Here is a 72,089-nt window from a genome sequence, read left to right as displayed (position 1 = left end):
CCTCTCCACTGGAACTGCGGTAGGGGGCCCCTGGGGGATGGGGGCCCTGGGCATTTGCCCTGCTTGCCCCCCCCTAACGCCGGCCCTGCATATAACACTACATGGGGCACAGACAGTGGCGGATTAAATGTACCCTGGGCCCCGGGCTGTCAACCCAACCTGCCCCCCCCCCTTCCCGGGTCAATCTGCCCAAATTATAATCCGCTACTGACCCCCCCTCCCCCCCCCCCCCCCAATAAACATTGCCTGCCTCCCCTCCCTGCTGGCCCCAATAAACATAATGTTTGGTCCCTTGCTGCTACCCCCAGTAAGCATTGTCCACCCCACCTCCACTGTCCCCCATAAACATTGCCACCTGGTTTCCTGCTGTTGCCCCCCCCCCCTCCCCCCCCAGGTCACAGCAGCACAGAGGTTGTCAGGAGAGGAGAGGGCTGATCTTATAGGGAAGGTCACAGGGTCACAGCAGCACAAAGGATGTCAGAAGAAGAGGATGCTAATCCTATAGGAGAGGTCCCAGCAGCACAGAGGATGTCAGGAGAGGAGGGTGCTGATCTTATAGGAGAGGTCCCAGCAGCACAGAGGATGTCAGGAGAGGAGGGTGCTAATCTTATAGGAGAGGTCCCAGCAGCACAGAGGATGTCAGGAGAGGAGGGTGCTAATCCTATAGGAGAGGTCCCAGCAGCACAGAGGATGTCAGGAGAGGAGGGTGCTAATCTTATAGGAGAGGTCCCAGCAGCACAGAGGATGTCAGGAGAGGAGGGTGATGATCTATAGGGGAGGTCACAGCAGCACAGAGCATGTCAGGAGAGGAGGGGGCTGATCTATAGGAGAGGTCCGAGCAGCACAGAGGATGTCAGGAGAGGAGGGTGCTGATCTATAGGGGAGGTCACAGCAGCACATAGGATGTCAGGAGAGGAGGGGGCTGATCTATAGGAGAGGTCCGAGCAGCACAGAGGATGTCAGGAGAGGAGGGCGCTGATCTTATAGGGGAGGTCACAGGGTCACAGCAGCACAGAGGATGTCAGGAGAGGAGGGTGCTGATCTATAGGGAAGGTTACAGCAGCACAGAGGATGTCAGCTGGCCCCCTCTTCCCCCCTTATAGATGGTCCCCCTCTTCCCTCTCCCCCCCTTATAGATAGTCCCCCTCATTGCTGGCCCCCTCTTCCCTCTCCCCCCCTTATAGATGGTCCCCCTCTTCCCTCTCCCCCCCTTATAGATGGTCCCCCTCTTCCCTCTTCCCCCCCTTATAGATGGTCCCCCTTTTCCCTCTCCCCCCCTTATAGATAGTCCCCCTCATTGCTGGCCCCCTCTTCCCTCTCCCCCCCTTAAAGATGGTCCCCCTCATTGCTGGCCCCCTCTTCCCTCTCCCCCCCTTAAAGATGGTCCCCCTCATTGCTGCTCCCCCTTTATAGATGGTCCCCCTCATTGCTGCCCCCCCTTTATAGATGGTCCCCCTCATTGCTGCCCCCCCCTTTATAGATGGTCCCCCTCATTGCTGCCCCCCCCTTTATACATGGTCCCCCTCATTGCTGCCCCCCCGTTATAGATAGTCCCCCTCATTGCTGCCCCCCCTTTATAGATGGTCCCCCTCATTGCTGCCCCCCTTTATAGATGGTCCCCCTCATTGCTGCCCCCCCTTATAGATGGTCCCCCTCATTGCTGCCCCCCCTTTATAGATGGTCCCCCTCATTGCTGCCACCCCCCTTATAGATGGTCCCCCTCATTGCTGCCCCCCTTTATAGATGGTCCCCCTCATTGCTGCCCCCCTTTATAGATGGTCCCCCTCATTGCTGCCCCCCCCTTATAGATGGTCCCCCTTATTGCTGCCCCCCTTATAGATGGTCCCCCTCATTGCTGCCCCCCCCTTATAGATGGTCCCCCTCATTGCTTCCCCCCCTTATAGAGGGTCCCTCTCATTGCTGCCCCCCCCCTTATAGATGGTCCCCCTCATTGCTGCCCCCCCTTATAGATGGTCCCCTTCATTGCTGCCCCCCCTTATAGATGGTCCCCCACATTGCTGCCCCCCTTTATAGTTGGTCCCCCTCATTGCTGCCCCCCCCTTATAGATGGTCCCCCTCATTGCTGCCCCCCCCTTATAGATGGTCCCCCTCATTGCTGCCCCCCGTTATAGATGGTCCCCCTCATTGCTGCCCCCTTTATAGATGGTCCCCCTCATTGCTGCCCCCCCCCCCCCGCAGATAACACACAACAAAAAAACAACAACTCAACAGTACTCACCTGCCATCCGTTCCCCCGTCGAGCCTCTTGGTCTGTCCCCGTCTGATGTGTGGCTGCCAGGGGTGTCCCGTCCTATCCCCGGCAGCGCGCGCATCAGAGAGCTCCCCGTGCGCCGGAAGTCACAGCCACAGGCGCACGGGGAGCTCACTGATGCGCGCGCTGCCGGGGATAGGACGGGACACCCCCGGCAGCCATGCATCAGACGGGGACAGATGGACTCTTGTGACCGCAAGCAAAATAATGCTTGCGGTCACAAGAGAGTCACCCGCAGTAGCGGATTATAATGTGGGCAGCGTGGCATGGGCCCCCCGGAGCCTCGGGCCCCGGGCGGCCGCCCAAACCGCCCACATTATAATCCGCCACTGGGCACAGAGTGGGCATATAACACTATATGGGGCTCAGAGGGGGCATATAACACTATATAGGGAAAAGAGATGACATAGAACACTATATGGGGCACAGTGGGGGTATATAACACTATATGGGGCACAGAGCGGGTATATATATAACACTGTATGAGACACAGAGGGTGCATATAACGCTATATGGGGCATATAACACTATATGGGGCACAGTGGGGGTATATATAACACTATTTAGGACACAGAGGGGGGCATATAACACTATATGGGGCACAGAGGGGGCATATAACACTATATGGGTGCACAGTGGGGGTATATATACACTATATGGGGCACAGAGGGGACATATAACACTATATGGGTGCACAGTGGGGATATATATATACACTATATGGGGCACAGAGGGGACATATAACACTATATGGGTGCACAGTGGGGGTATATATACACTATATGGGGCACAGAGGGGACATATAACACTATTTGGGTGCACAGTGGGGATATATATACACTATATGGGGCACAGTGGGGATATATATACACTATATGGGGCACAGAGGGGGCATATAACACTATATGGGGCACAGAGGGGGCATATAACACTATATGGGTGCACAGTGGGGGTATATATACACTATATGGGGCACAGAGGGGACATATAACACTATTTGGGTGCACAGTGGGGGTATATATACACTATATGGGGCACAGAGGGGGCATATAACACTATATGGGGCACAGAGGGGGCATATAACACTATATGGGTGCACAGTGGGGGTATATATACACTATATGGGGCACAGAGGGGACATATAACACTATTTGGGTGCACAGTGGGGGTATATATACACTATATGGGGCACAGAGGGGGCATATAACACTATTTGGGTGCACAGTGGGGGTATATATACACTATATGGGGCACAGAGGGGGCATATAACACTATTTGGGTGCACAGTGGGGGTATATATACACTATATGGGGCACAGAGGGGACATATAACACTATTTGGGTGCACAGTGGGGGTATATATACACTATATGGGGCACAGAGGGGGCATATAACACTATATGGGTGCACAGTGGGGGTATATATACACTATATGGGGCACAGAGGGGGCATATAACACTATATGGGTGCACAGAGGGGGTATATATACACTATATGGGGCACAGAGGGGGCATATAACACTATATGGGTGCACAGAGGGGGTATATATACACTATATGGGGCACAGAGGGGGCATATAACACTATATGGGTGCACAGAGGGGGTATATATACACTATATGGGGCACAGAGGGGACATATAACACTATATGGGTGCACAGTGGGGGTATATATACACTATATGGGGCACAGAGGGGGCATATAACACTATATGGGTGCACAGTGGGGTATATATACTAACATTTTCATGCCCCCTCTTTGCCCCAAACACTTTTTGTATGTCCCCTCTGTAACCCAGTTAGTTTGTCTATGCCCTCTGTGAACCCCCTCTGACCCTGTTCACCCCATATCTTTAATTTTAAGTGCAATCTGTGCCCCATACATTTGTCCCCTCTATGCTCCAGTTACTCCCCCCGTGCAGTGCCCCCACCAGTAAAAAACAAAAACAAAAAAACAACTCACCTAACACTGGCTCCATGTAGCTCCTCCAGGGTACAGCAGACTCTGTCACCGGCTCCATGCAGCTCCTCTCTTGGCAGCGCGTGTACAGGAGACGTCCCCGCAGCCGCTATCAGTGACAAGCGTCTTAAAGGCACACACACGGGGCTGTGGGGACGTCTGGCACATGCAGAGTCTCCTGTACCCTGCTGTCTGCGCCGGAAGATGAGAGAGAAGACACACGCTGCCAGGAGAGGAGCTACATAGAGCCGGTGACAGGTGAGTTGTTTGTTTGTTTTTTTTACCTCCGGCGGCCTGCCCACCAAACCGTCCTCAGCCCGGCAGCCGTCCTCGTCTGCCGATTAAGCAGCACAGCGGCGGAGGGCCGCGGCTGTGCTTTTTAGTTATAATAGTGATTTTTTTTTTATTATGTAGTCCGGGCGGCCCAAGGACTGGTAATCCGGCCAGCCCAGCAGGCATTTGCCCGGCTTGCCAGATTACCAGTCCGGACCTGGACAGTGGGTTGTCTAGGTTAATAACAACCAGTATCTGGTTGTCCAGTTCGTCTCTAATAATGGCAACTGAAGTTGCAATGACCCATAAAGCGTCCAGTCACCCTAGTCACAACGACTAGTGTCAGTTCAGAGTTGATCAAACGACCTGTATCAGTCCCAGGTAGGTAAGTAATGACTAGAGATGAGCGAACTTTTCAAAAGTTCGTTCTGACCGGACTTCCGGATTTTTTAAAAAAGTTTGGTTCGACCAAATTTCGGATTTCTTCGGATTTCATAGTTTAAAGCATCTATATGATACGGGGGTAGTGTATTTGGTTGAATTTAGGGCTCTATGTGTCAGTAACATCATTATTTTTCGATATCTTAAAATCAATTTTTTTTTTAGACTTCAATATTCACCATTACAGGGTCTATGCAGGAAACTCAGCATTACAGGGTCTATGCAGGAAATTCAGCATTTTAGGGTCTGTGCAGGAAACTCACCATTACAGGGTCTATGCAGGAAATTCAGCATTTTAGGGTCTATGCAGGAAATTCACCATTACAGGGTCTATGCAGGAAACTCAGCATTTTAGGGTCTATGCAGGAAATTTACCATTACAGGGTCTGTGCAGGAAATTCACCATTACAGGGTCTATGCAGGAAATTCATTGTTACAGGGTCTATGCAGGAAATTCACCATTACAGGGTCTATGCAGGAAATTCACCATTACAGGGTCTATGCAGGAAATTCACCATTACAGGGTCTATGCAGGAAATTCACCATTACAGGGTCTATGCAGGAAACTCAGCATTTTAGGGTCTATGCAGGAAATTTACCATTACAGGGTCTATGCAGGAAACTCACCATTACAGGGTCTATGCAGGAAATTCACCATTACAGGGTCTATGCAGGAAACTCACCATTACAGGGTCTATGCAGGAAATTCACCATTACAGGGTCTATGCAGGAAATTCACCATTACAGGGTCTATGCAGGAAACTCACCATTACAGGGTCTATGCAGGAAATTCACCATTACAGGGTCTATGCAGGAAACTCACCATTACAGGGTCTATGCAGGAAACTCACCATTACAGGGTCTATGCAGGAAACTCACCATTACAGGGTCTATGCAGGAAACTCACCATTACAGGGTCTATGCAGGAAACTCACCATTACAGGGTCTATGCAGGAAATTCACCATTACAGGGTCTATGCAGGAAACTCACCATTACAGGGTCTATGCAGGAAACTCACCATTACGGGGTCTATGCAGGAAAAAGGTCACAAATGCAATGAAGGAGCAGCAGTAGTCATTGGAGGCCAGTGGAGGTCCAGCAATAGTCATTTGAGGCCAGTACAGGAGCAGCAGTGGTCAACATGGAGGCCAGCCAGGAGCAGCAGTAGCCAACATGGAGGACAGGCAGGAGCAGCAGTAGCCAACATGGAGGCCAGGCAGGAGCAGCAGTAGCCAACATGGAGGCCAGGCAGGAACAACAGTAGTCAACATGGAGGGCAGGCCAGATCAGCAGTAGCCAACATGGAGGCCAGGCAGGAGCAGCAGTAGCCAGCATGGAGGCCAGGCAGGAGCAATAGTAGTCAACATGGAGGGCAGGCAGGCACAGCAGTAGTCAACCTAGATGCCAGTTAAGGCCCAGCAGTAGCCAACAAGGAGGCAAGGGCAGGCACAGCAGTAGTCAACCTAGGTGCCAGTTAAGGCCCAGCAGTAGCCAACAAGGAGGCAAGGGCAGGCACAGCAGTAATCAACCTAGATGCCAGTCAAGGCCCAGCAGTAGCCAACATTGAGGCAAGGGCAGGCACAGCAATAGTCAACCTAGATGCCAGTCAAGGCCCAGCAGTAGCCAACATTGAGGCAAGGGCAGGCACAGCAGTAGTCAACCTAGATGCCAGTCAAGGCCCAGCAGTAGGCAACATTGAGGCAAGGGCAGGCACAGCAGTAGTCAACCTAGATGCCAGTTAAGACCCAGCAGTAGCCAACATGGAGCCAAGGGCAGGAGCAACAGTAGCCAACATTGAAGCCAGGCAGGAACAGCAGTAGCCAACAAGTAGGCCAGTACAGGAGCAGCAGTAGTCAACATTGAGGCCAGTGAAGGCCCAGCAGTAGCCAACATGAAGGCAAGGGCAGGCACAGCAGTAGTCAACCTAGATGCCAGTTAAGGCCCAGCAGTAGCCAACATGGAGCCAAGGGCAGGAGCAACAGTAGCCAACAGGGAGTCCAGGGCAGGAGCAGCAGTAGCCAACATGGAGGCCAGGCAGGAGCAACAGTAGCCAACAGGGAGGCCAGGGCAGGAGCAGAAGTAGTCAACATGGAGGCCAGTGAAGGCCCAGCAGTAGCCTATATGGAGGCCAGGGCAGGAGCCAACATGGAGGCCAGGGCAGGAGTAGCAGTTGTAATGACATGAGCAGGGGTGACATGAGCAGCGGAAGCAGAATAATGAGGTCCATGGACAGGCGAGAGGTAGCAGGGCAGCAGCAGCAGGAATGGTGGAATGACCAGTAAGGTCTAGTTCACATATAGGCCATAATAGAAGCAGAAAAGGTCCTACATCTTGGTGACAACAGGACCAAATCCTACTCTGTGGTATCAGGAGCAGGTGTCACAAAGTCCTTATCTATCCATGTGGCGTTCATTTTGATGAAAGTCAGACGTTCCAAACTATCAGGACAGGACAATCTGGTTCTCCTGGGACTGACCTGCTGCGCTGAAAACTCGCTCGGATGACACACTGCTGGCCGGACAGGAGAGTATGTCCAAAGCAAATTCAGCCAGTTGTGGCCAGACATCTAATTTTCCCACCCAGTAGTCCAGGGGTTCGGGGACGTTAGGTGGCAAAAGAGAGTCCAAAAACACCTGGACTTGCTGTTTGAGGTGTGCCGCCATGTCCTGCTGCTGTGCGGGTGCTCCTGTTACCCCGGCCTGTGGCTGTATGAAAGCGTGCATCATGGACATCAGGCTCAGACTGGTGCCGCTGCTCGTGTCACCAAAGCTGCTAGAGGAGGATGTGGAGGAGGCAGCGCTGCTGGTGTGGCCCTGGTGGGAATGGCGTGAATGAGAGCGTCGTGTTCCAAAGGCTGCCACTAACTGTGCACCCAGCTCCTCTCTATAATAATTAACTTTTTTTTAACGGTTGAGGAGGCTTTGGACCTACTGGAGGAGGTGGAGGAGAACCGCGACACAGGAACCCTGCTGTGACAATGGGGTGGTGTCATCGCCCTTCCCTGGCCAAGTTGCTGGGTTGCTGGGACTCTGTGAAAGGCCCCCCTGACTACTGCTGCTTCCTGCTGCTGTTGACCGTGGCTCTGCCTGGGCCCGCTGTGACCCAATATTACCCCGTTTCTCCCAGGCGGAAAGGTGGTGGCGCTTCATATGGGCAGCCATGGCGCTGGTGCCAGGATGGCAACTCTAGCCTCTTTTAATGCACCTGTCGCACAGGCGACAGATGACCACATAGGTATCCTCCGGGCACTTTTAAAAAAACTGCCACGCAGGCGAGGTGTAGAGTCTAGTACCGACAGGCTGCAAGGATGGGCGGGCGCTGCCGATACTAGGACCTGCAGTAAAGGAGGTTTCCCCAGTGGTCATCTGCTTGTCCCGGCTACGCTTCCGACTTGTTAGTTGACTACTGCTGCCTGTCTGCTTTTTAGTTGTGGCGGGCCTGCTGGCGGACGGATTCCCGGTTGACGAATCCGTCGAATAAGTCAAATCCTGCCGTGGATCCCATGTAACATCCGATGTAGCATCATCCTGTTCCAGAATGATGCTATCATCCTCATCAGGCTCCTGCCCAGCCCTCTCTCGTCTACTGCCTACTGCTCCCCTGCCAGGCCTAACATGGGCCTGCTCTGATATCGCCTCCGACACAGCTATGCCCTCCACTTGATTGTCCCCTATCTCTTCCCCCACGTGCTCATCGTCATCAAAGAGCAGTTCGCTGCTCATAGACGCCAACAGTTCCCTTGCAGGCGGCGGGTCAAAAGTTAGCGGGATGTTGCTGAGGATGTCGAATGGAGGACGTGGGGGAATTGCTGCATGCCTGAGCCAAGTCAGGGTCGTGTCCGAGGTACCCACAGATACCTGGCTGTCTGTCTCACTACTCATCCTTGTGGACGTTAAAGTGTGAGCCAGCCACTCCAGGACTGTGGAATTAGACGTGTGGACACGACCCTGGTGTGACAAGGGAAGCTCAGGCCTGCCACTGGACCCTCTTCCTACGCTACTTTCTCTTATGGCCCTTAAACCAGACTCTCTGCCCTGCCCTATGCCTGAAACGCTTTGTGAGGTTTCCTGCTGCCGCTGTGCCATGACATTATATTCAAATTATGATTTCTACACTTGGTAGATGAGAACAGTATTTTCTGTAATATATAGGACTTGTGTGTGTATATATATATATATATATATATATATATATATATATAGGACTTGTAATATATAGGAGAAATATAGAAATTGTCTATATATATATATATATATATATATATATATATATATATATATATATAGCAATTTTTTAAGATATAATGCTATACACCTGAGCCAGGTATTTTAGTCTCTCACGATAAGAGGGTTGTGATATACTCACCTTTAATCAGAAGGGTCCAAGTATAGAAATTGGGTATATAGCATTTTTTTTAACATACAATGCTATACACTTGAAACAGGTATTTTTGTCTCTCAGGATAAGACAGATGTGATATACACACTATCAATCAGAAGTATAGGACTTGTATATCTGTACAGCACGTTTTGGTTCTGTGCACCCTTTGCTGTCCTATGCCTAATCTATCTATCTTTCGCCCTCTCTATATTTCTCTCTCAATCACTAGATGTTTCTCCTCTCTGCTTTCCTAATCTTTCCTTTCCACAATATCTTCTCAGTAGTCTGTAGTACGCAACAGCAGCTTGCTTCCGCTCTCTCCCTCTACACACTGCGTCGTGCGGTCATGTGACCACTCCTTTTAAAGCAATACCGACTTCACACAGGGGGTGGGCTAGTACAAGATCCCTGCTGATTGGATGTGTTCTGGGCATCATGGGAAAGCGCTTTTCCCACCCGGAACACTTCCTGCTTTCTAGAATGGCGGCTGCCATTTTAGAAAGCAAAAAAAAAAAAAAGAAAATGGGGGCGGATTTCCAAAAATCCGAATCCGATCGGACTCAAATCCGATTGGACCGGGCGAACCGGTTCGCTCATCTCTAGTAATGACCTCTGTCGGTCACTTAAGCCTCAGACGGCTAAAATCATATGCAAACACCCATATTCAACGCGTTTCAGTCATCTGTGATAAAGACATCATCAGGAGTATTAGATGGAAAATATGCAACAATTATGTGAATATTATGCAATTTATATTATGGACACGGGGTCCCGCGTGCGGTACTCACTATCCCATGAGGGTAGGGCAAGGAACATCTAGATACGGTTTAGCAGTGGCCAACACCGATCCTGTAAATAATGGGGCAAGTGTAAGTGTATATGTAAATATTACATCATATACAAACTATGCACAGACTGGTTACTGTGAGCATACTTACTAGGTCCCTCAATTGTCCCCTGTAATGTGAGTATACTGTCCGTCCTAGAGTCCGGTGGTGTGCCGGTCTAAGGGTGAAAGAGGACTATAGTTAGTTCTACTAGCAAAGGATAATAGCATAGGTATCTGGAAGACGCTAGTTATGTGAACTTACTTTGTCCAAAGTAGGGAGACGTTTGCGCTCCGTTCTCCTGCAGTGGCAGATAGAAGGGAGTCCCCGGTCAGCGCGCTGCCATATACAGCGCGGTCCCGACACGTGTGACGTCACTCGGTTGCCAAGTGCGCGCCAACACCAACTGCCGTCCTGTGCACACCCGCCCCTCTACGTCACTATAGCGAGGGGAGGGACGAGGTGTCAGCCCGATCGCGCTGTAGTGAGTGGATTAGCAGGCAAGGAGAGGTACTGTCCTTGGTGCTGAGGTGTTGAATAGACATTGGCGAGTGTACTCTGATTATACGTATGGACAGATGAGTGCAGTTGTTATTGCAAATAAAATAAAGTGCAATTGTAGTAGCAAAGTATAAAGTTTAAATCTCGATTTTTTTTCTTTTTTTGCTAAATAAACAGAACATTTTCTCCCTGCAGCATCAGATACTATTTTAATGATATTTCAGACAACAACTGCATTGCTTTCCAGTGTAACAGAGCCCCCATATAGTATAGGAAATCATGTTTGCGCCTCCATTTACGTAGGGTGTAGTAGTGGAGGTATAGTGGATAAGGGGTGTAGTAGTGGAGGTATAGTGGATAAGGGGTGTAGTAGTGGAGGTATAGTGGATAAAGGGTGTAGTAGTGGAGGTATAGTGTATAAGGGGTGTAGTAGTACAGGTATAGTGGATAAGGGGTGTAGTAGTACAGGTGTAGTGGATAAGGGGTGTAGTAGCACAGGTATAGATGAGGGGTGACTGGGGAGACTGAGGGGGAATGGGGTAAAACTGAAGGGGACTGGGGTGACACTGGGGGACACTAAAGGGGACTGGGGTGACACTGGGGGACACTAAAGGGGACTGGGGTGACACTGGGGGACACTGAAGGGGACCGGGGTGACACTGGGGGACACTAAAGGGGACTGGGGGGACACTGAAGGGGACTGGGGGGACACTGGGGGACACAGAAGGGGACTGGGGTGACACCGGGGGACACTGAAGGGGACTGGTGGGACACTGAGGGGAAACTGGGGGAACTGTGAGGGGACACTGAGGGGATTGGGGGGACACTAAAGGGGACTGGGGTAAAACTGAGGGGGGACTAAGGCGACACTGAGGGGACACTGGGGACACTGGGGGACACTGAGGGGACTGAGGGGACACTGAGGGGACTGGGGGGACACTGAGGGGACTGGGGTGACATTGAGGGGATTGGGTGGGAAACTGAGGGGACTGGGGGGACACTGAGGGGATTGGGGGACTGGGGGGACACTGAGGGGATTGGGGGGACACTGATGGGATTGGGGGGGACACTGAGGGGACTGGGGGGACACTGAGGGGATTGGGGGACTGGGGGGATTGGGGGACTGGGAGGGACACTGAGGGGATTGGGGGGACACTGAGGGGACTGGGGGGGACACTGAGGAAACAATGAGGGGATTGGGGGACAATGAGGGGACTGGGGGGTGACTGGTGCAGCTGGGGTTGATTGGAGCAGGAGTGCACATCCATCTCCTCCTCCTCTCACCTCCACACACAAGCTCCCCTCCTGGCCAGACGTGGAGGTCCCGGGTCTGTGGAGGAGCAGGGACTACAGGAAGTGGTGATCGCGTCGCTGCGGGTCACGGAGCTATACAGCGGGAACGGGGGTCTGCACTGAGCCCCCCGATCCCGCTGTATAGCTCCAGGACTTGCAGTGTCACGATCACCACCTACTGTAGTCCCTGCGGCCTCCTCCTCCACAGACTCGGGAAACTAGAAGATTTATGTAGCTCCTCTATTCTACCATTGCTGTTATATTTACCCTAATAGGCTTTTATCTCTATCCCTGGTCCATAAAATTGTTGTACTTTCATTTGCCCACCATGATTATACTTTGCTACCACAATTGCACTTTATTTTATTTGCAATAACAACTGCACTCATCTGTCCATACGTATAACCAGAGTACACTCGCCAATGTCTTTTCAACACCTCAGCACCAAGGACAGTACCTCTCCTTGCCTGCTAATCCACTCACTACAGGACCCGAGAGCGCAATCGGGCTGACATCACGTCCCTCCCCTCGCTCTAGTGACGTAGAGGGGCGGGTCTTGCTCCTGTTGCAGGCGTGCACAGGACGGCAGTTGGTGTTGGCGCGCACTTGGCAACCGAGTGATGTCACACGTGTCGGGACCGCGCTGTATATGGCAGCGCGCTGACCGGGGACTCCCTTCTATCTGCCACTGCAGGAGAATGGAGCGCAAACGTCTCCCTACTTTGGACAAAGTAAGTTCACATAACTAGCGTCTTCCAGATACCTATGCTATTATCCTTTGCTAGTAGAACTAACTATAGTCCTCTTTCACCCTTAGACCGGCACACCACCGGACTCTAGGACGGACAGTATACTCACATTACAGGGGACAATTGAGGGACCTAGTAAGTATGCTCACAGTAACCAGTCTGTGCATAGTTTGTATATGATGTAATATTTACATATACACTTACACTTGCCCCATTATTTACAGGATCGGTGTTGGCCACTGCTAAACCGTATATAGATGTTCCTTGCCCTACCCTCATGGGATAGTGAGTACCGCCGCCGGTACCCCGTGTCCATAATATAAATTGCATAATATTCACATAATTGTTGCATATTTTCCACCTAATACTCCTGATGATGTCTTTATCACAGATGACTGAAACGCGTTGAGTATGGGTGTTTGCATATGATTTTAGCCATCTGAGGCTTAAGTGACCGACAGAGGTCATTACTTACTTATCTACCTGGGACCGATACAGGTCGTTTCATCAACTCTGGACTGACACTAGTCGTTGTGACTAGGGTGAATGGACGCTATACAGGTCATTGCGACTTCAGTTGCCATTATTAGAGACGAACTGGACGATCAGATACTGGTTGTTATTAACCTAGACAACCCACTGTCTCATTGTATATAATTGTATATAGTTCTATTGGAGACTGATTATCCTTGCTGAATGCTAGTGATTGTTAACTAACAGCAGCTGATAAATATTCTAATTTTTTTTTTATTTATTTATTTATTTTAATTTTAAAATTTTTATTAAATATTACACCATATGACAAAACATCATAAAAAAAGGGGAAAACCACGTACAAAAGGACTTACAGACCCTTTCACAAGAGGTAGTCTTTTAACATCAAGTTTGTACTACCCACAAATTGGTCCTTGCCCAGCGGATCTATCACAACCCAATTTCGAATTACCCCTCTTATCCTCCCCATAACAAAATAACAGACCCAACATAAACCTTAGCACATCAAATGAAATAAGCACACCCCCCCCAACCCTACCCCAAATAATCCCTATTTCCACAATGTACACCTAGAGAAGGGCAGACCTGGCACAGCATGGCGCGGCACTCCATATCCTCCTATTTATAAACACTACTATTATTAATACCATCACCCTTACCCTTCCCCACCCAACCCCCCATTATCCTCTCTCAACACCTTGGGACGCCAACCCCCCCCTCGCCCTACACTTCTCTAAACACCATGGTTAAACTACCATATACACCTCCCCCTCCTTTCCTATTATTCCCCCTACCTCTACGGACCACGTCCAGGGCGCAGAGGACGACGACCGCCCACAGACCAGGTCGATCACAAAACACCAGCTTTCATTCACGGAGCTACCATCACTTTTAATCCCTCTTACTATCGCAAGGAACCCGTAAAGACCATCCCCAACTTGGCTCCCTCCTCTCAGAAGGACCCCCTCGGGAATGTTACCCTCCACAGGTCCCTTTACATGTGCTGGTGACACCTGGGTCGCCCCCGATGGTCAATGACCCCATGTAAGGGCCATCCCCCCGTACGGCGACCCCCAGAAGTCATCCCCACACACTACCATATATATATTTATTGTTATGCTATTAGCATTTTCCTTTATTTAGCTATCCCTACTACGCAAAATCAATTATTGCACATTGTTCTCTCTATGGCGTCTCCTTTACTCTCAGTCACACCTTTTTTCCACCAACTCTCGACCACCATCCGCCGCGGCCGTCGCCACCCCACGCCCCAAACCCGACCCATCCCACCTACTTCATTCTATTACTAAGAGGGAAGGCGTCCCACCCCTTAACACACACCCTTCTCCTTGTCCTGTCCTACTGCCAGCCCCGCCAGGTCTGCCCCTCCTTACACCATCTCCAAATTAAACTCCTTCTAGATCCACCCCAACTTCTAAACGTATCCTAAATTTTACCAATCTATTATCCCCCCCCCCACCCTACCCCGAAAACAAAGAAAAACAAAAACAGACAACCCTCCCACCCCCCCACCCCCTCTGCCTGGCTATATTACCTCCCTATTCCATTCTACCATTTTGACCATAGGCTTTCATATTCATCCATCTTCATAAGTTGTAGGGCTTTTACATAATCCATCAATTTTAAACTCTTTATCTCTCTATTCCAATCCTCCAATGTTGGTAAGTTCGGGGATATCCACTTCTTTAATATACAGAGCCTAGCAGCGAACAATACTCTACTGACTATACATTTTTTCACCCTCGTGACCACTATCCCTCCCATATCCCCGAGCAGTGCAGTTTCCGGGCAGAACTTCAACTCCAACATGAGTCTAATTTTGATTTGACCAAATATGTCTTCCCAGTATCTTCGTAGTTTGGGACATCTCCACATCAGGTGAATTACATCCCCCCTATCCCCCTTACATCTATCGCACAAATCCGTGTTTCTAACTTTCATCTTAAACAACTTAACTGGTGTAAAGTGTAACCTTCTAATTATAAAAATCTGTGAAACTCTATGGTTCATTCTCAAACTAACCTCTTTTATATTGCCCAACACACTTCCCCAATCTATTTCACATGTCCCCGTATCTTCTACCCAACTAGATCTAAATTTCTCCTCCAGTTTAGCATTTGCAGTGTGAATTAACATCTTATAAATTTTCCCCACCGTGCCCTTAGCTGATTTCATTATATTTTCATTAAGTAAAAAAAAATCCTCTACCACCAATAAGTCTTTCTCATTAACCCCTCTCTCCATGTGTTTAAGTTGATAGTACCGTAGAGTATCCCCCTTACTAAGGCCCCATTCTGCTGACAAAACTTCATGGGATTTTAAATTACCAGTTGGATCAAACATATGTTCTATCTTAATAACCCCCCGTTTTGCCCAAAATAACCAGACGTGGAATTTGTTAAACGGGGCCAAGTGCACATTAAACCACAGAGGCGTGAATTGATTACTCTTATCCATACCGACTATCTTTTTACAGTGTGACCATACTTTATTATATACGTCATTTAGGGGGTCATTCTTTGTCGTAATCCGCCCTGCTTCTAACAATGCCGGTAAATCAGGACCACATATATCGGTCAAAGCTTGCCACTTGCCCCAAAAGTCGTACTCCTTCCACTTCACAATATACAACAATTGAGCCGCGAGAAAGTATAATTCAAAATTAGGGAGATTAAAACCCCCTTCCTCCCATTTTTTCGTTAGGAACTCATATTTTACCCTCGGGATTTTCCTTCTCCAGATTAGCTCATTACATAAACCCCTTATCTCCCTAAAAGCTTTCTTACCCAGCCATACTGGGCTATTGGCCAGGACATACAGGACCTGTGGCAACACTATCATTTTTACTAGGCCCACTCTATCAGCCATACTAAGAGGGAACCGCTCCCATAGTCTAATTTTCCCCTGTATCTTCCTAACTAGGGGGATCCAATTATGTCTTTTATAATCATAAAGATCAGGCGAGAGTGCTATTCCTAGGTACTTTATGGAGGCCCCCGGGGCACAGACCCTCACCTGACCATAGTCCCCCCCATCACTGGCCCCCAGCATCATAAGTGAGGACTTACTCCAGTTTATGGCAAACCCCGAGTAACTCCCATAGGTCTTAATTACCTCCATTACCTCTCCTAATGAGGACCTAGCACTCCCCAGGAACAGCATCACATCATCCGCAAACAATGCAATCTTTTCTGTTCCCGAGGAGTGCTCAAAGCCCCGAACGTTCCTAGAACATCTAATGTACTCGGCGAGCGGCTCCATTGCTATGGCGAACAAGAGGGGGGACAGGGCACACCCCTGTCTCGTACCTCTAGATAACTGAAAAGGGTCAGAGACCTGCCCATTAACCATTACCCTAGCCCTGGGTTCCGAATAGAATAATCTAACACAGCTAATAAATCTTTCTCCTATTCCCATTTTCCTCATGACACTCCATAAATAAGGCCATTCCACCCTATCGAAGGCTTTCGATGCATCGAGGGTAAGAATAGCCTTACCCCCCGGGTCCTTCTGCCCCTCATGAATATTACTAAACGCTCTCCTAATATTATAGTAAACCCCCCTACCAGGGATAAATCCTGACTGATCTCTGTTTATAAGTTTCCCTATCACAACTTTCAGTCTATTAGTTAATATTTTAGTAGCCAGTTTCGCGTCCACATTAATGAGGGAGATGGGTCTGTATGACTCCGGGCCCCTAGATTCCTTCCCATCTTTTGGTAATACAATAATTACAGCCTCTTTCATGGAGTCTGGCAGTCTCCCACTCTGCCATGCCCCATTTAGAACATCCAATAACTCAACCAGCACCTTCTCTCCAGCCACTTTATAGACTTCTGCTGGCAAACCATCCGAGCCCGGAGCCCTACCGACCCCCATCTCCCCCAATGCCTTCTTCAGTTCTCCCAACGTAAATGGTGCATCTAGCACCTCCCTCTCATCCACTTCGAGACTAGGTAAAGAGATGTTCCCCAAATACTCCTCCAACTCCTCTGGCCTATAACTCCCCTCTGAGGTATAAATAGACACATAATATTGTACAAAAATATCTAAGATCTCCCTAGTTGTAGAGGCTTGCCGTCCCTGCCACTCCAGTGAGGCTATCCTTCTCGATCCCCTGTTACTCTCCACTAATCTCGCCAACATTCTCCCTGGACGTTCCCCTTCCACTCCTCCTCTAGCTTTTAGAAACATCTGTCTGGCAGCATTCTTTTCCAGAAGGACTTTCTCTAGTAGTTCCTGCTCCTTTACCCAAATATTCCAGTTCTTCTGGGAGGTATTCTCCTTATAAATTCTTTCCGCTGTTTCTATAGCTACATACTGTCTCCTTTCTTTCTCCCTTACTTCTCTTTTTTTATATACTATTTTCTGGAATAGAAGCCCCCTCAATGTTGCCTTCATGGCATCCCACACTACTATACTCTCTGCTGTCCCTTTATTAAGATGAAAAAATTCCTCTATGCTGCCTAGCCATTCTGGATCTATAACTTTCAACCAGGTAGCGTTAAGCCTAAACGGCCTACCCGGCCCCACTTCCTTATTCCCTAACTCTATCATCAATGGGGTATGGTCAGAGAAACCCCTACGCCCAAACTTAGCTCTCTTGATAAGCTCTAGCATCCGTTCATCACCCAGTGCCAGATCTATCCTGGACATACATTTGTGTGATTTATTTACACATGAATATTCCTCCCTATCCCCGTTTTTAATCCGCCAAATATCATACCAATTTAATTCTGTGCAAATCTTCGCCAGCTGTGAACTTCCCCTTCTAATTGGTCTTTCTCCCACATAGCTTCTATCCCTTTCACCATCTATTATTTCATTAAAGTCCCCCAGCCATATCTTCGGACACTCCGCCATTCTGTCCATTATCCCATCTATTTCCAAAAACAGCTTCCTTGAAAATGGTGGAGGAAAATAGACGGCACAAAGGAGAAGCTCAACATCCTCACAAACCAAATGTATGATAACATATCTCCCAGACTTCTCCACCTTTTCCTGCAATACATTTACCTTTAAACCCTTATGAATAAGCACACTGACACCTCTAGAGTAATTAGAGAACACTGAATGAAAGCTAGAGTCAACCCACTTTCTATGTATGCTGTTCAGGGACTCATGTGTCAGATGGGTCTCCTGGAGGCAAACAATAGCTGGCAAGTATCCATTTATGGCATTAAAGATAGCCACTCTCTTTTCTCTACTCGCCAACCCCCGTACATTCCACGTCACAATTCTAAACCGCCCCATTCAACAACCTTTCTTTCTTCATACCTCACACCTATGAAGAAAGATAAATATTCTCATTACGCATAGCCCTATTTGTACTTGTCTTTTGTCTGATATTACGTTGCGAGGGCCTTATTATCTATATGGTGTTATGCGGGAGAGAGCTCAGCCCCACGGCTGTCATCTGAGTACTGGCCTCAGTAAACAAGATTCTATTGATGATAAAGAGACTCTGTGATTCCTCATCCTGCACCAACACAGTATACACACAATCCTTGGGACATTTCCCCTTTCTGTGGGTGGAAGTACCAATAGTCCGGGTGGGTCACTACTCCACTCCGGACCACCGTGACAACAGCCCAGGGGACCCCGCAACAGCCCGGCAGGTCACTGACCACAGGGGGAAAAGGTGTATCTGTCCCTTTAAAATAAAAGCAGGTGTGCCATCATACCTGTGTGCCCAATCGGCACTGGCGTCACGACACAACACCCTATGGTCCAGCTACATCTCGGCCAACCACCATAGAGCTGGTGTCACCCTTCACCATCTAGCAAGTGACCGGCCGTATCGCCTCCATAATACCGCGGGGGTGCACCACAGGTGATCTCAACGGCTTGACCGCCAACAAGCACCAGTCTAGGTGGGCGCACAGTGGTCCGCTAGGGCTCACCGTGCCCCCCAGTGAACATACACACAACCCTCAGTACAGATGCAATTAAGTAAGTTTATTGGTTAGAGTGACACACAACAATTCCCAAAGGAATAATGAGAGCAACTGTGTGGGGTCCCAAGGTGTTGGGGGATGATCTGTGGGGTCAAGCACAGGTCCAGGTGGAGAAAGATGGAAGGAGGAAAGGCAGATCATGGAAGGCCGGTGGCCGGGTATCCATGGCAAAGATGGTCCCACTGATCCTCTTGTCCTGTAGGGCACAAGGAGAGAATAGCTATGGTAAGTATATGAACATCACAGGTTATTCAACACGGGATAGCAGGGGTAGTGGGTGAAGGAAGGGCATGGGGGAGAGATGGGGAAGGGGGGCAGCTCAGGTGACATGAGGAAACGAGTCGGCAAGACGCAGGGGCGGCGGTGAGCTCTGCAGTCTCCAACACGGCTTTTGAACTGCAGTGCATCAGTGTCAGGGATGTGCTGGTGATGTGGATAGCCCTGGTACTACTCCCCCATCATCTGCTCATACTATGACATCAACAGTCATGGTTGTAGTTACCTCCTCTGTTGCGGTTTCCTCGCTCGGTAATTCCTCCCAGCTCTCAGCGGCTGTGGTCGTTTCTTGGCTGTTCATTATACGACTGGGCCCGAGAGCGGGTGTGGGGAGGATCTCGGTAGGCTTGCTGAGCACGCCCACCGCCTCTTGACGATCTCTTACATGAGCGTCCTCTGTATGACACAGGTGTGTGAGAATCTTCCTGTTCCCGCCTTTGTTACTTCCACAATTGCGTTCTCCTAGTCTGTAAGGACCTGATTGGTTGTTTCCACTATGGAGGTAAAATGAGATAACTCTCGGTAAGTTTGTAGTGTAATCTCCAATTCAGTTACAGCAGCGTCCAATGTAACAAGTTTGCTCTTACCTTTAGCTATAATGGTCGCCATGAGGGAGCAAGAGCCGGTGGATAAGGCAGCATTCCTCTCATTGGGATAGTCTTCGCCTTCCATGGGATTGGGAGGTTCTCTTACTCGTAGACCCCTCGGATCATCTTTCGGTCCACATATTCATAACATGCAACCAAATTTTTAGTTTTTTTTTTTGTAATTCCATATAGTTTTCTTCATGTCATCTGTGGACTCAGATGTATCCCCTCCAGAGAAAACTTCCGCTACTTTTTTGCAGATTTTTGTGTAGACATGGTAGGAGAAATACAAGTACAGAGAGAAAACGCTTTTCTGTACTAATGTCCGTAATTCCCCTTGCTGGGTGTGCACGATAAACGGCAAATGTAGGTCAATAGTAAATGCACCTTCCACCCCCCCCCCACCCCCCCAGCTCATTCATCACCTTCATCCTCTCCTCCACAACATCCGCTCCTCCAGCATCTCATCAACCACCTCGACACTCTCCTCCACCACCCTGTCCTTCTCACCTCATCCTCCTCCAGGGCCTCCTCCTCTACAACTTCCTCCTCCTCCACCACCTCATCCTCCTCCAGGGCCTCCTCCTCCACAACTTCCTCCTCCTCCACCACATCCTCCTCCACGACTTCCACCTCCTCCTCCACCACCTCCTCCAGCTGTAGTCCTTCTTCCTCCACCTCCTCCAGCACCATCACTGCCTCCATCACCACTAGTTCATCCACTACCATCACTATCACCTCCACCAGCACTACCGCTCCGTCCACTACCACACGCCTCACCGCCATCACAAACTGCACCAACACCTGACGCACCGCTCTCACCACCAATCCTTCCACCACAAAGTCATCCACGACAACCACCAAATCCTGCATCAGCACAATCACATCCTCCACCACTACCTCCTCCGCCATCTCCTCCTCCACCGACACTACCTCCTCCGCCAACACTACTTCCTCCTCCGCCGACAACACCAACTCTTCTACTCGCTTTTCTCTCTCCTACACATAAAGAAGAACAGTCAGGAGTTACTCAATGGGGAACCTGTCATATATAATATAGTATATACCTGTAGGGATCAGAATAGAGGGGTAATCCCATCATATATAATATAGTATATACCTGTAGGGATCAGAATAGAGGGGTAATACCATCATATATAATATAGTATATACCTGTAGGGATGAGGATATTGTAGCAATAGTTTCCTCCTATATTATAGAAGAGAAGGAAGGACACAGCAGACTTACCTCCACCAACCACTAAACACCTCTGGAGATTCTAGAGCTCTGCAGCTGCTTATATACTGTGTGTGATGTCATCATGACCTATACAGGAGCCTTTTGTGATGTCATCATGTGCGGGGGAGGGGCCAACAATAGCTAGTGATGTCATCATCTGCGGGGGAGGGGCTAACAACCTCCACATGACAATGTGCAGCCAATCCAATGGAGAGAAAAATATAAGTGCAATGCGGAGACAGTGTCAGCACTAATAGTGAATATGACAGATAATAGATGTGCAATCTCCTATGTATGATGACACTGTATACTGCCCCTCTATATAATCCACATATACATCACTCTGCTCTATATACTACAGTGTCCCAGAAAAGCCCCGCCCCCGTGACGCCCCGCCCCCATGCATAGAAGCTTAGGCTTATAGATAGAAGCAATGTGCTGTGGCAGTTATAGCTGGAGGCTGTATATTCTCCCTGCAGCCACTAGAGGCCGCTCTCTCCTCCCAGCTCCAGTATATTCTCCCTGCAGCCACTAGAGGCCGCTCTCTCCTCCCAGCTCCAGTATATTCTCCCTGCAGCCACTAGAGGCCGCTCTCTCCTCCCAGCTCCAGTATATTCTCCCTGCAGCCACTAGAGGCCGCTCTCTCCTCCCAGCTCCAGTATATTCTCCCTGCAGCCACTAGAGGCCGCTCTCTCCTCCCAGCTCCAGGGCCTGGCAGGGAGGACACTCCTGCAGCTAGAGAGCCTGAGGGAAGAGAGGAGGCTGCTGGGAGCCGGGACCTATGTGTAATGGGAGATGGTGCCTGCCTGCAGCTCTTATATACAGGTGTATGGAGCAGTATATAGTATATACCATGTGTGGTGACCAGTGATCTGTATAGAGGTGACACTATGGGGGAGATTTATCAAACATGGTGTAAATTGAAAGGGACTCCGTTGCCCCTAGCAACCAATCAAATTCCACCTTTCATTTTCCAGAGTCTGTGAGGAATGTAAGGTGGAATCTGATTGGTTGCTAGGGGCGACTGAGTCCGTTTCACTTTACATCATGTTTGATAAATCTCCCCCTATGTTCTTATATACAGGTGTATGATGCTGTATACACTGTATACAGGGGGAGAGGAATGGGGGGAGCGTGCATGTGCTTATAGTGGGGAGGGGGAGCGTGCACGTGCTTATAGTGGAGAGGGGTGGGGGAGCGTGCATGTGCTTATAGTGGGGAGGGGTGGGGAGCGTGCACGTGCTTATAGTGGAGAGGGGTGGGGGAGCGTGCATGTGCTTATAGTGGGGAGGGGTGGGGGAGCGTGCATGTGCTTATAGTGGAGAGGGGTGGGGGAGCGTGCATGTGCTTATAGTGGGGAGGGGTGGGGAGCGTGCATGTGCTTATAGTGGAGAGGGGTGGGGGGGGCGTGCATGTGCTTATAGTGGAGAGGGGTGGGGGGAGCGTGCATGTGCTTATAGTGGGGAGGGGTGGGGGAGCGTGCATGTGCTTATAGTGGAGAGGGGTGGGGGGAGCGTGCATGTGCTCCCCATATAATATAACAGCCAGGATGACCCCCTATAATATTAGATTGGCAGAGGAGTCCGGCAGCCTCCTTAGTCGTCATGTTCCTGCATACACTGTACTATTATTGGCCACGGTGCGAGGAGGTGATTGACACAACCCTGCAGAGTATCGCACCCCTCCTACTAATAGCACAGTGGGGGGGACACACTGCACAAGCTCTGCAGCCCCTTTAAGCAGGTGATGGAAAGGGGGCGCTCGTTCCTTATATGTTGGAGGTTTATATACAATCTATGTTGAGGCATTTGCGTTAATGGGGTCACCTCCACTGTTACAGCTGTGGGTTAGTCTCCCGTTCTCCTCGCCAGGTGATTGATGGCGGACGTGGACAGATAATCGTCCGTGTGATGGATTTACCTGCGGCCGATTTCCAGGGCACAAATTCTCTGTGTGACATCCACAGCTTCTACAACTCCCTGACACAATGTCCCCTGAGCTGTGACTGTCCAGCAGGGGGAGTAACCTCTCACCTCACACCGATCCGAAAGCCCAGACATAATAACACGATTAAAGGGGAAGTCACCAAAACAGTTCTTGCAAATCAACTGGTTCCAGAAATTTGCAATTTTCTTCTATTAAAACATCTTCCAGTACTTATCAGCTGCTGTATGTCCTACAGGAAGTGGTGTATTCTCTCTAGCCTGACACAGTGCTCTCTGCTGCCACCTCTGTCCATGTCAGGAACTTTCCGGGAAGAGAGCAGAGGGCAGGAGAAGAGCGGGGAGAGGTGATGTGTAACAGGTTATTCAGTCATTAGCCGGCGGCCGTGCATCACTATTACACGTATTGTGCGGTCAGCAGTCGATGATTTTGGCGTTGGACCATTTGACGCCATCAGCCGTGATTGTTGTCTCTATTACACAGAGCGATAATCTTCCGGATTCAGTCAATTATGGCTTCCTGTAACAGGGTCCTTAGATCCCGCTGTACATGTGATATATACCTGTATAACACTTGTCTCTCTCATCCTTCTGCTCTACAATCCCTTCATTTCAGCCCAGCCAGGAGATGGGGACCGAACACCGTGAAGCTCCACCTAGGTGACACTGTCCACCGACGTAATGAAGCTCCGCCTAGGTGACACTGTCCACCGACGTAATGAAGCCCCCCCTAGGGGACACTGTCCACCGACGTAATGAAGCCCCGCCTAGGGGACACTGTCCACCGACGTAATGAAGCCCCGCCTAAGGGACACTGTCCACCGACATAATGAAGCCCTGCCTAGGTGACACGATGTATTGAAGCTCCGCCTAGGTGACACTGTCCACCGACGTAATGAAGCCCCGCCTAGGTGACACCAATGTATTGAAGCTCCGCCTAGGTGACACTGTCCACTGACGTAATGAAGCCCTGCCTAGGTGACACCAATGTATTGAAGCTCCGCCTAGGTGACACTGTCCACCGACATAATGAAGCCCCGCCTAGGTGACACCGATGTATTGAAGCCCCGCCTAGGTGACACTGTCCACCAATGTAATGAAGTGAGAGTAATTCTTTAAATAACGTTTTTTTTGTTGACATAAGCTGAAAATTCCATCCAACCATAAGCAGGTGGGATACAATCAGTAATATACAGTCAGGAAACGGATGTGACAGCACTTGGCTCCACAGATTCTCTTATTCTTACATATAGTAGAAGGAGGAACATTATCCGCTTACAGGCGGGAAAACTATCTGCACCAAACAGTAAATCACGTCCAGCGTCCGTCTGTCAATGAAGAAGAAGATAGTAAAGTAAGTGTCCACTCTACCATTATAGAACCATAACAGAAGTACCCCGCCCGGAGAAAGCTTCCGCAATCTGCACATTCTACAGAGCGACATCTGCGAGCAGTCACCTCATAGACGAGTACGATATAAGACATCATCTCACAATTTTGTAGAATAATGGTGGATCAAATGAAGGCGCCAAAACCCTTTTTGAAAGCCAGGTTCAGATCTCCCAATTCAGAAGAAGACGCTGTCAGGCTCTTTGCAGATTAGGGATCTTCTTTATTGTTTAAATGTGACGCGTTTTGGGGGTCTAACGCCGCCTTCATCAGACATCACACATTTAAAAAGAGAAAAAGGTAACTAATCCTCTAGAGTACTTGCTTAAATGAACAAACAGTTTTAATTGACACCATAAAGATATAAATGTGTATATATATATATATACACACACACACAAGAGTCAGTATAAAATGATATAATCAATATGATCAAACTTTTGGATAGAGCTGTATCGGCTTCAGATGTATGGCCGATACAGCTCTATCCAAACCCACTGACAGCAGCGGTCTCTAATGCGGAGCGGAGCATCCTCCGGCTCACCACAAGCCACAGACTACCCATGATACAGCTGATACAACAACGACCCGGTGAGAGGCGTACTACGCCAACCTTTTTTGCACTATTGCACTTTTAAGGAGCTATCGGTACCTCCAAACTTTACCATTGCTATATTACCTCCAATAAACATTGTGGAATAGCACTAACGCATCGTGCGAATATACGCTCATCTTCTGAGTTCAACACAGATGTACACCAAGTGGGTTTAACAATATATGAATTTTTAACTATATGCTCTTAAGGTTTTTCATAAGTTTGATCATATTGATTATATCATTTTATACTGACTCTTGTGTGTGTGTATATATATATATATATATATATATATATATATATATATACACATTTATATCTTTATGGTGTCAATTAAAACTGTTTGTTCATTTAAGCAAGTACTCTAGAGGATTAGTTACCTTTTTCTCTTTTTATTTGTGATTAGTTTTAATCCCTTGGTACAGGATACACTATTGACCTCGAGTATTTTGCAGTTTAGAGAGCTCCACCATCCGCCATTTTATTCTAAGACATCACACATTCATTTACCTCCATGCTTTTATGTACAGCTTAATGGAATGACCCGGAACAGAATCACTGACCCTGGAGGTCACATGTCATCACCCTCCATCCATCTCTAAGTTAAAAACATTGTTCCCATTTAAAAACCGTAATACATACTGCTGTCTGACAAATAATATGATCTAGTAAAAACAATATCAATATAAGACATGTAAGATAATCTAAAAGGAGTCACTTGTTCAAGTTTCATTCTACGACTGTAAAAACTCATTAAAAGACCCTTATTATGACCCTAACATGATCTGCACCTCCAGCTAAAACCACGTGGTTACTGTGGCTCAATGGCAAAACACTCACCTATGATGAATCCATCCAAGCCCTTCTAGGTTCAAACCTTCTGTGTACACCTGGTATGTGATATCACTGCTGTATACTCTTCTATAGTCTGCAGGGTGTAATACTCTGCAGCATCTATGTAACCTGGTATCTGATATCACTGCTGTTTTCTCTTCTATAGCCTGCAGGTGTAATACTCTGCAGCATCTGTGTACACCTGGTATTGGATCACTGCTGTATTCTCTTCTATAGTCTGCAGGTGTAATACTCTTCAGTATCTTTGTACACCTGGTATCTGATATCACTGCTGTATTCTCTTCTATAGTCTGCAGGTGTAATACTCTGCAGTATCCGTGTACACCTGGTATCTGATATCACTGCTGTATTCCCTTCTATAGTCTGCAGGGTGTAATACTCTGCAGCATCTGCGTACACCTGGTATTTGATATCACTTAACCAATTTTGGACAATAAATATACAATTCAGGGCATCATACAAACCAGTAGCTGTGAATAGAGATACGTGACCCCCACCCTCTGTGGGATCCCCAGAAGTCAGTGTAATTATTTATTCATTTATTTAATTTCCTTTTTAAATACATTACTATGGGGGCAGTCATCTTGTTTTAGCTTTTACCAGCATTTAGTGATATGCTTTATTGCAAGCTTCATGGACATACACATACTATGTCCAGCTACACCTCTCTTGTCACAGCATTTCTTACTCACATTCTCCCTCTTCCTTCTCATCCAGTCAGTTAGCTCCTTGAGGCCTTTATATAGTTCTGGAGCAGATTTTTTGGGGTCTTACTGTGTCCTTACTGAGAGACTTTCCAGGGCCTGGCCTAGAGGGCAGGTCCCCATGTTGATTTCACCTCTGTCCTTGATTTGTTATTTTGCTTTAAAGGGGTAGTGTAGTGTTTAGTATTTTTTTCACTAAATAACACGCATTACAAAGTTACACAACACTGTAATGTGTGTTATTTAAGTAAATGGCCCCCTTCCCCATGTTTCCCCCCACCCCCACTAGACCCGGACGTGTGGTGCATTATAATTACGTTTTCGCTGTCGACCCCGGCCGCCATCTTGGGACAATGACGTCATGTTTAGGAGGACGGCTGGACCGCTCCAGCCCTCCCTCATGCTGGCCCCCCTTCAGCACATCATCAGTGCTAGCACTCCTCTTGTAAGACCCATGTGACCCCAATGAGCAGAAAGCACCTGTGCACACATGGCAAGTACCTCCTACTCTTCCCATTCTACCTGCAGGAGTAATGGTGAGTAGTTAGACCATGCTCACACTTGTGTTGCTTGGTGGTAGCTTTGTCCGCCGGCGGTGCCTGATGGATTTGGGGGGGCCCTTGGGATTTGGTCCTGTAACATTGGTGTTGCAGGGCCATTCCATGGCCTCCCTTCCCTGTTTGTGAATGCTTTGCGGGGTTAGCGGTAGCTGACCGACACAGTGTTAAGTTAGTGTAGGGACTATAATACATTTTTAAATGTAGCCAGAAGGCATTAGTGTCAGCCATAGGTGTGAGGTGCAGCAACTCCTTTCTCTCCATGTCGTATAAATCCTGGAAGTCTGCTGCAAAGTCACTAGGTCCTAAGGAGAAGTCTGATGGCTAGCCTCATTGAAATAAGTAATCAGGAGGCGAGGGGCCTTGGTATGAGAGGTGGCCAAGAACTTAATGGCCACGATGGCTGAGCTTCAACTATCCTGTGTACAGATAGAAGAAGCTTCCAGATGATCAGCGATCACTGCAGCCTCCCCCAATGTGGGCTTTACGGCAGAGTGGCCAGAAAGTAGCTTCTTCTTAGTAAAAGACACATAAAGCCACCCAGAGTTTCCAATAAAGCATCTAAAGTATTTTTTAGACTGTGAGAAACAAGACTCTGGTCTGATGAAACCAAGATTGAACTTTATGGCCTCAATTCAAGCATTAAGTCTAGCGGAAACCAGACACTGCCCATGACCTGCCCCATACCATCCCTACAGTGAATTCTGGTGGGGGCAGCATCACATTTTCGGAGGGTAGGGAGACTGATCAGGGTTGAGAACATCTGAATAGAAAAAAGTACATAGTTATTCTTACTGAAAACCTGATCCAGAGCACTCTGGAGCTCAGACGCGTTTGTGGATGAATCTTCCAACAAGACATTGATCCTCAGTAGACTGCCAGGACAACACAGGAGCGGCTAAGGTACAACTCTGTGATGGTCCTTGAATGTTTCATCCAGAGGACTGACCTGAACCTGATGAAACATCTATGGAGAAACCTAAATATGGCGTCCACTGAAGACGCCCATCCAACCCGTCGTCCAGCGTGAGAGGAACTGCGGAGCAGAATGGCAGAAAATCCCCAAATCCGGGTGTAAACCTTGTGGCCTCATAGCCAAGAAGACTGGAGGCCGGAATCACTGCAAAAGGGGCTTCACATAATGCTTTGTAACCGCTCTGAATACTGGTCATCAAAGACTTCACATTATGGAATTATTATCACTGAATGCAGAATGATGGGGGAAATATTGACTCTTGTGACAGTGGCAGGGGAAAGAGGGGAGGGGGGGGGCAGAGCTCACGAGCATGCGCACTGCACACCCAGCCTTCCCTCCCTACCCCCGCCGGCCTCCGTAGCCAGGAAACCGGAAGCCTGAGGCTGCCATGTTTCCATGGCTACCATCAGGGCTCTGCGATCACTGCGAGCCCCGATGGACAGCAGACAGAGAATTCTCCCTCTGTAGAGGGAGAATTCTGTCAGGAGCCCTATAGATGCTGCAGTCGTGCTGACCGCAGTATCTATAGGGTTAACTATCTAGAGTTGCGGCGGGTCTCCCTGCCACGGATGACACAGACACAGCTCCTGCACCTGTGTCATCCTGGAGCGTAAATTAACGTCGCTGCAGCATCAGGCATAGGCTGAAGCGACGTTAATTTACAGTGCAGCGGCGGGAGAGGGTTAAAGAACAAAATTACCCTAATATTTTGTAGGATTCATTTTTTAAAGTCGCCACAGGATGTTGCTGGACCATTCTGTGGGAACCCCAAACCCTCACCTAGATTTCTCTGCCCTTGGATGCATGTGATGGACTTCTGTCACTATAAGCGTTTGTAAGACAATTTCCATAATTTTTTTCCCTTTTATTACACATGGTATTGCAGCGGCTTTCTTACATAGATGGCTTTGGGCTGACACACAATAACATAAAGCTGATTACACATACAGAACTATAGCAGTTTCTAAAAATAATTGTCATGAAGAGGTCCCCCATACCAATACAGTATGCTGTATAATACTCTATGAGTGACACTGCTCTGTGCTGGTCCACCATGTATTACTGGTATAAGCTATGGGGGTCTTCTCGTATACTGTAATGCAAAGTCTTTCAATCTCCCGGTCTGTAGATCCTCAGGATTCTCTATCCTTAATTCTGACTGCTGAATAGACAACCTGTGGAGTTAGGAGAAAACAGACTGAAAGCAATGTAATATCTAACATCTCAGGCTTCCTACAATGTTCCTTCTGGCTTATGGTCCCTGCAGAATGACTGGGAAATGTTATAGATGCAGGATGGATATAGGGAATGGATAAGCTATAAGGAACGGATAAAATAAGCTTTGTGATTCAAAAAGTTTTCCCCAGACACTTCCCTGTAAGCTGTAATGGGCAGTGGATGTGGACCCGCTCTGACTTTGGCCCACACCAGGGAGCGGAGTGTAAGTGCCCTCTAGGTCTACTCTATGTACTACCATGAGCTCTCAATCTGTTTATGACCAAATGGTACATTATGTATGAGTCTAATCTACCAGACTCCTGACAGACCAATACTTCACCCATAAGACTTGTACCTGGACCCATAGTACCTCCTCCCAACGTGTCTCTATTGGTTGTATAGAGCTGGGATTACATATTCAGAGAGGTCTCACTCCTGCCCATAACCACCACAAACAGCTGTACCCAAGGACGCATCTATACTGCAGAGCGCCCCTGTGCAATGTTATTCTACATGTCACCAAGGAATCACCAAAATCATGGCCACTTTCCCCCACTCTTGTCTCCAGTTCAGGTGCGGTTTGCAATTAAGGTCCATTTCCGTCAATGGAACTGAGTTTCAAACCCCACCCAATCTGGAGACAAGAGTGGTGCAAAAGTGATTGTGTTTTTGTAGCCCTGGATAACCTCTTCAAAGAAGCACTCAGGATTTTCTATTTCATTATTCATTATGCAGCTTTTCAGTCTGTAGCTATCTATTTCTACCACTATTAGCTATTATATTATCTGTCACTGCTAAAAAATATAAAAAATTAAAAAAACTTCTCGTGTCATACTTACAGTTTCTGTGACTTCCTGTGATGTAGCTATAAAAATATAAAGGCAGCATGTGATACATTGTTAAGTATATATACTATGGGTCTCCGAATTGCATCCCTCCAGCTGTCGCAAAACTACATTTCCCATCATGCCTGGAAAGCCATAGGGCTGAATACTGCCTGTATACTTACCTGAGCTGATCGTGTTCCTGCAATGTGACTATTTTTTAGTTCAGATACTGTACAGATCCCCCTGGTGCCCACATGGCTCCTACTCTGGCTATGCTGAGTTTACAGAGGCTGGAGGTTACTGTGTTGTATGCGTGTCTACAAGAGCGCTGTCATAGAGATGCATATAACACAGTGGTTTCCAGTGCTATAGACTGCCGACACTGGAGGAGAGGTCACATAGGTGGCGGCATTGGAACATAGAAATAACTCCCTGCGGTGGGAATGTGATCAGCCCAAATAGGTATATGCCCCAAGCCTGCTGATGACATCACAGGCCGCAGTCTATATTAACCCCTTCAAGACCCAACTCATTGATGTCCGGGTCAAATTAATGCAATGTTCCTCCCCGCCTTCTAAGAGCGCTTTTATTTTTCCACCTACAGGGCTGGTTGGGGTGTTATTTTTTTGCGCCATGATCTCTAGTTTTTATTGGTATCATATTGGTTTAATGGAAAAAATTGGGTTGCTTTTTATTAATTTTTTTTCTGATATATAATTTGAAAATATCTGCAATCCTGGTGGGTTTTTTTTTTCCATTTACGCCGTTCACTGTGCAGAAACAATAATGTTAAATTTTAATAGATCGGAAAATTCCACACGCTACGATATGCAATATGTTTATTTTTAAAATATTTTTATTTTTATAATGGACAAAGGGGTATATTAAACTTAGGGGGGGTGTTATAAGTTTTTTTTTAAATACTTTAAAAAACTTTTTTATTACACTTTTTTTCACTTTAAAACATGCAATCAATAGATTGCATATACTGATCTATGCTATGCCATAGCATAGCATAGATCACTGTTGTTTGCAATCTATGCATAGAGCCTGCCTGAGAGCAGACTCTATACATGGAACGCCTATGCAACAGGACGGAGGTAAGTGACTTACCCCCGCCCGTCGGCACAAGTGATCGGGACCCCCGCAGCATCCCGATCACTCAGTGACAGGAGCTTGTCCTGTCACTGAGTACCTTAAATGCCGTGATCGCTATAGATCGCTGCGTTTAGGGGATAATGACAGGCAGCTTCGGGATCGCAGCTGCCTGTCATTATGCTGGGCTCCCGAGACACTGATGTGTGTGGGACCGCTCTCACTGCAGCGGTCCCGCACACATCTACAGCCCCTCAGTCAGGAACATATATACTGTATACATTCCTACTCCACGGGTTATGTGCAGTAGGAACATATATATATAGATTGCTAACATGAAGGGGTTAATAATCACTAAACCCTGGATTGTCGCACATTGCCTTCTACAAACAATGTCCAATAGAATATCCAATATGAAAATAAAATATTAGAAAAGTTCTAAAAGGGTTAAATATATAAAAATACATTTATAGAAAGTGCTGTGCAGAAATAAACACCGACCTTTTGTAGGGAGGCTGAGAGTTATATAACAGATGTCATCTCCTTCAGTCAGATCTGTAGAAATATATAGAGATAATAAAATCAAGCTCCAGTAATAATCCTATAATAGTAACAGATGCTTTGCTGTGTTCTGTTCCCATTTGTTCCCTATGCTGTGATCCTGTATATTGTCCTGTGTCCTCGATGTCAGAACCCCCCGCAGACTCCGCCACAGACCACAGTGCAGACTGTATGAGGATTTCCTGATAATCTGTAAGACGTCTCGTATATGTCCCCTGTATGTGAAGCTCCGTCCTGTGCTCTGAATTACAACATCTTAAAGAGTCACTGTCGTATTTTTTTTTTTTTTTGCAGAAATCAATAGTCCAGGCGATTTTAAAGAGAACCAATCATGGATGATAATCAAAATTTTTTTTTTCCCTAATTAGATGTATTTCATTATTTTATTAATATTTGTAAATATAATTGATTATTTTTTTTGTTGCGTTTTTAAAATATTTACTTTTTACTTTCCTGTCTCGCGCCGCCTCTTTTTAAAAGAGCCGGCTCGAGACAGGAAGCTCCCGTCATGCAGAGCGGCAAGGCCGGGCGCCGCCATCTTAATGACGTCACTTGCGTTCCACCGCTGGAACGCAAGAGACTAAATCAAGATGGCGGCGCCCGACCATGCTACAGCGGACCAGAGGATCAGGTTAAGTATAAGATACAGACTGCAAAGGCAGTCTGTATCTTCATTGATAGACTTAGGAAGAGAAGACCTTTGATAATAGGGATAGTGAATTTTAGGTGATTGGTTCTCTTTAAGAAACTTTGTAATTGGGATTATTAGCCAAATCTGCCATTATCTGCATGTAAAAAGCCTTTTCCCAGGTCCCCCCCTCCTTCCTCTTTTCCATCCACTGCAAAAAATCTGAAAATTGTGACTTGTTGCATGAGTCGTCCCCTGTCTGCTCTAGGGAGAGGGGAGGGGGGAGGAGGAAGGAGGGAGTTAGCCTCAGCAGAAAGCAGATAAGGGCTCAGCCACACTAGCGTTTTCCTTTGTTTCTAATGGATCCGTCCAAATTCACGACAGTGACACTTTAAGAGGCAGCACAAACACCTGAAGTATTAATGGAGTCTGCTCTGTGTATAATGTACATGAGGAGGTTCTTCAGGGGCCTTTAGAACTAATCTTTAGCTGTAGGGTGTTCCCATCATTAAATATTATCCCTCCATGTCTTTGACATGGAGGGGTGTAGCTGTGGCTGTGGGGTGTGGCCTATGTGGGTGTGGTTTGCAGGGTTCGGCTGGTCGGAATTTTCCCTTCATTCTTATTGTAAGGATATGCATATTACAGGCCCCCAGCACATTATATACCCCAGTATCAGCCCCAGCATATTACAGGCCTCAGTATCAGGCCCCAGCATATTACACACCCCAGTATCAAGCCCCCAGAATATTCCAGACGCCAGTATCAGGCCCCCAGCATATTATACTCCCCAGTATCATTCACCCAGCATATTACAGACCCCTAGTGTCAAGCCCCCAGCATATTATACTCCCCAGTATCATTCACCCAGCATATTACAGACCCCAGTATCAGGCCCCCAGCATATAACAGACCCCAGTATCAAGCCCCCAGCATATTACAGACCCCAGTATCAGGCCCCCAGCATATAACAGACCCCAGTATCAAGCCCCCAGCATATTACAGACTCCAGTAGCAGGCCCCCAGCATATAACAGACCCCAGTATCAGGCCCCCAGCATATAACAGACCCCAGTATCAGGCCCCCAGCATATAACAGACCCCAGTATCAGGCCCCCAGCATACAACAGACCCCAGTATCAGGCCCCCAGCATATAACAGACCCCAGTATCAGGCCCCCAGCATACAACAGACCCCAGTATCAGGCCCCCAGCATATAACAGACCCCAGTATCAGGCCCCCAGCATATAACAGACCCCAGTATCAAGCCCCCAGCATATTATAGACTCCAGTATCAAGCCCCCAGCATATTACAGACTCCAGTATCAGGCCCCCAGCATATTATAGACTCCAGTATCAGGCCCCCAGCATATAACAGACCCCAGTATCAGGCCCCCAGCATATTATAGACTCCAGTATCAGGCCCCCAGCATACAACAGACCCCAGTATCAGGCCTCCAGCATACAACAGACCCCAGTATCAGGCCCCCAGCATATAACAGACCCCAGTATCAGGCCCCCAGCATACAACAGATCCCAGTATCAGGCCCCCAGCATATAACAGACCCCAGTATCAGGCCCCCAGCATACAACAGATCCCAGTATCTGGCCCCCAGCATATTACATATGGACTGTTTGGTGATGGCCCTGGTAGTACTCCCCCATCATCTGCTCATACTATGAGCAGATGATGGGAAGAGTAGTACTGTGTATACAGTATGTGCCCAGCACTGAGCAGGAAGGGAGCGGGGAGGTAGTTAGATGCACAGACACCTCTCTCCATCTCCCTGTTCTTTGCCCTCCAAATGTATTGATTTAATACATTTATGGAATACTTTTGGGAGCAAGAACACTTGCTCCTCAAAGTATTCCATAAATGTATTCAATCAAAAACATACTGTACATTACATTTTTACATACACATCAATTGAATCCATAGAGTGTCCAGCAGAGGGCGCACTATATATATAGAAGTCAGAAGAAGAAGAGCGTAAATGTTCTCTAAGCTTTTTTATGAAACCTTTTTCTAATCCCATTTAGTTTTATAATATTAAAGGACATAATAACATGAAAGTAAACCTGGGCACCTGGCTGAGGATCTCTGGTTCGGTTTCTTTTAGGGAATAACCTGGTTATCTGATGCCGGAGTCTGAAGATCAGAATAGCTGACACTATGAGGATGATCAGCAGAGCCACAGAGACTGTCAGGTGTAAGTATGAGAGGTGTCCGTGTCCGTCATTCTCTATGAGAGCAACACAGCATGTCATTACCAGAGAGATACCATCATACATGTAACACAAGGGTGTAGTATACAGTATATATTACAGTATTTTATACAATATTAGGCCATGTTCACATGGCGTAAGAGACCAGCCGTTCCTTGACCCCGCCGGGTCATGGAATGGCCAGTCTCTGAAAAGATCATCCCGGCCGTACTGCAGTACGGCTGGATGATCTTTCGGCCCGCGGAGTTCTGATGCAGGCGCATCCGTGCGTGGCCACATCAGAACTCCCCACAGCACACAATAGAGCAAGCGGCCGGAGGCAACGGTTGTGTGAACTGACAGGGTTTTCTGCGGCCGCTATTCACTGAACTGCGCACACAGAAAACTGACATGTCAGTTTTCTACAGCGCCGCATGGGATCCCGGCCGGAGTGTATACCAAGTGTACACACTCTGGCCGAGATTCCCTCAGGCTGCAGCACTACGTAAGTGCCGCTGAAATCACGGACGTTGTAACAATGGCCCTGATTTCCGCGGCACTTACGTAGTGTGAACATAGCCTTACAGTACACAGTATTATAATAGTGTGGTGCTCACCTCCGGTGGAGATGTACGGACAGTCACTTGCCAGATGGTTTGGTGTGACGCCAGATTTATGGTGGTTGGCCGAGATACAGCCGTGCCCAGTGATGGTAATCTGTCGTGACACCAGTGCCGGTTGGGCACACATGCTTTTATTTTAATGGATGGTGGCACTGGCACCCCTGCTTTTATTTTAACTGGCCGGTTATACCTTGTTCCCCTGTGGTCAGTGTCCTGCCAGGCTGTTGCAGGGTCCCTTGGACACTTATCACGGTGGTCCGGAGTGGAGTAGTGATCCACCCGGACTATTGGGACTGCCACCCACAGAAAGGGGAGATCACCCAAGGAAGGTGTGTGTGCTGTGTCAGTGCTTGACGAGAAATCACAGAGTCTCTTTAGCATAAATATAATCTGGTTTACTCTGAAGATACTTGAGGTGGTTTTACCTTGATACAATACTTTACACTTGATAAGATACTTAATACTTTAGGATCCAGATCTGTATCGAGAGTAGAAGAAGTGGTACAGTCGTGCTGACTGAGTTGCCTGATGAGAAGTAGAAGAGAAGATCGGAGGAGTAGAGAGGAGGATGTCAAGAGAGTCCCAACCCAATGTAGTACTGTGCTCTGCCGGAAGTTCGGAGGTAGAAATAGAAGAATACTTGAGAAGAGAGAGAATACTTGTGCCTGTGACTCTTTGGTCTTTGCACCACCTATTGCCCACCAGTGTTGAGTGACCCGTCCTAGAGGGGGACACAAGCCCCAGACTTTGTTACCTGGAATGAGCGGAATGCTGGGGGTTCCCTGCTTACACCCGCACTGCGAGATAGAGTTCATAGGCTTCTAGTAACTTTGCTCTATCCGGATCAGTTCCTTTACTTTTCTATGCATACTGTCCTGCACTGTGTCTCTCCTTGTCCATGGCGCGGCTTAGGATGGTCCCTGACTTGTCCTCTCTAGTGAAGGCTTAACACTGCATCGTGTTGAGTGGAGTTACTTGAGAAGAAACTGTCTCTAGGTACATGTGTTCTGCGTCTAGACCACAACTTAGACTGGGGACCTGACAGGAGCCAGGGCCCAACTGGACCACTGTAGAGAGCGTTCTGGCTTGTGTCCTATCTCTACAGAGTCTAACGGCAAAAGACCCTACACTTCGTCCACCCATGTGACTTCCTTCCTACAGCGCATGTACAGATCCATGTGACTCACAAACAAACAATGACCCTTTGAGTACTACAGCTGTGCAGTAACTAAGCGTACACACTTGCAATGACGACATCTTGTGACGAAACTCTGGCACTTCTACATCACCACTTACACTTAAAAAGTACAGGCTTTTACGAAGGGTGTAACCAATAGCAACACCCGTGGTGGGACACCACAATAGCAAAGTAGAAAAAAGCGCCGAGCACTCACCCAAAGCATTTCCACTATAAGTCTTTATTTCAAATCTTCATAGTGAGCGGGCTAGTAGGAGAACAGTGCAGGTGCGTTCCACTAACAACGATTGTTTCGGTACTTCTTCCTTCTTCCGGTTCTCCTACTTCCCCGCTCACTATGAAGATTTAAATTAAAGACTTATTGTGGAACTGCTTTGTGTGAGTGTTTAGCACTTTATTCTGCTTCACTACATTGTTGCCACACTTATAGCTGCTGCACCCTCTATGCCACACAGTTTGCTGATCTATACCGGGATTAGCGGCCTTACTTTCAGGGAGTGCCTTAGTTTAGGGTGGGGGTGCTTTATTTTCTTTGGGGGGGGGGGGGGGCTTATTTTAGGCTAGTTGGTAGGCTAGCTTGGGAGCCCTATTTTAGGAGGATGTCTTATTTTCGGGGAAACACAGTACAGTGGTACCTCGGTTTAAGAGTAACTGTGTTTAAGAGCGTTTTGCAAGAAGAGCTTACAGTTTTTCGAAATTGTAACTTGGTTTAAGAGCATTGCTTTGGTTTAAGAGCTCCGTGTACTGCATGGGAGGCGGAGTGGGGGAGGGGCATGGCGTGCTCAGCGTGGTCAACAGCCCTGTACTCTGACCCAGGAAGTCTCCCTCACCTTCCAAATCATAGCAGATCCACTTCAGGCTGGGGCTTACATCAGGGGACAGGACTGCGAAGGTAATCTCTCCATAGCTGTAACCCCTCTCTCCCCGGACAGAGAGTGCTGCATTTCTGTGCCCACATCAGTCCTTCTCATTGCTCCATACTTCCTGCAGTCTCTGTCAGCCCTTGTGTTTCCCATCCTCTCCATTCCTGCTTTGATATGCCTGCACTCACACTTAGCTATACACACTGCTGCTATAATGTGCCTGCACTCACACTCAGCTATACACACTGCTGCTATAATATGCCTACACTCAGCTATACACACTGCTGCTATAATATGCCTGCACTTACACTCAGCTATACACACTGCTGCTATAATGTGCCTGCACTCACACTTAGCTATACACACTGCTGCTATAATGTGCCTGCAATTACACTCAGCTTTACACACTGCTGCTATAATGTACCTGCACTCACATTCAGCTATACACACTGCTGCTATAATATGCCTACACTCAGCTATACACACTGCTGCTATAATATGCCTGCACTTACACTCAGCTATATACACTGCTGCTATAATGTGCCTGTATTTACACTCAGCTATACACACTGCGGCTATAATGTGCCTGAACTCACCATACTGGATTACGAGTATGGCCCCTGAGGGTATTATACTCGTAATCCAAGGCACCACTGTACATATATATATATATTTACCTCTGATGGGAACAGACACAGAATCAGTGTAAGATACGGGATCCCTGTATAGTCTTTTCTCACATCTGTATCTGCCGGCCACCTGTGCTTGTGTGAGGAATAATACATCTCCTGAGTCCTGTAGAAGTTTGTCTCCTTTATAGAATCTTGTCCAGTCTACAGAATACTCAGGCCGACTGCGACATCTCAGACGTAGGACCCCAGATACATGGAGAGGAGCCTGCAGGATGACCGGGCCTGAAATACAATGTAAGGTAATAATGGCAGACGGTAACTGGAAGGTCACAGGACGTCATCTCTTGTTACTCCACAATATACAGGATGGGATGGAGCTATTACTGATATGTTATCATACATTGTACATCACACACACTTAACCCTTAGAGAATCAGGCCAATTTAAATTTTTGCATTTTTTCACCTAGAAACCCGCATGAGCCCTTATTTTTTGCGTCACTAATTGTACTTTCCAATGACAGGCTGAATTTTTGCATAATGTACACTGCGAAACCAGAAAAAAAATTCTATGTGTGGTGAAATTGAAAAAAAACCCCACATTTCTTTTATTTGGAGGGTATTTTTTTTACGCTGTTCGCCCTGGGGTAAAACTGACTTGTTATATATGTTCCTCAAGTCGTTACGATTACAATGATATATAACATGTATAACTTTCATTGTATCTGATGGCCGGTAAAAAATTCAAACCATTGTTAACAAATATATGTTCCTTAAAACCGCTCCATTCCCAGGCTTATAGCGCTTTTATCCTTTGGTCTATGGGGCTGTGTCAGGTGTCATTTTTTGCGCCATGATGTGTTTTTTTCTATCGGTACCTTGAGTGCGGATATGCAACTTTTTGATCGCTTTTTATTACAATTTTTTTGGATTTGATGCGACCAAAAATGCGCAATTGTGAACTTTGGGATCTTTTGCGCTTACGCCGTTTACCGTGCGAGATCAGGAATGTGATTAATTAATAGTTCAGGCGATTACGCACGCGGCGATAGCAAACATATTTATTTATTTTTATTTATGACATGGGAAAAGGGGGGTGATTCACACTTTTATTAGGGGAGGGGGCTTTTTCTTTTTCTTTTACACTTATACTAGAAGTCCCCCTGGGGTTAGGGTTATTCCCCCCTGGGGTTAGGGTTATTCCCCCTATGGGGTTAGTGTTATTTCCCCCCCTGGGGTTAGGGTTATTCCCCCCCTGGGGTTAGGGTTATTCCCCCCTGGGGTTAGGGTTATTCCCCCTGGAGTTAGGGTTATTCCCCCCTGGGGTTAGGGTTATTCCCCCCCCTGGGGTTAGGGTTATTCCCCCCCTGGGGTTAGGGTTATTCCCCCCCTGGGGTTAGGGTTATTCCCCTCTGGGGTTAGGGTTATTCCCCTCTGGGGTTAGGGTTATTCTCCTCTGGGGTTAGGGTTATTCCCCCTGGGGTTAGGGTTATTCCCCATGGGGAATTCTAGTATAAGTACACTGATCTCTCATTGAGATCTTTGCTGTATAGTAATACAGCATAGATCAATGCTGCAGCCGAAAACTATCAAGTGCCGAGCCAGGATCAGCGGCATTACAGCGCAGACCCCGCCGGGTGAAGACACGGGGATCGCTCCTCCGGGACAACGTCCCGGGGGGGGGGGGGGGGGCGATCTCAGTCTTGTTGAAGACTTGTCTGTTTCAGTTACATTAACCCTTAAGACACGTGATAAGGTGGTGTCTGTAATGTTGCTGCTGTTATGGAGCCACAGAGAGTCCTCTGCGTGGTGCACAGATATTTCTTATTCCAGTCATTCCAGGTGATGGGACCAGAGCTGGGTTGTTTGCCAGTAGTGCACACAGAATTACTTCCTGTACTAGTTGATTGTCCAGTACTACAGATGGCATGTAGGGGGGAAGGGGTTACTGATGTACTGGCTTTGCAGTATGTGAGCAGCAAAGAAATAAACAGCAGCTACAAAGCATGGAAGAGGTTACACTACACACTGAGCGGCTGCTAAACTTATAAAGTGAGCGGGAGAATATAATGCAGCACTGGGAGGCCTTAACTTACCTTTCATGGACAGTGTAGATGATCTGGAGAAAAGACATAACTTGCAGGTTCCGTGACTTTCTCTCTCCTCTTTCCCTGCACAAAGTACACACTAAGCCCTGCCCCACTTCCTGTCTTGCTTTTGTGTGTGCTTCTAGAGACAGAATTCCCCTAACAACAGGCAGTAAATAGCAGATTGCAGAGAAGTGAGACACCTAGTGGCCAAGACATTAAAGCTATTTTTCGTGAATGGGGTAGCTTCACACATACCATATCACAGCTGATTTGATGGTGCGGATCTGCAGCAGATTTACAGCAGATTTCGTCTAAATAACTGAACACAGCATCTAATCTGCACCATCAAATCTGCTGCGGATCTTGTACTTGTGAACGCACTCATAAGAAGTAAATTAAAGGTGGACTATCGGCAGGTTAGACAAATCTAACCTGCTAATGGCTCCCTAGTGGGCACGGGCACTGAGGATGAAGGTATCGGGCAGAGGATTTCAGAATAAACTGCACTGGAATGGGGCCAAGGATGAAGGTAAGAGACATACCTTTATACTCAGTGCCCACTAGACTACAAATTTACATGTTTGCAAACATACTTTAAAGGGAACCAATCAGTAGTATAACACATATAATGCTATAAGCGGCTCCTAATAGAGCTGCTAAAGCGTTCTCTTACCGTACTGGGTGCACCATCCTACTAGGGGGTATGTAGGAGAACATGGTTTCAGTCTGGCGTACGCTGCAGAGGGAGAGGAGGAAACTAGTCATCTGGGCGGAGCCAGCCTATAACTAGTCACAACTCTCAGCTTGTCAGCGCACAGTGCAGGGATAATTGACAGGCAAAGAGGCCCATTAGAAGCCTGGATATTTGCCTGGGGATGGATGCATCCCAGTTATTAGAGTTATTATGGCTTTAGCTTTCCCAACCATAAGGCTGTATTACACATGTGTACAATCTAGGGATATACACAAGGGGGCAGTTTTAATGATTTTACCAGCCCCTTGAGCTTTGGTCACCTGTCCTCAGGATGCCCATACAGTTCATTATTGTGGTGGACACAGGGAAGCAATGCTCTTTATTTGTAAGCAAATCCTAATGCGCTTACCATAAAAAGTGCCACTCGCCTGCTTCTCTGTATTGTAGCATATCACTGGATAACAGATGTTATTCTAGCAGCATTATTACATTACACATTATTACACATAACATTTCCCTTCTTTCTTTTCTTCAGCAGCTCATACATTGTATTACTATGGTGTAAGACAAATGCACTGGTTACTCACCATCACTGACATCCAGCCTGACCCCAGGACTTTTACTAGACCAGGTTCCACATTGGTATGTCCCACTGTCACTTCTCTGGGCAGACCGGATATCAATAAAGTCCTGATCGGCATCCATCAATAATGTATTATCTCTACACCAGTAATATGACTTATAGCGGTAACTATCACATCGGATTGTCACATCGTCTCCTGTGAGGATCTTTCTCCAGTTAGGAGTGAAGGTCACCCTGATGGGGGCGGCAGCTCCTGCAAAACATCACATTGGTCAGAGGAGTCTGAGGCGAATAGACAGTAATAACCAGTGTAACCAGTAATACAGTATCAAGGGGTAGATATGGCTGCATGTATACTGCGGACCTAAGGAAACTGTCCAGGTCCAGTAACTTCTCCCAACCCAAACACGCAGCATTTGATTCCCGGTTTCATCCAGTTTGTTCAACACAAATAGAGAGGTTTTATTAAGAAAACAATTGGAAGGGGTTGTATACAATAAAATATAATGTAAAGGATGAGCTGCCACTCAGGATATCACCCTTGTACGCATCTCTTGTATTGGTCTTGGTTCTCAGCACTGATCATAAGCGAGAGAAGACTTTCTATTCATCTGTTTACTGTGGCAAACCTTTGGTGAGTGCCGCAGCCCAACCACATCCTCCTCCTGGTGCCATTAAGTGTAGGACATTTAAAGGAGAAGCCCGGCATAATTTTTTAAAGTATTGCATTGCCCCCCAAAAGTTATACAAATTAGCAATATACACTTATTATGGGAAATGCTTATAAAGTGCTTTTTTTCCCTGTACTTACTACTGCATCAAGGCTTCACTTCCTGGATAACATGGTGATGTCACTTCCTGTATAACATGGTGATGTCACTTCCTGGATAAAATGGTGATGTCACGACTTGACTCCCAGAGCTGTGCAGGCTGTGGCTACTAGAGAGAATGATAGCAGGGGGACACTGAGGGACACAGGGCACTGGAAGGACACTGAGCATCCCCCTGCCATCATCCTCTCCAGCAGCCACAGCCCGCACAGCTCTGGGAGTCAGGTCGTGAGATCACCATGTTATCCAGGAAGTGATATCACCATGTTATCCAGGAAGTGACATCACCATGTTATCCAGGAAGGGAAGCCTTGATGCAGTAGAAAGTGCAGGGGAAAAAAGCACTTTCTAAGCATTTCCCGTAATAAGTGTATATTGGTGATTTGTATAACTTTTGGGGGGCAATACAATACTTTAATAAAAAATTTTTGCTGGACTTCTCCTTTAACCCAAAATGACCCAGTGGACCGCGCAAATTTTGATCTTAGTGTTTCCGTTTTTCCCTCCTCCCCTTCTAAGAGCTCCAGCACTTTCAGTTTTTTATCTACAGGCCATGTAAGGGCTTATTTGTTACAGGAATAGTTGTACTGTGTAATGGCTTATTTGTTACAGGAATAGTTGTACTGTGTAATGGCGTCATTCATTTTACCATAACATGTATGATGGAATCCCAAATATATTATTTATGAAGATATAAATTGGTGAAATCGCAAAAAAGAATGCAATATGGTAACGTTTGGGGGGTTCCTGTGTCTACGTAATGCACTATATGGTAACAGCGACATGATACTATTATTCTATAGGTCAGTCCGAACACAACCATATGCAGGTTACACAGATTCTCTAATGTTATATATGTATTTTTTTTAAATGAAATCCTTTTTTTTGGCAATTAATTATAAATAAAATGGGACTATTGTGACGCTTATAAAGGTTTTATTTTTTCACCTGTGGGGCTGTATGGGGTGTCATTTTTTCCGCCATGATCTCTAGTTTTTATTAATACCATATTTGTGAAGATCGGACGTTTTGATCACTTTTTATTAATTTTTTTATATATATAATGTAACATAAAATCGGTAATCCTCGCACTTTTTTCTCTCTTTTCGTGTACGCCGTTTACCGTTCGCAATGACGCTTGTTATATTTTAATAGATCGGACAATTACGCACGCTACGGTATATTATATGTTTATCTATTTATTTATTTTTATATGTTTTATTTATATAATGGGAAAGGGGGGTGATTTAGACTTTTATTGGGGGAGGGGTTTTGGGGTAGTGTGTTAGTGTTTTTAACTTTTTTTTTTTTTACACATTTGAAGTCCCTTTGGGGGACTTTTACATTCACTACTTGGATTTTTACACTGATGAATGCTATGCCATAGGCATAGCATTGATCAGTGTTATCGGCGCTCTGCTCATTGAGCCTGCCTGTGCAGGCTCAGTGACCAGAGCGCCGATCGGACCGCACGGAGGCAGGTGAGAGAGCTCCGGCGGCCCGTTTTACCGATCGGGACCCCCACAGTCACACTGCGGGGGTCCCGATCGGTAAGTGACAGGAGTTAATGACACGCGGCAGCGCGATCGCTGCAGCGTGTCATTGCCGGTGAGGTCCCGGCTGCTGATTGCAGCCAACCCCCACCTGCTATGAAGCGCGCTCCGCTCCGGAGCACGCTTCATAGCGGGAGAAACACCCAGGGCGTACAGTTACGCCCTAGGTCGTCTGGGGACAGACTTCCATGGCGTAACTATACGCCCTGGGTCGTCTAAGGGTTAAGGAAGGGCACAGAGCAGGGGGTGCAGACCTAGCGGAGGCACAGCACAATTAGATTAGCTGGGATTGGAAGCCTAGAGAGTTAAGTAAGGAACAAGTGTGTGGTAGTTAGGTAGCCAGATGGGAAATTTGTCAGCTTCCGAATCGGCGCGGTGCAGCTGGACGATAGTTGATTAAAGGAGAAGTCCAGCAAACAGCTGTGCGAGCTGTGGCTACTGGAGAGGATGATGGCAGGGGGATGCTCAGTGTCCCTCCAGTGCCCTGTGTCCCTTAGTGTCCCCCTGCCATCATCCTCTCCAGCAGCCACAGCCCGCACAGCTCTGGGAGACGTGACATCACCATGTTATCCAGGAAGTGACATCACCATTTTTTATCCAGGAAGTGACATCACCATTTTTATCCAGGAAGTGACATCACCATATTATCCAGGAAGTGACATCACCATATTATCCAGGAAGTGATGCCTTGATGCAGTATTAAGTGCAGGGAAAAAACATCTTTATAAGCATTTCCCCTAATAAGTGTATATTGGTGATTTTTATCACTTTTGGGGGACAATACAGTACTTTAATAAAAAATTTTGCCTGACTTCTCCTTTAATTACTGTTGCTGCTGGATGGTGCTCTGCAAGACCTCCCTAGACCTCATTTGTATTATTGTTATTTGTGTTATTTATGTTATTTAATTTGTTAATTTTAGGCACTTTAATAAAGATGCTGTTATGGCCAATTTTTCCAATGCTACTGGAGTGTACTCAGAGTTAATGGGGAAAGGGGAGGTTGGTAAGGGATAGAAGGTAAAAGCAGACCTCCCAACTGTCCTGGATCCTTGGGGGTAATGTCCCGCCATCCCAGGACAGCCCCAAGGTGTCCCGCTCCCCACCGCACTGCCTTCTGCCCCATAGGCGTACTGTCCTTAGATTTCAGTACGCCTGTGGGGCTGGGGGCAGCGTCGGCCTGGCCCCCGGCTGATACGCGCTCTCTGGGGATGTCCCGGGGATTCCCCAGCAGAGCGCGCACCAGTGACCTCTCAGTGTGCGCCGCCGGCCTGTACTTCCGGTAGAGGGAGCACTCACAAGAGCTGAGAGCTCCCTATACTGGAAGTACCAGCCCCGGCGCACACTAAGTGGTCACTGGTGCGCTCTCTGGGACATCCCCAGAGAGTGCGAATCAGCCGGGGGCCAGGCTGACAGGGTGAGAGAAGAAGACAGCCGCAGTGGGGGAGCGAGGTGTTAGGTGAGTTTTTTTTTTTTTGTCTGGGAAACATGTATTTGGGGGGCATGTATAAGGGGGACATCTATAAGGGAGACATGTATTAGGGGGCCATCTATAAGGGGGACATGTACAAGGGGGCATCTATAAGGGGGACATGTATAAGGGGAACATGTATTAGGGGGCCATCTATAAGGGGGGCAATCTATAAGGGGGACATGTACAAGGGACCATCTGTAAGAGGGGCATGTATAAGAGGGGGCAATCTATAAGGGGGACATCTACAAGGGGCAATTTATAAGGGGGGCATGTATAAGGGGCAATCTATAAGGGGGACATGTACAAGGGGGAATCTATAAGGGAAACATGTACAAGGGGGAAATCTATAAGGGGATATGTATAAGGGAGCAATCTATAAAGGGACATGTATAAGGGTGCAATCTATAAGGTGGATATTTATTAGGGGGCAATCTATAAGGGGAACATGTATAAGGGGGCCATCTATAAGGAGGCTACACAGAGAGGGGCATATACTATAAGGAGGATCATATAGAGTCAGCCTACCCACTAAACAAGGGTATAAAGGGGCCAATACAGATGTGCAGTTGGTATAGAGATGAGGATGGTGCCAGAGCGAGGAGCCTAATATGTCTGGCTGGCAGATTCTGTGGATTCGTGGCTCAGAGAAGTTCTCATGATGGCCCAGAGCAGATGAAGAAGATGAAAAGGGAACAACTCTGATGAGAGAAGACGTCCCCTGTGAGTCACTGGATATAACTGCACTGTAATGTATATGGTGTACAAAGCTGTGTAGGGCTGGCTCTACCTCTATATGACTGTATGTGTTGATATGTATGTGGTACAGTGGATTTTATTCAGTGATACGAATCCAGACAAAGTGGGGGAATTCCAGCACTCCAGGAAAATAAGTTTCTTTTAAAACGATTCTTTATTTATCATAATGTTAAAAACTTTATCTCTCCCTGGGAGAGACCCGTCACCAACCGGTTTCACGCTCGTGGCGCTTAATCATGGTATGCTCGGACAAGTGAATTCACCCCATTTAAAACCACATAAATTACCATGCTAATTCCACCTGAGGCCTGTGACGTCACGTCCTGGGTGGACGCAGGTCACATGTCTCCAGGATGTAAAACAGAGTAAAAAGACACATACATGCTTCATCATTAGTCCCGTGTACATCAATAGCGATACGATTACTTCTTATTGTAAATAATGATATAGGAGGTCATTTTTAAAGTTAAGTCCTAGTGGCCGCCGAGTCTTAAGTTTGAAAATGCTTTCTGCCTCGGCGTGTAGTAGCTTACTCCGCCAATCTCCGCCTCGGATGGGTTTTGAGATCCTTCTTATTCCGTAAAAGCGAAAGGAGGATATATCTCCCCCATGTACCTCTGAGAAGTGCTTGGCTGCTCCAGATCCCGTATTGCCAGGTTTTTTGGCATCGTTCATATGTTCTTTTATGCGCGTACGTAATTTTCTTTTTGTACAGCCTACGTAAAGTAGTTGGCATTCCATACATTCAACAATATATACTACATATTCGCTATTGCAATTTATATAGTCTGTGATTTTGTATGTTTTATTTTTTTTTTTTTATTGTTTTTCAACCAAAAACATTTTACAAATATCTGTCACAACAGCGGGAAACACTCCCGCCAAGAGATTTATGCAAAGGTTACCACATATATGCAATAAAACCAATGATACAAAATAGAAGATAAAACCAAATAAGTAATGGGAGAAACTCTACCCCCCACCCCCCCAACCACCCCCCCACCCACTCACGGTCTCAAAATAAACACATGGCTACGTAAACGCATCTGGTGCCGACGCCTTAATGAACCATAACCTCAAGATGTCACCTTAAGTTTTCCCAAAGTTCCAGCAACATCTTTTTTGAGGTACCACAGGGTATCCACAAATGGCAACATTAGCTGTCTAATATCAGAATGGGAAAGAAAACAACAAATGAAGGTTTTCCATTTCTTAAAAAAACCCCTTTGTGGACTTTTCCTTGTCTCTAAGTACCTCCAGTTGATCATGATAAAGGTATCGCTTTACCTGAAGCAACACATCATTCATCGTTGGCATACGCGCTACCAACCAGTTGGCTAGGAGACATCTCTTTGCTACTAGGAGAAAGACATGGGTAAGCTGGGTCAATGTACTCTCTGACTGCGGGATATGAAACAAAAGCTGCAGTGGGTCTAACGACAAAGTAATTCGTAGTTTAGCTATAAGAAGATTCTGCAGTTGTACCCAGAAATGTCTTGTCAGAGGACAAGTGACTAGGCCATGTACCAGGTCAGTGCCTTGGGCATTACAGTTCGGGCAAGCCTCAATCCGATCAGGCCTGTCAACGGTTTTAGGCAGGGTAAATCCATACGTGGCATTATGAATTAACTTAAATTGTGTTTCCCGCCAAGTTTCATTTACAATGGCCTTCCTCACAGAAGCATAGCCATCCAGGATTGGTTTGGTAAGATCTTCCCTATTGAAATAATGATCCCAGTGTTTGAAAACACCCAGGTCTGATCGGCTCGAGGCCCGCCGTCTCAACGCCCATGCCAGATAGGACAATGAATGAATAGGAGTCTCTGTTTGAATGACGTCATCAAAAAAAGATGACTGGTGTAGTGGTTTGAGGTTACGGAGCCTAGATTTTAAAAAGGCCACCACCTGCGAATAAATCAAAAAATGATCTGATGTTAACCCATATTTTGACAGAGTCTCCTCCAAAGTCAGATATCTGTGTTCCGACTTGTGAAGAAGATGTTTGACTTGGGTGATACCCTTATCTTTCCATTTGTGATATAGCTTGTTAGTAGATAGCTCTTGTGCCTCAGGATGATGCCATATGGGCATATGCCTACCAATGGCGAATGGCAACCCCGCATCCTTTAAGCTAGACTTCCATGCTATAATTGTGTCCCGTAGAAGGAGGCTCCGTTTGATAGCTGGAGGGATAGCAGGAAATTTTGTGTAGAGGAGCGACTGCAACGGGCAGGGGAGGGCAAGGGCACCCTCCAGGCGGATATTGGAGTACGGGCCACCTCCCCTCATCCAATCTACTCCATGGCGCATAAGACACGCCAAGTTGTAACGTCTAACGTCTGGGAAATTTAGACCCCCCTGGTCACGGAATAGTTGTAACTTTTTCAATGCAATCCTGGGGCGTCCACCTCCCCAAATGAATTTAATAAAAGCCGAGTTCAGCCGGCGAACATCATCATGTTTGAGTAGGACGGGGATGGTCTGCATTGGGTATAATAACCTTGAGAAGGCCATCATTTTCACCAGATGACATCTGGCAAGCAAGGGTAAGGGTAGTTTCGCCCATCTCTCCAGAGACGCTATAATAGACTGGATGAGGGGAGGAAAGTTTAGACCATACAAGGTGCCGGGACTTGACCCCACCAATACCCCCAGATATTTCATATTAGTGCGAGTGAGGGATACCGGGACCCCTAACGATTGTTGTGATAGCCGAGAGGAACTGGCCCGCAACTCCAACAGTGTGCTCTTAGAGACATTGACCCTGAAGCCAGATTTAAGTCCGAAATCATGTAGACAATTAAATACGGCTGGTAAATCCCTGCTCGGGTGTTCTAAAAATATAAGAAGATCATCTGCAAATAAGGCAATGCGAACAGGGATGCCCCCAACCGCTATACCCTCGAATACCGAACACTGATCCAAGATCCGAGACAACGGTTCAATGGCTATATTGAATAATAAGGGCGATAGGGGGCATCCCTGTCTGGTGCCCTTCTCTGGGCAAAACGGGGAAGACAGAAAGCCCGGGGTACCTATCCGAGCCTGCGGGGACGTATAGAGGGAATGTAAATAGGCCATAAACTCCCCATGAAATCCCATCTTCTCCATTACAGTCCACACCCACTCCCACCGCACATTATCAAAGGCTTTTTCAGCGTCAATAGATAATATGGCGGGGGAGGGGTGTAGTTCTGGTCTCAAGTGAACCTCGTCCAACACTCCTATAACCTTTCTGAGGTTGGTCACTGCCGCTCTGCCCTGAACAAAGCCCACCTGGTTGTAAGAAATTAGTCTAGGCAGTATTCGAGCCAGTCTATCTGCCATGATTTTGGAAGCTATTTTCAGATCAACGTTTATTAAAGAGATAGGCCTATATCCTCCTGGGGAAGTGAGGTCTTTCCCTGGTTTGGGCAAAACCTTAATTACGGCTGTATTCATATCTCGTGATATTATAGTGCCAGCCAGATAGGAGTTGAATAAGGACGTCAAGGCAGGACCAACCTCCTCTAGTAAAAGCTTGTAGAAATCCCCAGTGAAGCCGTCCGGCCCCGGGGCCTTATTAGGTTTTAGGTGTTTGACTACTTTCCCCAATTCTTCCATAGTAATAGAAGCATTTAATAAGGACCTATCCTCATCAGAAAGTGTGGGGAGATGAGCCTCTGTAAGCCAGTCTCTCTGCTGAGGATCCAGGGACGGGGTATCTGAGTATAATTTAGAGAAAAACTCCTTGAGGATTGAGTTTATTTTAATCGGATGCGTGTGAGATGTCCTTGTGTCATCCTTAAGGGAATGAATATGGTGTAAGGTATAAGGACCTTTAGCCAGCTTTGCCAATAGGCGTCCGGGCTTATTTCCGTGTCTAAAGAGAGTAGCCTCAAAATGGGAACGGTAAATATTCTCCCTCCGGTCTAGCCACTGTTCATAGGATGCCTTGGCCAATTGCCACTGGGCCTTTGCTTCTGGGGTGGGGGACTGCGTAAACGCGGTGTATTTAAGTCTAAGATCATCACTATGAGATTTAAGTTGGGCTTGGATCTTTTTCTTTAATGTAGCAACATAGGCCATAATCTTTCCACGTAAAACAGCCTTAGCTGCCTCCCAGTATAGCTGGGGGTTGTCAGTGTGGGCCGAGTTCGTTGCTGCATACTCCATCCACCACCCTTTAAGAAAGGCCTTAAAATTTTCATCCCTGGCCAACCCGCTCGGGAATCTCCATTGGTAGTCTGTCCCTCTAGGCAGTTTGTCGTGCAAAGTGACAATGACGGGTGCATGATCGGAGATAACTAGGTCTCCAATAGTAATTGTGTCAGTGCGGGAAACTAGAGAGGGTGATAGGAACACGTAGTCTAAACGCGACCACGAGTTGTGGGGATGTGAGTAATGTGTATATTCTCTAGCATCTGGGTAGGCCCATCTCCACGCATCCGTTAAAGCCACCCCATTGGCCCACTGTGCCAACACCGTATCTCTTGACCTGGGAGTGACTCGAACCCCTCCCCCTGACTTCCTGTCCTCTGAATGTTGCATGACAGCGTTAAAATCGCCACCAACAATTACGTTAGTCGATGCACGGCTTAACAGTGTAGTGGACAAAGCGGAGAAGAAATTCCTATTTGCGTCATTGGGGCCATAGGCATTCACTAAAAGTAGTTCCTCAGCTGGCGTTTTTACCTGTAGGGTACATATTCTACCTTCCCCATCAGACCATGAGCTTACCACTTCCATATTAAAAGATTTGGAAAGTAATGTAACTACCCCCGCCTTATTATCTTGTGAGGAGGAACCAAACACTTTCCCGACCCATAATTTGCGGAGTCTAAAGAAATCATCGCTTCCTAAGTGGGTCTCCTGTAGGAAGACTACATCAGGAGCTAGTTTTTTTAGATGGCGTAGCACCATATTTCTCTTATGAGGGGATCTAAGCCCCTTTACATTCCATGTCACAATACGTACCATGGAGTAATGCAAATAAAGCATAATATGCAATGTGTATTAGAAAACCCCGTGAGACCGTGAGCAAACCCCCCCCCCCAAACCCCTCCCCCCAACAACATAAGCAGCAATATCGTCAGAACAAGAACAAGAAATCTGCATTCACATGACCCTTGCCAAGAGATAGGGAAACATAAATTACTCTTGGCAGAACCCGGGTCTAAGGACTTCACTTTTTTCCATGTAAGAGAACTATCCTCCAATACAAACATGTTTTGAGAAAACAAACCTTCGTGCCATCTCTACCGTCATTTGGAGCTCCCTGACAGTCAGGATAGCGCACAAACAAACCAAAAAAAAAAAAAAAAAAAAAAAAAAAAAAAAAAAAAAAGAAGAAGGGGGGAGGGGTGGAGGGAGGAGGGGAAGGGAGGGGGGGAAGGGAGGGTGGATGGAGGGGGGAAAGGAAGGGGGGAGGAGGGGGGAAGGAAGGGTGGGAGGGATGGAGGGAGGGGGGGGGAAGGAGGGGAGGAGGGAGGGAGGGGGGGGGAAGGAGGGGAGGATGCAGGGAGGGGGAGGAAGGAGGGGAGGAGGGAGGGGGGGGGAAGGAGGGGAGGAGGGGGAGGAATTACCGTGGGATGGGGGGAGGAGGGAATGATAGGGGAGGGGAGAGGAAAAGGAGGGAAAAAGGGAAGTTGTAAGATTTGGGTGGGAGAAGGGCAAACAACAAGACCAAGAATAAGCAAGCATATTTGTCATATGAAGCTAAATAACGGGATAAACCCGAAAAATGGTCCCCAGCAGGGAGAGGTAGTAAATACTACGGGCGCCCATCCGCAGGTACACTTTGAAGACACCGGAAAGAGGCTGCATTTTTAACAGAAGCAAACTTGAGAAGTGTAAAAATCCAGAGAAATGTGTGAAACCATTCAATCCATCCCTGACTGCGTCCCTGAGCTTCCATGCGCTTCATTTGATCGAGAAAAACCCGAGATAGATTGCCGGATCCTTTGTTCCTTAGGAGGGGAACTCTGGCATATAGAGACAGGGGGGGCAACAGCATTTGGATTCTCCTCTTGTAGTGACGCCATGCGTTTCCTGGCTTGGAATGGAGTAAAATCCTCTGCAGTCGCAGACAGGCGTGGAGACCTGTTGCCAAGAAATTCTTGAAGAGATGCCGCGGCCTCCTCCGCATTAGTAAAGGTGGAAAAGGACCCGTCCGGGTAAAAAACTTTCAGAATAGCTGGGTATATCAGGGCAAAGCGTATTTGCTGTTTATAGAGTGCTGTGCAGATGGGAGAAAATAGCTTACGGCGTTTCGTCACCTCCACAGAAAAGTCGCCAAAGATTAGAATCCTATGACCGTCCAGCTCCAAGGCGTCTTTTCTGGCTCTGAATGCTCTTTGTATGGCTACTTTATCGGTAAAGTCAAGGTATTTCACTATGACCTGTCTAGGGCGTTCTCTCTGAGACAAGCCTGCAGGTATCCCCCTCTCTGGAGCTGGACGTAGGTCTGGGCCGAGCCTGTGGGCCCTCTCAACCTTGCACAATTGTTGTATACCTAGCAACGATGGGAGCGTGTGTTCACATAGTTTCAGTAAGTCTCTTTGTAGGAAAGTCTCAGGAACCCCGACTATCCGGAGGTTGTTCCTCCTGGACCTATTTTCCAGGTCTTCCACTCTGTCCCACAAGCGTCTATTTTCCATCTCTATAGTCTGCATCCTGGCAGGCAAGGTGTTAGCCCCATCTTCTAGCACCCCCACTCTCTCCTCCACCGCACTAAGTCTGGTGCCTTGGGCTGCCACCTCCTTCTGTACTTGCCTTAAGGCGCTTGTCACTGCCTCTGCGACTGAGTCCTGGAGACCAGGGGTGATCCTTTTTGCCACTTCTGCCGCCAGTGCAGCGTAATCCATCACAAAGGATTCGGTGTCTTCTTCCCCTGCTGAAGAATCTCGCTCAGACCTCTCTGGGGATGTAGCTCGTGAGGAAGCGGGAGATCCCGCCCTTCTGCTACTGCTTTTCGTCTTGCTGGACTTGCCACGGCCCTTGGACTGGGACAGCTTGCCCTTTTGAATAAAACGATCCATATTCCTTGCTGGTGTCGTCGGCACCGAGGAGGGAGGTGAGTGATGGTCTGCGGGTGGTCGGGCGCGCTGTCAGGGAGCTCACTAAACGGAACGAGATGCTGACATGGCCTACTTACATGGCGCCGGAGCTGGAAGCCCAAAAACTGTCTGTGAACTAAAACGACTGCAGTTTTATAGGTCGTCCACTAAACTGCGGCATTAAAACAGATTCGTTCAGGTTTGGAACCTAACTTCTCCTCCCGTGTGAGTTCTCTGATACGAAACTGAATGTAATCACCTCCTGGTGGCAGTAATGGACAATTTCTTTCAAGTTATAAATGTGACTTCACCTGTGTGGATTTTCTGAAAGGCTACTTTATATAGTCGTCACTTTGTAGCATTAATGGACAGTTCCTTTCAGGTTATAAGTGAGCCTTCTCTTGTGTGAATTCTCTGAAAGGCAACTTTATATGTTTGCCACTAGGCAGCAGTAATGGACAGTTTCTTTCAAGTTATAGGTGCGACTTCTTTTCCCGTGTGAATTCTCTGATAGTCTACTTTATATAGTCGCCACTTGGTGGCTGTAATGGACAGTTTCTTTCAAGTTATAAGTGTGCCTTCTCCTGTGTGACTTCTCTGATAGGCAACTTTATATAGTTGCCACTTGGTGACAGTAATGGGCAGTCTCTTTGAAGTTAGAAATGTGACTTCCACTCCTGTGTGAATTCTCTGAAAAGCAGCTCTATATAATGGCCACTGACCAATTTCTTTCAAGTTATAGGTGTGACGTCTTCTGCTGTATGAATTCACTGGAGTGTAAGATGGAGCCTTTATTGTAAGTGCCTGTTAAACTGGTTGTAGGCCACCAGCACGCCAGGGGCTAATTGTAATTAAAATGTCAGAGAACAGGGCTTGTATGTCACAGGATTTATTTAGTTTAGGGCTCTGGGGGAGGGGGAGGTTTGTGGAGACCTGTCATTAAGAGCAGCAGCGGACGATTTATAGTGTCCCCAGTATCATAAAAGGCACCCCTCAGTGCCTGCTTCAATATTGGTGCCTGGCTGTGCTGCTAGTGAGGGGAAGATGGCGCCTCTGCCAGCAGTGGAGTGCCGGATCTACTTTCTGCAACTCCTCCGCCACTGTCTCCTTGCAGTTTCTCTGTGGGCCCAGATGCTCTCCTTTCTCGGGCCTCCCTCACCTCATCCGGCTCCTAGGGCAGGAGACCAGCGCACCAAGAGGCAGCAGCCGCGAGCACGCACCGCGGCCGCCGCGATCCGCCGCCCCGATGTGCCGGGCGGGACCGCCGGCGAAATTGAGGCCCCGGTCTCGGGGTCAGAGTAGGCCGCAGGCTGGAGCAGCAGACCGGAGCTCCAGAAAAGATCCCCACTCACGCGGCAGCTCGTCCCAGCACAGGTATGCCCGATGCCAGGCCAGGAGGGCCTGGTAGCACTCAGATACTGGGCTCTTGATGTTAGAAGAAGCAGGAGCTCCTGGACGCGCGTCCTGCTTCGAGCGCTGCTAGGCTCCGATTTTGTATGTTTTTATTTTCTGGCTGTCCGTGTAGTATTCTGTTTTTATTGTATGTTTACATGTGCTGCACCTCGAATGTCCACATCTGTAATTTCCTACAGTTCTTTCCGGATTATCATCTGTCGCATGTTTGACCATGCTGGGGGACAGAATATCACGCAGAGACCTTCCCCTTCTTGATACGCATCTATAGCCTTCGTCCAAAATTTCCGACAGGATAGCGTCCTGGCGTAAAATAGGTAAGTGTTTGTTCACGATCTCAATTATTTGTGGAAATTGTGGTGAATATTTTGTGGAGAAGGTGACCACCGCTGCAGTTTTTTCTTTTTCATTATTCTCATTATTCCTCTTTCCCCTTATATTGCGTGGACTTAAATAGTCCTCTCTTCTCTTCTGTTGTACTATCTTCTTTGCTCTTTTAAGAACTCTACTGTCATAACCTCTTCTTTGTAATCTTTCCGTAGCTATATTAATCTGTGTATCATAATCATGTGCTTCAGAACATAATCGTTTTATTCTGGTAAATTCACCCACTGGGATGGCTCTTATAGTGTGTACCGGGTGCTCACTGTCAGCATGTAGAATGGAATTGCCATCCGTGGGTTTTCTATATAGCGATGTCTGCACTGTACCCCTCTCTTGAGATCCAAACAATGAAATATCCAGGAATGAAATGTGACTTTGCTGTAAATTATGAGTAAAACGTAAATTATTAGTGTTATTATTTATATATGTCACGAACTCCTGTGCCTCCTCCGAGCTGCCACTCCAAACCAGACTAATGATGAAGCATGTATGTGTCTTTTTACTCTGTTTTACATCCTGGAGACATGTGACCTGCGTCCACCCAGGACGTGACGTCACAGGCCTCAGGTGGAATTAGCATGGTAATTTATGTGGTTTTAAATGGGGTGAATTCACTTGTCCGAGCATACCATGATTAAGCGCCACGAGCGTGAAACCGGTTGGTGACGGGTCTCTCCCAGGGAGAGATAAAGTTTTTAACATTATGATAAATAAAGAATCGTTTTAAAAGAAACTTATTTTCCTGGAGTGCTGGAATTCCCCCACTTTGTCTGGATTCGTATCACTTACCTGAGCGGCAGGCCGCCGCCGAATCTTCCGTGCACCCTCCAACATTAACCTTGGGATTGCAAAAGCAAAGATGAGGTGAGCTGACCACATATTTTTCTTCTGATTTTATTCAGTAGCAGTGGTGGCATAAGAAAATCAGTGTTGCGCTACCCTGTGATTGTGGGAGAAGTGTTTGGGCGTGGTTAGGGGCATGGCTTATGGCATGGGTGTAGTAAGGGGCGTTATCTTTTGTTTGGTTGGGGCGTGTCTATGTCCCTCTTTGCACTTCGTCAAAGTTGGGAGGTATGTAAAAGCAGGCTTAGTAAGTGGTTAAGGTTAGCCGGAAGGGACTCAGCAATACCTTAAAGGGGTTGGCCACTTTATAGTAAAATAGTTCAGTGTACAGTATTCGTAAGGGTACTCACTGTATATACTGACAGTAGCTCCCTGTGTACCTCATACAGCTAAAATCAGACTCCCCTCCTCCAGGCTGTACTGTCCTGCTCCGTGGTGTTTCTGTCCATAAAATGGCCGACATGGAGGAGCATGTGTCCATGCCCCGCCCCCTGTGTCCTCCATTGGCATATAAAGGCTCAGCGGTGGACACTGGGGGGGGCATGGTCACATGCTCCTCCATGTCAACCATTTTATGGACAGAATCACCACAGAGCAGGGCATCCCAGCCTTGAGGAGGGGAGTCTAATATTAGATCTATGAGGCACACAGGGGGCTGCTGTCAGAATATACAGTGAGTACACTGAATTATTTTACTATAAAGTGGCCAACCCCTTTAAGTCATGTACCAAGAATAGCATGTGCAGTGTCCTATGGAGCCAATCACTACCTCCTCACTACAAAAGAGATTGGTCGCACAGTGCAGTTTATGTGGCTGAGCAGATGGGCTGGTGGTACAAGATACATGGCTGATGACCTGAGTCACCAACCATGTGATGTCAATCATCAGCTTAGAGGAGGCACATGATTAAACAAGTGTGGGGGCCGGATGGCAGAGAGAACTGGCAATTATTCAGCTGAGGAAGCGGTTTCAGTGTTTCAGTGTAGTCACCGACCACAGGGGAAAGGGTATAGCCTGCCACCCTAAACTAAAAGCCGGTGTGCCTCCATACCTGTGTGCCCAACTGGCACTGGGGTCACGACAGTACATCTACAGGCTGAGCTATACTCCGACCAGCCACCACAGTAGTGGAGACACACGGTACCATCTAGCAAGTGACCAGTCGAGCACACACCACACTTCTATGCTATACTAGTGAGTAGTGAATAGCCCTGCAGTAACCAACACAAATGGTAGTGACAACAAAGGAGGCCATGTTTTCCTTCACTGCTGCCACTCAACAGGACTTTATGTGTGTAAATAAAAAACAATGCAAAGTAATATAACTTTATTAAAGCCAATTACGAGCAAAAAAAAGAATAGTTGCTTTGGTGGTGGTGGTTCCACCCTGGGAGGCGGTGAGACCGGTCACTTGCCAGATGGCTAAGTGTGACACCACTACTGTGAAGGTTGTTTAAGGCACAGTTCAGCTGGATGTTAGGTTGTCGTGACGCCAGTGCCGGATGGGCACACAGGTATGCTGGCACACCTGCTTTATTTTAGGTGGGCCGGCTATACCTTTTTCCCCTGTGGACAGTGTCCTGCCGGGCTGTTTTGGGGTCCCTTGAGCAATTATCATGGTGGTCCGGAGTGGAGTAGTGACCCACCCGGACTATTGGTACCGCCACCCACAGAAAGGGGAGATAACCCAAGGAGTTTGTGAGCACTGTGTAGGTGTTTAGTGAAAAACCACAGAGTCCCGTTACAATAAATAAAATCTATTTACTTATCGAGAAAGCAGGTTATACAGCTTTGCCTTGATATTGTACTTGTAAACTTGAAGTAGATGCTGGTTAAGTTGTGTGTCGAGGAGTAGAAAGTTCAGAGGAGTAGAGAGGAGGATGTCGAGAGAGTCTCAAACCAACTAGTACTGTGCTCTGCCGGAACTTCGAGAGGTAGAATAAGTAGAATACTTGAAAGAAGAAAGAATACTTGTGCCAGTATTTTGATTCTTTGGTCCTGATACCACCTAATGCCCACCAGTGTTGGGCGACCCGTCCTCGAGGGTGACACAAACCCCAGATCCTGTTACCTGGGATGAGCGGTATGCTGAGAGTTCCCTGCTTACATCCACGCTGCAAGATAGAATGCCTAGCTTCTGGCAACTTTGCTCTATCCGGATTAGTTCCTCTTTATGGATACTGTCCTGCACTGTGTTCCTTTTGGTTCTCGGTGTGGGTTGAGATGATCCCTGACTTGTCCTCTCTGGTAGTGACTTAACACTGCATAGTGTTCACTAGTGTCGCTTGAGGGAAAACTGTGCCTAGGTCTAGCATGTGTATGTGCTCTGCTCAACGTCTAGACCACAACTGAACTGGAACTAGGGGACCTGGCAGGAGCCAGGGTACAACTTGACTGCTGTACAGAGCATCCTAGCTTGTGTCCTTCCACTACAGAATCAAAGACAAAAGACCCTTACAATTCCTCCACCCATGTGACTTCCTTCCTACAGCGCATATAAGGTGTGCTTTGAGTGCGTGAAGAGAGCGTGTGAGAGATGTAAAGAGAAAGATGATAGGTTAGGAAAAGAGAGAACTCTCATTGGTGTATAGATCCAGGTGGTACATAAGAAAACAATAACCCTTTAGTATCCACAGCTGAGCAATATCTAAATACAATGAAACATAATAACGACACCTAGTGGTAAAACTCTGGTACTGCAACATTACCATTTACACAGATAAGTACAGACTTTTGCAAAGGGTGTAGCCAACAGCAACACCCGTGGTGGGACACCACACTTTCAGTCTCCAGAGTACCCCTTTAACCTTTACTGATATTATGTTTGCATGTGTCTGTGTATAACTATAATAATTTTCCTTTACCATTTAATGCTTGTGTGTTTTAGCTTTTTGTAAGATTTCACACATCACAGGCGCAGTGTAACATGACTATAAGGTGAGAATAGAGAGGACTGTGAGCCCAGTGATGTAACTACTGGTGACAGTGTTGGATGATATATAGAGGATGTGACCAGACAAATACCTGGTTTACAATCACATGGAGAATATATAGGTCGGCTAAGATTTACCTTGATCACTGATGTTGGTCTCATCGCTGTATATACTATATCCACCAGTCAGGAATTGTTTTGTACACCTGTATACAGCCGTCTCATCTCTATGGTCCCCAACCAGGAATACAGAGTCACTGGCAGATGAATGGATCAGTTCATTGTTCCTATAAAACTCTATTGGTCCCTGGTAATCCATGGAGCCGCTGTGACATCTCAGTGACAGGTCCTCTCCTTCATGTATGTAGGGCGGTGACTGCAGGACGAGCGGACCTAAGGGACACAGATCACAGCTGGAGTCTCTGTAGGACATATATACTGCCTGCTGACTCCATGTACATTGTATCACTACCATAGGACTGGTGTCTATAAGGCAGGAGATAGATGGATAGATAGATAGATAGATAGGAGATAGATAGGAGATAGATAGATAGATAGATAGATAGATAGATAGATAGGAGATAGATAGATAGGAGAGAGAGAGATAGATAGATTAGATAGATAGGAGATAGATAATAGATAGGAGATAGATAGATAGATAGATAGATACACAATATAGGAATCACTGTGGCACTCAAAAATAGTGAAAAAAATGGTGATTTATTCGCCCAAAACCGCAACGTTTCAAACTCGCAATGAGTCCTTTTTCAAGCAGTGTTAGTGTTGTAACACTGCTTGAAAAAGGACTCATTGCGAGTTTGAAACGTTGCGGTTTTGGGCGAATAAATCACCATTTTTTTCACTATTTTTGAGTGCCACAGTGATTCCTATATTGTATATTTCAGCACCTATGGTCTCAAGGGTGCATACTGGCAGGCACCACAACATTTTGTGACTTTCTTTGAGTGCTGCACCATTTTTCTACATTAGATAGATAGATAGATAGATAGATAGATAGATAGATAGATAGATAGATAGGAGATAGATAGATAGGAGATGGATAGGAGATAGATAGATAGGAGATAGATAGATAGATAGATAGATAGATAGATAGATAGATAGATAGATAGATAGGAGATAGATAGATAGGAGATAGATAGATAGATAGATAGATAGATAGATAGATAGATAGATAGGAGATAGATAGGAGATAGATAGATAGGAGATAGATAGATAGGAGAGAGATAGATAGGAGAGAGATAGATAGATAGATAGATAGATAGATAGATAGGAGATAGATAGGAGATAGATAGATAGATAGATAGATAGGAGATAGATAGATAGATAGATAGATAGATAGATAGATAGATAGGAGATAGATAGGAGATAGATAGGAGATAGATAGATAGATAGATAGATAGATAGATAGATAGATAGATAGATAGATAGGAGATAGATAGGAGATAGATAGATAGATAGATAGATAGATAGATAGATAGATAGATAGGAGATAGATAGATAGATAGATAGATAGGAGATAGATAGATAGATAGATAGGAGATAGATAGATAGATAGATAGATAGATAGGAGATAGATAGATAGGAGATAGATAGGAGATAGATAGATAGATAGATAGGAGATAGATAGATAGATAGATAGGAGATAGATAGATAGATAGATAGATAGATAGATAGATAGATAGATAGATAGATAGGAGATAGATAGGAGATAGATAGGAGATAGATAGGAGATAGATAGATAGATAGATAGATAGATAGATATAGCATAAGGTGGACGCAGCACTCCAGAAATCTTTGTGTGGTTGGTGCCTGCAGTAAATACCCTTGCGGATTGAGGGTATAAGAGTATACAAGCCAGCAAAATTACCGCAGCACTCCGTAGATAAATTTTCAAACCGTGAAGTTTATTGCTTCCACAAGTGCATTTAGCAACGTTTCAGCTCAATCAATATGAGCCTTTCTCAAGCTGTGCAACATACATGTGTATCAACAGGCTTTAAATAGTTACAAAGTGATTACAAAAACACATCATGTGACCAATCAGTAAAAAAAGTGAATAGTAGCAGAATCGCATCTCAAAAATAATATACATGACAATCATAATAAATGTGAGAAGAGACAGCATAAGCTGTCATAAGGTAATGTGAAATAAAGTGTCCATAAATATCAAAAGTCGTCTTTAAAAATATACAATTGGAGACAGGTGGGATGATCGCTCACCGGATGACGTCAGTCGGCCCCAGGACAAGTGTAAACAAATGCACGAGGCATATGGAGATCTCTCCGCCTTGGCTTGTGATGAAGCAAATAGCGCATGCGCCAAAAAAGACCGTCCGGATGGAAAAACGTAACAGGATCGGATAGGCACATGCGCTATTTGCTTCATCACAAGCCAAGGCGGAGAGATCTCCATATGCCTCGTGCATTTGTTTACACTTGTCCTGGGGCCGACTGACGTCATCCGGTGAGCGATCATCCCACCTGTCTCCAATTGTATATTTTTAAAGACGACTTTTGATATTTATGGACACTTTATTTCACATTACCTTATGACAGCTTATGCTGTCTCTTCTCACATTTATTATGATTGTCATGTATATTATTTTTGAGATGCGATTCTGCTACTATTCACTTTTTTTACTGATTGGTCACATGATGTGTTTTTGTAATCACTTTGTAACTATTTAAAGCCTGTTGATACACATGTATGTTGCACAGCTTGAGAAAGGCTCATATTGATTGAGCTGAAACGTTGCTAAATGCACTTGTGGAAGCAATAAACTTCACGGTTTGAAAATTTATCTACGGAGTGCTGCGGTAATTTTGCTGGCTTAGATAGATAGATAGATAGATAGATAGATAGCAGATAGATAGATAGATAGATAGATAGATAGGAGATAGATAGATAGATAGATAGATAGATAGATAGGAGATAGGTAGATAGATAGATAGGAGATAGGAGATAGATAGATAGATAGGAGATAGATAGATAGATAGGAGATGGATAGATAGGAGATAGATAGATAGATAGATAGATAGATAGATAGATAGGAGATAGATAGATAGATAGATAGATAGATAGATAGATAGATAGGAGATAGATAGATAGATAGATAGATAGGAGATAGATAGATAGATAGATAGATAGGAGATAGATAGATAGATAGATAGATAGATAGATAGATAGATAGATAGATAGGAGATAGATAGGAGATAGATAGGAGATAGATAGATAGGAGATAGAGAGATATGTAAAGTAGCTTGACGGCATTCCACATGAGGTGAAAAAAAGGGTTTACCTTTATTCACAAAGTGCACAGCACAGCATACAAAATAATTAGGCAACGTTTCTGTGGCCTCTCGCCCAGGGCCGTTTCTAGTGGCGGGCGGGCTGGGCAACCGCACGGGGCGCCGACAGCTAGGGGGCGCTGGCCGCCCGTCCCATCAGCTGCCCAGATCGTCGCCACCCCGCCAGGCGTGCGCCCCCTGGGGCTACAGCAGTGAGCTTCCGGGCAGGTGTGTGGCAGGCTGCCTGTGTCGGAAGCTCACTGTACTTACAAGATCATCTGCCAGACAGAGGGAGACACTGCCGCAGGATCCAGGAGAGGTGAGTGTATTTTTTTTTCCTTCTCATAACTGCTAGAATGTGGGGGCTACAATGGGGCCAATAGTATGGAAGACTACCCGGGGGGGGGGGAGGCTACATGGGGGGAGGGCTATACTATGGGGGGCTATTTGGATGGGGGGGCTACTCAGGGGGAGAACTATACTTTGGGGGGCTACTCAGGGGGAGGGCTATACTATGGGGTCTACACGAGGGGAGGGCATTACTGTGGGGAGCTACACAGTGGGTCTATACCATGGGGGGCTACACGGGGGGAAGGCTATCCTGTATGGGGCTATTACTATCTGTACTGCATAGGGAGATTAGTACTATGGGGGGGAGGAGCACAGGGGGGATTATTACTATAAGGGGGACCACTGGGGGGATTATTACTATAAGGGGGACCACTGGGGGGATTATTACTATAAGGGGGAGCACAGGGGGGATTATTACTATGGGGGGAGTACTGGGGGATTATTACTATTGGGGGGCAAAGAGGGGATTATTTCTATGGGGGGGCACAGGGGGGATTATAACTATAGGGGGAAGCACAGGGAGGATTATTACTATGGGGATAGAGCATAGGGGGATTATTACTATGGGGGAGCGCAGGGGGGATTATTACTATGGGGGGAAGCACAGGGGGAATTATTACTATATGGGGGCACAGCAGGGGATCCTATATACAGGGGGCAACCCACATACCTACTGACTTCACTGCACATGACACAAAAAAGTGGAAGTTGTTGTAAAAGTGCGGAGCCTGAGATGTATGTCTGGCAGGTTCAGAAGAGACGAATTGTAGCTGAAAGAAATCATCATGGAGGTCTGGGCCAGAAGGAGAGGAAAAGAGAAGTGACGCCTCAGATCCAAGAAGACGTCACCTGTAAGTCACGGACTTACTTATTTTTATTTTTTTGGGGGGGGGGGGGGCGCTTTTAGCAAGATTCGCCCTGTAGTCCAAATTACCTAGAAACGGCCCTGCTCTCGCCGGCTTGAAATGGTGGCGAGAGGCCACAGAAACGTTGCCTAATTACTTTGTATGCTGGTAAACCCTTTTTTTCAGGAGATAGGAGATAGATAGATAGATAGATAGATAGGAGAGAGATAGTAAGATAGATAGATAGGAGATAGATAGATAGATAGATAGATAGGAGAGAGATAGATAGATAGATAGATAGATAGATAGATAGATAGATAGATAGATAGGAGATAGATAGGAGAGAGATAGATAGATAGGAGATAGATAGATAGATAGTAGATAGATAGATAGATAGGAGATAGATAGATAGATAGGAGATAGATAGATAGATAGGAGATAGATAGATAGATAGGAGATAGATAGATAGATAGATAGATAGATAGATAGATAGATAGATAGATAGATAGGAGATAGATAGATAGATAGATAGATAGATAGATAGATAGATAGATAGGAGATAGATAGATAGATAGATAGATAGATAGATAGGAGATAGATAGATAGATAGGAGATAGATAGATAGATAGATAGATAGATAGATAAAAGATAGACAGATAGATAGATAGGAGATAGATAGATAGATAGGAGATAGATAGATAGATAGATAGATAGATAGATAGATAGATAGATAGATAGATAGGAGATAGATAGATAGATAGATAGGAGATAGATAGATATAGATACACACACAACGACTCACCATGTACAACACTGAGTGTCACAGCCTCACTGATATCCTCCTCACTGGTCCCGCACCAGTAATCCCCACTATCCGAGGACTGGGCAGACTGTATGGTATAAGCTCCTCCTGTATGGATCCTCTCATAGTTCCTGTACCAGGCGACGTTTCCCTCCACAGCGACGTCCACATCACAGCTCATTGTTACAGAGTCTCCATTTAGGATCTTATTCCAGATAGGAGTGAAGGTCACTGAGGGTGTCATAGAAGCTGCTGGAAATATCACAGGTAAATAATGATAGTAATTCATATAGTATACATAAACTGGGAGATTTATCAATCATTGTGCTGAGGAGCATTGTCCTATTTACTTAAACAGGTACTCTGGTGAAAATCTTTTTCTTTCAAATAAGCTGGTGTCAGAAAGTTGTACAGATTTGTAATTTACTTTTATTTAATAATCTTTAATGGTCCAGGACTAATCAGCTGTTGTATGTCCTGCAGGAAGTGAAGTATTATATCCAGTCTGACACAGTTCTCTCTGCTGCCACCTTTGTCCATGTCAGGAACTTTCCAGAGCAGCAGCAAATCCCCATAGAAAACCTCTCCTGCTCTGGACAGTTCCTGACATGGACAGAGGTGTCAGCAGTGTCAGACTGGAAAGAGTGCACCACTTACTGCAGGACATACAGCAGTTGATAAGTACTGGAAGGTTTGATATTTTCAAATAAAAGTAATTTACAAATCTGTATAACTTTCTAACACCATGAATAAATACACATCCAGCCACGCTACCTACAGACAGTCCTGTCACTGCGTGGTACTACAAGGTCCAGCAAGCACGCCTGTGTCTCTAAACTGTCCGCTACTAGGATTACTGTCTAAAACAACCACTAGTTCTGCCGTTGTGTGGAACTACAGGACTTGGTAACACTCTGTGAACTTTATAACACTCAGGCTAGAGTTCATAGAAGAAATAAATAAGATCATCACTGGGAAGCAGATTTGTTATGTATAACCCGAAGTACTGCAAGGCCCAGCGTAAAAGAATATAACCATGACACTGACCTGCTAGAATTTTAGTTCATAATTTCTAATCCAAGGTTCTTATTTTAAAGGTAAGAATTCCTGGTTATTGCTATAATCAGTAGTCCAGCGTTCCACTGTAATAAGCGGATGCTAAGGAACGCGCCCCGCCCGATGGCGCAATCTACCTAGAGCCAAAATCCACTAAAAATTGGGAATCCGGTGTGACGTCACATCTTGTACGGATGAGCCGAAAGGATTCCAGAATATCTCTCAACGCGTTTCAGAGACAAAACATTCCCCTTTCTAAAGGAAAAAAAAAAATCTTGAAAAAGGGAAAGATATTGTCTCCGAAACGCATTGAGAGGTATTGTGTGACCTTGGCCCTGGGGGCTTGGTCCTGTGACATTGGCGTTGCTGGACCGCTGGTTTGCCCCCATCCTGGGCAGAACTGCATGTGGTACATGAGGCAATATGGTTTGATCAAATTATATTTTAATATAATAATTTTGTAGCTGAGAAGCTTAGTATCAGACATGGCTGAGATGTGCAGCCGCTTTCTTATTCTTCAGATTTGTTTAATGAAATCAGGAAGACACCAATAGAAGACTGACAGTCACTGAAGCAGATGAGTGATAAACAGGGAGAAATTACACAGAAGTGACCCTGAGCAGCACTGATCTAAGGAGCAAATGCAACATGACTGATCAGCTGATCCAATCCACACTAATCCATCAGCTTGTTGCAATTTATACATTCACATGTTCCGTGAATAACGTCCGTGCACTGAAGATGTGCTACAAGCCGGATTCACGGACCTTCTGTCATCATGTATCATTTTGATGGCAGAACAAGAGGAAGTGGATGACTGTAGCATCAGAGTAAGGGTCCTTTTCAACGATTAACAATAAACGATGGCAAACCTGGAATCATTCACCATATTACACAGAATGGTAGTTGTTAGTTACGATCGTTGCTACGACCGGTTACTCCATCTGATCCCAGCAGAAGAATGAAGGATGTGCAATCTTAGTGAATGAATGTGGAATTAAAGCGAACAATTAAAGATGATTTTAGGGTCAGATCTAAATCAACGATCGACACAAATGATTTTTGGATTGTTGCCTACAGTTACACAGGACAATCACTGTTTAAATTTGAACGGTAAAAGGATTTTCCGCATGATAATCGTCCCTTGTAATAGGTCCCTAAAGGCCCTATTCCCCTGGCCGATCTTCAGGACATCACCGAATGGTATACACCAATGTAATATTGATATCATCACCAAAGACGGAAGAGATCGGACAACTAACCTCAGTGATATCAATCTACACAAGACTGTCAAGCATTAAGATTTATATTTCATATATGCTTAATGGTGTTTAGCTTCTACAGATTGTGATACTATGTGTGTTTCAGCTCACCTGTAATTCCTATACACACGTCTGTAAGGGAGAAGAGAGAAATAATGTTATTTCATAACAGATATAATATTATATTTCACATTCAAGTCAAGAAATTCTGTCACATTTAGAATGGTTCAAATCGCAAACTTGGCCTCCTCTTCCATATAATACCACGTAGTGCTTTTTAATTTTCCATGAACAGAGCTGGATGAGGGTTTGTTTTTTGTGGAATCAGTTTTATTTTGTATTGACACCTTACTTTTCACCATAAACATATTGAGCGAAACAAAAAAAAATAGTATTTGTTGCGTAAAATTTAAAAAAATTCCTCCAACACAGCGTTGATTCCCCTCAAAAGATTCTATAAATATAGGTGGGAACACAGTCTCATCTGGAGAGCGCCCTGTAACCCGCCTCTTATAAGCGTCTCTCTGCTGATGGGGAGAAGCCAAGATCACTTTCCCAGGCAGACAAGTATGTTAGGCTTTTGTTAGGGCCCTATTCCACCGGACGATTATCGTTTGCATAATTGTTAACGATTAACGATCTCAAACGATCGCTATTGTGAAAGACCTGAAAACGTTCACTCATTTCCATGGAACGATAACCTTTACTTATGATCGTAATTGCGATCGTTTTTCTTCGCTATTTATTCGCTATTGCCTTCGTATCTATTGCGAACGACCGAACGATGTCTTATTCAATGCGATCGATTTGCGAACGTTTTGCAAACGAGCAACAATAAAAATAGGTCCAGGTCTTATAAAGCGATCAACGATTTCTCGTTCGGTCGTTAATCGTTAACTGCATTTCAACCGAACGATTATCGTTTAGATTCGAACGATTTAACGATAATCTGAACGATAATCGTCCAGTGGAATAGGGCCCTTAGTAAGTTAGGCTGCTCCGGTCGGGAGCCCAACATGGCAAAGAGGAGAGATCAAAAATGATGGATGATGGCAGAGGAACACAAAGGTAGTTTACAAGTGGGCAAAGGGAGAGGGCAGGGTAGAAAGTGATGGAGCTTTGCAGCTTTCCAAACCCCCAGGAGGCAGGGGTCCTGAAGATCTATAAGATTGGAGATGGATAGCCAGGAGGAAGCTCAGAGGAAGATGCGTGCCCCAAAGCTGCCCACTTATGGCCATTTACAAAAAACTGAACAATCAGTCCCTGGGGGAAGGCTAGGTTAAAGCGGCACTATCAGCAGGTTCTTCCCAGAGAAGCTGCTGATATGCCGCAGTAGCTGTGTATGTCAGTAATATATAGCCAATAGTTTAACCCCTCTCCTCCCCCACATTGTTTGTAAAATCGCTAAATTCTCTTATGCAAAAACTAGCATAAGAGCATTTAGGATGTCACTCGGGGCTGGAGAGCATCGCCGCACCCCGCCCAGCCTGTCCCCTCCCGTCCTGCCCACTATGCATATTCATAACTGCATAGTGGGCTGTATACACTGCGGCTGCACAGGGAAGCAGTCCCGCCAGAGACAGGCTGCTTACCGCGCATTCGTGAACCCTCAGGTCCGCCGCCGATCCTCCCGGAGGTTCCTCAGGACGTAAGTATAAAGTCTATCTTATACTCACGTCCTGAGGGACCTCCAGGTGGGACTCCTTCCCTGCGCAGTCACAGTGTATACAGCCGACTATGCAATAATGAATATGCATAGTGGGCAGGACGGGAGGGGACAGGCTGGGCGGGGTGCGGCAATGCTCTCCGGCCCCGAGCAACATCCTAAATGCTCTTATGCTAGTAATTTGCATAAGAGCATTTAATGATTTTACAAACAATGCGGGGCAGGACAGGGCGTAAAGTAATGGCTATGTATTACTGACATACATAGCTACTACAGCATATCAGCAGGTTCTTTGGGAAGCTTTAAGCAAGACCGTGAACAGTGGGGAGGGATGAGGGGCCAAGTAACCTGAGTAAAGATATGACAGAGTTTCAGAGTGGGCAGGATGGTAGAATGTAATCTGTGTGCGAGACAGAGGGTTACCATGGGGCCATGGTCGGGAAAGGGCAGACTCCAACACTACCTAGAGTTGTCAGGAGGCATGTCTGTGCCAGTCCAAAAAGCTGGGCACCAACATAATATTAATAAAGGTTAGGGAGGCCAACTCCACCTTGTGATTTAGGGCGGTAAAGTTTAGTTTAAGCTAAATGGGATGGATTGTGAACCCAGATAAATTTGGTGAGAAGGGAGTAAAGTTGGCAGAAAAAGGACAGGGGCATGTCAATCAGTAAGGCCTGTATCGTGTCAAGAATAAGGAAAGAACATTCATTTCAGAAATTGAACACCAACCGAACCATGGGTCCCTCTGCATGGGAAATTTTCTTTAGATAATGCAATCGAGTTGACAGTGAGTTGTACGCCCAGATAGATTATAGATTGGAGAGGACTGCATCCACCTAAAGTGAAAGAGGACACAAGGGATTGGACTATAGGGGGAGGAGGGGGGATATTGAGGGCATCAGACTTTTGCAGATTGATTCTGTACTCTGACCCAGGAAGTCTCCCTCACCTTCCAAATCATGGCAGATCCACTTCAGGCTGGGGCTTATATCAGGGGACAGGACTGTGGAGATAATTTCTCCATAGCTGTAACCCCTCTCTCCCCGGACAGAGAGCGCTGCTATACTGTGCCCACATATTCCCATGCTGAACCCACCCCTTCCCCATTGCTGTAATATGACCAAAAGTAAGTACAAGTAAGGCTGGATTCACACTACATTTTTGCAATCCATTTTTGCAATAATTTTTTTGCAAAAAACAGATGAAAAACTGATGAAAAAAAGGATGCAACTGTGTGTATCCATTTTGATCCATTTTTCCATTGACTTCCATTATAAAAAAAACACAAAAAAAAACGGATCAAAATGGATCCCTTTTATTGACAGACACAAAAAGGTGGCTGACCTCATTTTTGTGTCCGTAAAAAAAAAAAAAACAGAATCGGTTTTGATCTGTTTTTTTTTTTTTTTTTTATAAACGAAGTCAATAGAAAATACACACAGTTAGTTGCATCCTTTTTTTTCATCAATTTTTCATCTGTTTTATGCAAAAAATGGATTGCAAAAACGTAGTGTGAACCCAGCCTTATAGACTGATAAAAAAAAGTTGTATTTATCAATGAATAATACCAGCAAAACCGCTAAAACTACATATACAAGAGTTTCAGAATTTACAGATGCAAAGCAACTATGTAACATATATAGCTGTTATTGTCTGAAGTTTGTGAGTACATTGTATAATAAATGATATGAGAAACAATACGTCTTAGATACAAGCTCTACTGACAGAACAATCACGGCTCTTGGCATGAAAAAAAGAAAAAGAATAAATCAATAAAATATCCAAATTGTATTTATCTCCTCTAAACAAAGAGAGAGAGAATCCACCTTACTATATAAGAGAAGAGCATCAGAAATATAGAAGAGGATTAGAGATGTATGTTCCCTCCCCTATAGATGCTGTTACAGAAAGAGAAAGAAAAGAAGGAGCTGCCATATTCCACAATATATTCACAAAATATACAGATCCCCATATCCTTACCCCAAGCACATGTGGCAGGGGCGTAGCTAGGGGTTCAGCCTAGGGGGGGCGAGCAAGTCTGAGTGGGCCCCCAACCGATTATGTTACTCAAAGGGAACCTCACTTGACAACAATGCTTTCTAAATAATAAAGGGTATATTCTGCTCCATTACTCATAGTGAATTAAGATAAAGAGCAGTGTTAGAGGCTTCTACATTTACATATATAGACACATAAAATGAAAGAGGTTCTTAAGGATAAGAAAAACATGATTGCTCTCTTCTAGAAAAAAAAAACCCACCACCCCTGTCTTTATCTTGTGTGTGTGTGTGTGGTATTGAAGCTCAGTTGCTTTCCACATGTCCCACACTGTTGTCCACATGTCCAGCCCCCCCCCCCCAGTTTCCACATGTCCACCACCCCCCTGTTTCCACATGTCCAGCTCCCCCTGTTTCCACATGTCCAGCCCCCCCCCAGTTTCCACATGTCCACCCCCCCCCCCCCCCCGTTTCCACATGTCCCGCCCCCCCCTGTTTCCACATGTCCAGCCCCCCCCCTGTTTCCACATGTCCAGCCCCCCCCTGTTTCCACATGTCCAGCCCCCCCCCCCTGTTTCCACATGTCCAGCCCCCCCCCCCAGTTTCCACATGTCCAGCTCCCCCTGTTTCCACATGTCCAGCTCCCCCTGTTTCCACATGTCCAGCTCCCCCTGTTTCCACATGTCCAGCCCCCCCTTAGTTTCCACATGTCCACCCCCACCCCCTGTTTCCACATGTCCAGCTCCCCCTGTTTCCACATGTCCAGCTCCCCCTGTTTCCACATGTCCAGCTCCCCCCCTGTTTCCACATGTCCAGCTCCCCCTGTTTCCACATGTCCAGCTCCCCCTGTTTCCACATGTCCAGCTCCCCCCCTGTTTCCACATGTCCACCCCCCCCCTGTTTCCACATGTCCAGCTCCCCCTGTTTCCACATGTCCAGCTCCCCCTGTTTCCACATGTCCAGCTCCCCCCCTGTTTCCACATGTCCACCCCCCCCCTGTTTCCACATGTCCAGCTCCCCCTGTTTCCACATGTCCAGCTCCCCCCCTGTTTCCACATGTCCAGCTCCCCCCCTGTTTCCACATGTCCAGCTCCCCCCCTGTTTCCACATGTCCAGCTCCCCCCCTGTTTCCACATGTCCAGCTCCCCCTGTTTCCACATGTCCAGGTCGGCCTGTTTACCAGCTGGGTTGTCTGTCTCTGCGTGCAGCAGCAGTCATAGGCGGCCGTCCGGCACTGAACCGAGCGCGGGAGACGTACGCAACCGTACGCAACCTCAGTGCACTCACTCACCCATCCAATGGCAGGCGATGGCGGGCGGCGGCGGGTAGCGGCGTCACATTACAATGGGGACGGCAGCAGCAGTCATAGGTGGCCAGGTGATTGACAGGTGGGCAGGCCAGGGCGGCGCACGTACCAGCAGCGGTGCGCTGAGGCCATACGCAACCTCAGTGCACCCGATCAGGTTAAGATGGCGGCGGCCGGGGGGGCTGTGGCTGCACTCACCCATCCTATGGCAGGCGATGGCGGGCGGCGTGAAAAATCACTGGAGATCACAGTGGGCCCGAGTGCCAGAGTGGGTCTGGGGGCGGCCGCCCCCCCTGCCCCCATCAAATTTCCCTACTGACATGTGGTGATGGAAATATATATGATATGATTTGGACAAAGCCTCAAGCCAGATGACTCTGCTCTTTTTCTTACTATCCATAATCTTTCTATTATTTTTCATGGGCACATACTTGTAATCACAGATATCTCCCAAAAATAAGACATTTCTATGCATTTTATTTTAATCTCTGTAACTTGTTTGTATCTTGGTATATTCATCTTTAATGATTTTTTTCTTGCTGCAGGCATAATCATAGTATCAGCTTCCTTACTTAGAAATTAAATTTAAAAAAAAAAAGTGATTTAATTTAATTATAGCAATGTAATTACTAAAAAGAAAGAAAAATACAGTAGAAGACTGTGAGGGTATGTGTAGTATATATATATATATATATATATATATATATATATATATATATATAAAATGAGATTAGTTAATCTTCAACTATCATTAGAAAAGGGGTGCACAG

At 46.5% G+C, this 72,089-nt stretch overlaps 1 protein-coding gene across 1 annotated transcript; it reads right to left on the bottom strand.

Moving 5' to 3' along the window:
* Positions 1-29,068: 29,068 nt before the first annotated feature.
* Positions 29,069-64,276, bottom strand: LOC138771156 (carcinoembryonic antigen-related cell adhesion molecule 2-like). The gene is made up of 8 exons (XM_069950672.1): positions 64,033-64,276; positions 58,864-59,118; positions 41,508-41,756; positions 38,183-38,419; positions 34,704-34,859; positions 31,930-31,983; positions 30,346-30,371; positions 29,069-29,463 (listed from the first exon to the last, which is right to left on the bottom strand). Exons 1-8 carry the CDS (start codon positions 64,274-64,276, stop codon positions 29,422-29,424), a joined length of 1,263 nt encoding a protein of 420 aa, XP_069806773.1. The 3' UTR covers positions 29,069-29,421.
* Between the last annotated feature and the right edge of the window lie 7,813 nt (positions 64,277-72,089).

This window comes from Dendropsophus ebraccatus, chromosome 13 (genome assembly GCF_027789765.1).
Source record: "Dendropsophus ebraccatus isolate aDenEbr1 chromosome 13, aDenEbr1.pat, whole genome shotgun sequence".
Classification (NCBI taxonomy): domain Eukaryota; kingdom Metazoa; phylum Chordata; class Amphibia; order Anura; family Hylidae; genus Dendropsophus; species Dendropsophus ebraccatus.
Note: the sequence above shows the minus strand (reverse complement) of the source record. Positions and strands in the feature narration are given on the sequence as shown.

Excerpts from the sequence above, each read along its gene's own strand:
- LOC138771156 (XM_069950672.1), bottom strand. The coding sequence starts at position 64,276 with ATGACACCCTCAGTGACCTTCACTCCTATCTGGAATAAGATCCTAAAT. Across the intron at positions 38,420-41,507 it reads CAGGCTGGATGTCAGTGATG|GCCCGGTCATCCTGCAGGCT; the intron begins GTGAGTAACCAG and ends ATTGTATTTCAG. Across the intron at positions 34,860-38,182 it reads TGTGTCTGTTCCCATCAGAG|AGAATGACGGACACGGACAC; the intron begins GTAAATATATAT and ends TTGCTCTCATAG.